Below are 72089 nucleotides of genomic sequence, written 5' to 3'. Positions count from 1 at the left end.
CGTCTCTTTTGCAAGAGCAGTTTTGGAACACTCTTTTTGTAGAATCTGCTAGTGTATATTTGGAGCGCTGTGAGGCCTATGCTGGGAAATGAAATGTCTCCACTTAAAAACTAGACAGAAGCATTCTCAGAAACTTCTGTGTGATGAGTGCATTCAACTCACAGACTTGAACGTTCCTTTTGATAGAACAGTTTTGAAACACTCTTTCTGCAGAATCTGCAAGTGTTTATTTCGAGCGCTTTGAGGCCTATGCTGGAAAAGGAAGTGTCTTCAAATAACAACTACACAGAAGCATTCTCATAAACTTCTTTGTGATGAGTGCATTCAACCCACAGACTTGAACCTTCCTTTTGATGGAACAGTTTTGAAACACACTTTTTGTAGAATCTGCAAGTAGGTATTTGGAGCGCTTTCAGGCCTATGCTGGGAAATGAAATATCTTCACCTAAAAAGTAGACAGAAGCATTCTCAGAAACTTCTCTGTGATGAGTGCATTCAACTCACATACTTGAACATTCCTTTTGATAGAGCAGTTTGGAAACACTCCTTTTGTAAAATCTGCAAGTGTTTATTTGGAGTGCTCTGAGGCCTAAGCTGGAAAAGGAAATATCTTCAAATAAAAACTAGACAGAAGCATTCTCAGAAACTTCTTTGTGATGAGTGCATTCTACTCGCAGAGTTGAACCTTCTTTTTGGTAGAAGAGTTATCAAACTCTCTTTTTGTAGAATCTGCAAGTGCATATTTGGAGCTGTTGTAGGCCAATGCTGGGAAAGGGAACATCCTCAGACAGAGACTAGACAGAAGCATTCCCAGAAACTTGTTTGTGACGAGTGCATTCAACTCACAGACTTGAACGTTTCTTTTGAAAGAGCAGTTTTGGAACACTCTTTTTGTAGAATCTGCTAGCGTATATTTGGAGCGCTGTGAAGCCTATGCTGGGAAATGAAATGTCTCCACCTAAAAACTAGACAGAAGCATTCTCAGAAACTTCTGTGTGATGAGTGCATTCAACTCACAGACTTGAACGTTCCTTTTGATAGAACAGTTTTCAAACACTCTTTCTGCGGAATCTGCAAGTGTTCATTTCGAGCGATTTGAGGCCTATGCTGGAAAAGGAAATGCCTTCAAACAACAACTACACAGAAGCATTCTCAGAAACTTCTTTGTGATGAGTGCATTCAACTCACAGACTTGAACCTTCCTTTTAAAAGAGCAGTTTTGAAACATACTTTTTGTAGAATCTGCAAGTAGGTATTTGGAGCGCTTTCAGGCCTATGCTGGGAAATGAAATATCTTCACCTAAAAACTAGACAGAAGCATTCTCAGAAACTTCTCTGTGATGAGTGCATTCAACTCACATACTTGAACATTCCTTTTGATAGAGCAGTTTGGAAACACTCCTTTTGTAAAATCTGCAAGTGTTTATTTGGAGCGCTCTGAGGCCTAAGCTGGAAAAGGAAATATCTTCAAATAAAAACTAGACAGAAGCATTCTCAGAAACTTCTTTGTGATGAGTGCATTCTACTCGCAGAGTTGAACCTTCTTTTTGGTAGAAGAGTTATCAAACTCTCTTTTTGTAGAATCTGCAAGTGCATATTTGGAGCTGTTGAAGGCCAATGCTGGGAAAGGGAACATCCTCAGACAGAGACTAGACAGAAGCATTCCCAGAAACTTGTTTGTGACGAGTGCATTCAACTCACAGACTTGAACGTTTCTTTTGAAAGAGCAGTTTTGGAACACTCTTTTTGTAGAATCTGCTAGCGTATATTTGGAGCGCTGTGAAGCCTATGCTGGGAAATGTAATGTCTCCACCTAAAAACTAGACAGAAGCATTCTCAGAAACTTCTGTGTGATGAGTGCATTCAACTCACAGACTTGAACGTTCCTTTTGATAGAACAGTTTTCAAACACTCTTTCTGCGGAATCTGCAAGTGTTCATTTCGAGCGATTTGAGGCCTATGCTGGAAAAGGAAATGCCTTCAAACAACAACTACACAGAAGCATTCTCAGAAACTTCTTTGTGATGAGTGCATTCAACTCACAGACTTGAACCTTCCTTTTGAAAGAGCAGTTTTGAAACATACTTTTTGTAGAATCTGCAAGTGGATATTTGGAGCGCTTTGAGGCCTATGCTGGGAAATGAAATATCTTCACCTAAAAACTAGACAGAAGCATTCTCAGAAACTTCTGTGTGATGAGTGCATTCAACTCCAGACTTGAACGTTCCTTTTGATAGAACAGTTTTGAAACACTCTTTCTGCAGAATCTGCAAGTGTTTATTTCGAGCGCTCTGAGGCCTATGCTGGAACAGGAAATGTCTTCAAATAACAACTACACAGAAGCATTCTCAGAAACTTCTTTGTGATGAGTGCATTCAACTCACAGACTTGAACCTTCCTTTTCAAAGAGCGGTTTTAAAACTCTCTTTTTGTAGAATCTGCAAGTGGATATTTGGAGCGCTTTGAGGCCTATGCTGGGAAATGAAATATCTTCACCTAAAAACTAGACAGAAGCATTCTCAGAAACTTCTTTGTGACGAGTGCATTCAACTCACAGACTTGAACGTTTCTTTTGCAAGAGCAGTTTTGGAACACTCTTTTTGTAGAATCTGCTAGTGTATATTTGGAGCGCTGTGAGGCCTATGCTGGGAAATGAAATGTCTCCACTTAAAAACTAGACAGAAGCATTCTCAGAAACTTCTGTGTGATGAGTGCATTCAACTCACAGACTTGAACGTTCCTTTTGATAGAACAGTTTTGAAACACTCTTTCAGCAGAATCTGCAAGTGTTCATTTCGAGCGATTTGAGGCCTATGTTGGAAAAGGAAATGTCTTCAAATAACAACTACACAGAAGTATTCTCAGAAACTTCTTTGTGATGAGTGCATTCAACTCACAGACTTGAACCTTCCTTTTGAAAGAGCAGTTTTGAAACACACTTTTTGTAGGATCTGCAAGTGGATATTTGGAGCGCTTTGAGGTCTATGCTGGGAAATGAAATATCTTCACCTAAAAACTAGACAGAAGCATTCTCAGAAACTTCTGTGTGATGAGTGCATTCAACTCACAGACTTGAACGTTCCTTTTGATAGAAGAGTTTTGAAACACTCTTTCTGCAGAATCTGCAAGTGTTTATTTCGAGCGCTTTGAGGCCTATGCTGGAAAAGGAAGTGTCTTCAATTAACAACTACACAGAAGCATTCTCAGAAACTTCTTTGTGATGAGTGCATTCAACTCACAGACTTGAACCTTCCTTTTGATGGAACAGTTTTGAAACACACTTTTTGTAGAATCTGCAAGTAGGTATTTGGAGCGTTTTCAGGCCTATGCTGGGAAATGAAATATCTTCACCTAAAAACTAGACAGAAGCATTCTCAGAAACTTCTCTGTGATGAGTGCATTCAACTCACATACTTGAACATTCCTTTTGATAGAGCAGTTTGGAAACACTCCTTTTGTAAAATCTGCAAGTGTTTGTTTGGAGTGCTCTGAGGCCTAAGCTGGAAAAGGAAATATCTTCAAATAAAAACTAGACAGAAGCATTCTCAGAAACTTCTTTGTGATGAGTGCATTCTACTCGCAGAGTTGAACCTTCTTTTTGGTAGAAGAGTTATGAAACTCTCTTTTTGTAGAATCTGCAAGTGCATATTTGGAGCTGTTGAAGGCCAATGCTGGGAAAGGGAGCATCCTCAGACAGAGACTAGACAGAAGCATTCCCAGAAACTTGTTTGTGACGAGTGCATTCAACTCACAGACTTGAACGTTTCTTTTGAAAGAGCAGTTTTGGAACACTCTTTTTGTAGAATCTGCTAGCGTATATTTGGAGCACTGTGAAGCCTATGCTGGGAAATGTAATGTCTCCACCTAAAAACTAGACAGAAGCATTCTCAGAAACTTCTGTGTGATGAGTGCATTCAACTCACAGACTTGAACGTTCCTTTTGATAGAACAGTTTTCAAACACTCTTTCTGCGGAATCTGCAAGTGTTCATTTCGAGCGATTTGAGGCCTATGCTGGAAAAGGAAATGCCTTCAAACAACAACTACACAGAAGCATTCTCAGAAACTTCTTTGTGATGAGTGCATTCAACTCACAGACTTGAACCTTCCTTTTGAAAGAGCAGTTTTGAAACATACTTTTTGTAGAATCTGCAAGTAGGTATTTGGAGCGCTTTCAGGCCTATGCTGGGAAATGAAATATCTTCACCTAAAAACTAGACAGAAGCATTCTCAGAAACTTCTCTGTGATGAGTGCATTCAACTCACATACTTGAACATTCCTTTTGATAGAGCAGTTTGGAAACACTCCTTTTGTAAAATCTGCAAGTGTTTATTTGGAGCGCTCTGAGGCCTAAGCTGGAAAAGGAAATATCTTCAAATAAAAACTAGACAGAAGCATTCTCAGAAACTTCTTTGTGATGAGTGCATTCTACTCGCAGAGTTGAACCTTCTTTTTGGTAGAAGAGTTATCAAACTCTCTTTTTGTAGAATCTGCAAGTGCATATTTGGAGCTGTTGAAGGCCAATGCTGGGAAAGGGAACATCCTCAGACAGAGACTAGACAGAAGCATTCCCAGAAACTTGTTTGTGACGAGTGCATTCAACTCACAGACTTGAACGTTTCTTTTGAAAGAGCAGTTTTGGAACACTCTTTTTGTAGAATCTGCTAGCGTATATTTGGAGCGCTGTGAAGCCTATGCTGGGAAATGTAATGTCTCCACCTAAAAACTAGACAGAAGCATTCTCAGAAACTTCTGTGTGATGAGTGCATTCAACTCACAGACTTGAACGTTCCTTTTGATAGAACAGTTTTCAAACACTCTTTCTGCGGAATCTGCAAGTGTTCATTTCGAGCGCTCTGAGGCCTATGCTGGAAAAGGAAATGTCTTCAAATAACAAGTACACAGAAGCTTTCTCAGAAACTTCTTTGTGATGAGTGCATTCAACTCACAGACTTGAACCTTCCTTTTCAAAGAGCGGTTTTGAAACTCTCTTTTTGTAGAATCTGCAAGTGGATATTTGCAGCGCTTTGAGGCCTATGCTGGGAAATGAAATATCTTCACCTAAAAACTAGACAGAAGCATTCTCAGAAACTTCTGTGTGACGAGTGCATTCAACTCACAGACTTGAACGTTTCTTTTGCAAGAGCAGTTTTGGAACACTCTTTTTGTAGAATCTGCTAGTGTATATTTGGAGCGCTGTGAGGCCTATGCTGGGAAATGAAATGTCTCCACTTAAAAACTAGACAGAAGCATTCTCAGAAACTTCTGTGTGATGAGTGCATTCAACTCACAGACTTGAACGTTCCTTTTGATAGAACAGTTTTGAAACACTCTTTCAGCAGAATCTGCAAGTGTTCATTTCGAGCGATTTGAGGCCTATGTTGGAAAAGGAAATGTCTTCAAATAACAAGTACACAGAAGTATTCTCAGAAACTTCTTTGTGATGAGTGCATTCAACTCACAGACTTGAACCTTCCTTTTGAAAGAGCAGTTTTGAAACACACTTTTTGTAGAATCTGCAAGTGGATATTTGGAGCGCTTTGAGGTATATGCTGGGAAATGAAATATCTTCACCTAAAAACTAGACAGAAGCATTCTCAGAAACTTCTGTGTGATGAGTGCATTCAACTCACAGACTTGAACGTTCCTTTTGATAGAACAGTTTTGAAACACTCTTTCTGCAGAATCTGCAAGTGTTTATTTCGAGCGCTTTGAGGCCTATGCTGGAAAAGGAAGTGTCTTCAAATAACAACTACACAGAAGCATTCTCAGAAACTTCTTTGTGATGAGTGCATTCAACTCACAGACTTGAACCTTCCTTTTGATGGAACAGTTTTGAAACACACTTTTTGTAGAATCTGCAAGTAGGTATTTGGAGCGCTTTCAGGCCTATGCTGGGAAATGAAATATCTTCACCTAAAAACTAGACAGAAGCATTCTCAGAAACTTCTCTGTGATGAGTGCATTCAACTCACATACTTGAACATTCCTTTTGATAGAGCAGTTTGGAAACACTCCTTTTCTAAAATCTGCAAGTGTTTATTTGGAGCGCTCTGAGGCCTAAGCTGGAAAAGCAAATATCTTCAAATAAAAACTAGACAGAAGCATTCTCAGAAACTTCTTTGTGATGAGTGCATTCTACTCGCAGAGATGAACCTTCTTTTTGGTAGAAGAGTTATCAAACTCTCTTTTTGTAGAATCTGCAAGTGCATATTTGGAGCTGTTGAAGGCCAATGCTGGGAAAGGGAACATCCTCAGACAGAGACTAGACAGAAGCATTCCCAGAAACTTGTTTGTGACGAGTGCATTCAACTCACAGACTTGAAAGTTTCTTTTGAAAGAGCAGTTTTGGAACACTCTTTTTGTAGAATCTGCTAGTGTATATTTGGAGCGCTGTGAAGCCTATGCTGGGAAATGTAATGTCTCCACCTAAAAACTAGACAGAAGCATTCTCAGAAACTTCTGTGTGATGAGTGCATTCAACTCACAGACTTGAACGTTCCTTTTGATAGAACAGTTTTCAAACACTCTTTCTGCGGAATCTGCAAGTGTTCACTTCGAGCGATTTGAGGCCTATGCTGGAAAAGGAAATGCCTTCAAACAACAACTACACAGAAGCATTCTCAGAAACTTCTTTGTGATGAGTGCATTCAACTCACAGACTTGAACCTTCCTTTTGAAAGAGCAGTTTTGAAACATACTTTTTGTGGAATCTGCAAGTGGATATTTGGAGCGCTTTGAGGAATATGCTGGGAAATGAAATATCTTCACCTAAAAACTAGACAGAAGCATTCTCAGAAACTTCTGTGGGATGAGTGCATTCAACTCCAGACTTGAACGTTCCTTTTGATAGAACAGTTTTGAAACACTCTTTCTGCAGAATCTGCAAGTGTTTATTTCGAGCGCTCTGAGGCCTATGCTGGAAAAGGAAATGTCTTCAAATAACAACTACACAGAAGCATTCTCAGAAACTTCTTTGTGATGAGTGCATTCAACTCACAGACTTGAACCTTCCTTTTCGAAGAGCGGTTTTGAAACTCTCTTTTTGTAGAATCTGCAAGTGGATATTTGGAGCGCTTTGAGGCCTATGCTGGGAAATGAAATATCTTCACCTAAAAACTAGACAGAAGCATTCTCAGAAACTTCTTTGTGACGAGTGCATTCAACTCACAGACTTGAACGTTTCTTTTGCAAGAGCAGTTTTGGAACACTCTTTTTGTAGAATCTGCTACTGTATATTTGGAGCGCTGTGAGGCCTATGCTGGGAAATGAAATGTCTCCACTTAAAAACTAGACAGAAGCATTCTCAGAAACTTCTGTGTGATGAGTGCATTCAACTCACAGACTTGAACGTTCCTTTTGATAGAACAGTTTTGAAACACTCTTTCAGCAGAATCTGCAAGTGTTCATTTTGAGCGATTTGAGGCCTATGTTGGAAAAGGAAATGTCTTCAAATAACAAGTACACAGAAGTATTCTCAGAAACTTCTTTGTGATGAGTGCATTCAACTCACAGACTTGAACCTTCCTTTTGAAAGAGCAGTTTTGAAACACACTTTTTGTAGAATCTGCAAGTGGATATTTGGAGCGCTTTGAGGTCTATGCTGGGAAATGAAATATCTTCACCTAAAAACTAGACAGAAGCATTCTCAGAAACTTCTGTGTGATGAGTGCATTCAACTCACTGACTTGAACGTTCCTTTTGATAGAACAGTTTTGAAACACTCTTTCTGCAGGATCTGCAAGTGTTTATTTCGAGCGCTTTGAGGCCTATGCTGGAAAAGGAAGTGTCTTCAAATAACAACTACACAGAAGCATTCTCAGAAACTTCTTTGTGATGAGTGCATTCAACTCACAGACTTGAACCTTCCTTTTGATGGAACAGTTTTGAAACACACTTTTTGTAGAATCTGCAAGTAGGTATTTGGAGCGCTTTCAGGCCTATGCTGGGAAATGAAATATCTTCACCTAAAAACTAGACAGAAGCATTCTCAGAAACTTCTCTGTGATGAGTGCATTCAACTCACATACTTGAACATTCCTTTTGATAGAGCAGTTTGGAAACACTCCTTTTGTAAAATCTGCAAGTGTTTATTTGGAGCGCTCTGAGGCCTAAGCTGGAAAAGCAAATATCTTCAAATAAAAACTAGACAGAAGCATTCTCAGAAACTTCTTTGTGATGAGTGCATTCTACTCGCAGAGTTGAACCTTCTTTTTGGTAGAAGAGTTATCAAACTCTCTTTTTGTAGAATCTGCAAGTGCATATTTGGAGCTGTTGAAGGCCAATGCTGGGAAAGGGAACATCCTCAGACAGAGACTAGACAGAAGCATTCCCAGAAACTTGTTTGTGACGAGTGCATTCAACTCACAGACTTGAAAGTTTCTTTTGAAAGAGCACTTTTGGAACACTCTTTTTGTAGAATCTGCTAGTGTATATTTGGAGCGCTGTGAAGCCTATGCTGGGAAATGTAATGTCTCCACCTAAAAACTAGACAGAAGCATTCTCAGAAACTTCTGTGTGATGAGTGCATTCAACTCACAGACTTGAACGTTCCTTTTGATAGAACAGTTTTCAAACACTCTTTCAGCAGAATCTGCAAGTGTTCATTTCGAGCGATTTGAGGCCTATGTTGGAAAAGGAAATGTCTTCAAATAACAACTACACAGAAGTATTCTCAGAAACTTCTTTGTGATGAGTGCATTCAACTCACAGACTTGAACCTTCCTTTTGAAAGAGCAGTTTTGAAACACACTTTTTGTAGAATCTGCAAGTGGATATTTGGAGCGCTTTGAGGTCTATGCTGGAAATGAAATATCTTCACCTAAAAACTAGACAGAAGCATTCTCAGAAACTTCTGTGTGATGAGTGCATTCAACTCACAGACTTGAACGTTCCTTTTGATAGAAGAGTTTTGAAACACTCTTTCTGCAGAATCTGCAAGTGTTTATTTGGAGCGCTTTGAGGCCTATGCTGGAAAAGGAAGTGTCTTCAATAACAACTACACAGAAGCATTCTCAGAAACTTCTTTGTGATGAGTGCATTCAACTCACAGACTTGAACCTTCCTTTTGATGGAACAGTTTTGAAACACACTTTTTGTAGAATCTGCAAGTAGGTATTTGGAGCGTTTTCAGGCCTATGCTGGGAAATGAAATATCTTCACCTAAAAACTAGACAGAAGCATTCTCAGAAACTTCTCTGTGATGAGTGCATTCAACTCACATACTTGAACATTCCTTTTGATAGAGCAGTTTGGAAACACTCCTTTTGTAAAATCTGCAAGTGTTTATTTGGAGTGCTCTGAGGCCTAAGCTGGAAAAGGAAATATCTTCAAATAAAAACTAGACAGAAGCATTCTCAGAAACTTCTTTGTGATGAGTGCATTCTACTCGCAGAGTTGAACCTTCTTTTTGGTAGAAGAGTTATCAAACTCTCTTTTTGTAGAATCTGCAAGTGCATATTTGGAGCTGTTGAAGGCCAATGCTGGGAAAGGGAGCATCCTCAGACAGAGACTAGACAGAAGCATTCCCAGAAACTTGTTTGTGACGAGTGCATTCAACTCACAGACTTGAACCTTCCTTTTCAAAGAGCGGTTTTGAAACTCTCTTTTTGTAGAATCTGCTAGCGTATATTTGGAGCGCTGTGAAGCCTATGCTGGGAAATGTAATGTCTCCACCTAAAAACTAGACAGAAGCATTCTCAGAAACTTCTGTGTGATGAGTGCATTCAACTCACAGACTTGAACGTTCCTTTTCATAGAACAGTTTTCAAACACTCTTTCTGCGGAATCTGCAAGTGTTCATTTCGAGCGATTTGAGGCCTATGCTGGAAAAGGAAATGCCTTCAAACAACAACTACACAGAAGCATTCTCAGAAACTTCTTTGTGATGAGTGCATTCAACTCACAGACTTGAACCTTCCTTTTGAAAGAGCAGTTTTGAAACATACTTTTTGTAGAATCTGCAAGTAGGTATTTGGAGCGCTTTCAGGCCTATGCTGGGAAATGAAATATCTTCACCTAAAAACTAGACAGAAGCATTCTCAGAAACTTCTCTGTGATGAGTGCATTCAACTCACATACTTGAACATTCCTTTTGATAGAGCAGTTTGGAAACACTCCTTTTGTAAAATCTGCAAGTGTTTATTTGGAGCGCTCTGAGGCCTAAGCTGGAAAAGGAAATATCTTCAAATAAAAACTAGACAGAAGCATTCTCAGAAACTTCTTTGTGATGAGTGCATTCTACTCGCAGAGTTGAACCTTCTTTTTGGTAGAAGAGTTATCAAACTCTCTTTTTGTAGAATCTGCAAGTGCATATTTGGAGCTGTTGAAGGCCAATGCTGGGAAAGGGAACATCCTCAGACAGAGACTAGACAGAAGCATTCCCAGAAACTTGTTTGTGACGAGTGCATTCAACTCACAGACTTGAACGTTTCTTTTGAAGGAGCAGTTTTGGAACATTCTTTTTGTAGAATCTGCTAGCGTATATTTGGAGCGCTGTGAAGCCTATGCTGGGAAATGTAATGTCTCCACCTAAAAACTAGACAGAAGCATTCTCAGAAACTTCTGTGTGATGAGTGCATTCAACTCACAGACTTGAACGTTCCTTTTGATAGAACAGTTTTCAAACACTCTTTCTGCGGAATCTGCAAGTGTTCATTTCGAGTGCTCTGAGGCCTATGCTGGAAAAGGAAATGTCTTCAAATAACAAATACACAGAAGCATTCTCAGAAACTTCTTTGTGATGAGTGCATTCAACTCACAGACTTGAACCTTCCTTTTCAAAGAGCGGTTTTGAAACTCTCTTTTTGTAGAATCTGCAAGTGGATATTTGCAGCGCTTTGAGGCCTATGCTGGGAAATGAAATATCTTCACCTAAAAACTAGACAGAAGCATTCTCAGAAACTTCTGTGTGACGAGTGCATTCAACTCACAGACTTGAACGTCTCTTTTGCAAGAGCAGTTTTGGAACACTCTTTTTGTAGAATCTGCTAGTGTATATTTGGAGCGCTGTGAGGCCTATGCTGGGAAATGAAATGTCTCCACTTAAAAACTAGACAGAAGCATTCTCAGAAACTTCTGTGTGATGAGTGCATTCAACTCACAGACTTGAACGTTCCTTTTGATAGAACAGTTTTGAAACACTCTTTCTGCAGAATCTGCAAGTGTTTATTTCGAGCGCTTTGAGGCCTATGCTGGAAAAGGAAGTGTCTTCAAATAACAACTACACAGAAGCATTCTCAGAAACTTCTTTGTGATGAGTGCATTCAACCCACAGACTTGAACCTTCCTTTTGATGGAACAGTTTTGAAACACACTTTTTGTAGAATCTGCAAGTAGGTATTTGGAGCGCTTTCAGGCCTATGCTGGGAAATGAAATATCTTCACCTAAAAAGTAGACAGAAGCATTCTCAGAAACTTCTCTGTGATGAGTGCATTCAACTCACATACTTGAACATTCCTTTTGATAGAGCAGTTTGGAAACACTCCTTTTGTAAAATCTGCAAGTGTTTATTTGGAGTGCTCTGAGGCCTAAGCTGGAAAAGGAAATATCTTCAAATAAAAACTAGACAGAAGCATTCTCAGAAACTTCTTTGTGATGAGTGCATTCTACTCGCAGAGTTGAACCTTCTTTTTGGTAGAAGAGTTATCAAACTCTCTTTTTGTAGAATCTGCAAGTGCATATTTGGAGCTGTTGTAGGCCAATGCTGGGAAAGGGAACATCCTCAGACAGAGACTAGACAGAAGCATTCCCAGAAACTTGTTTGTGACGAGTGCATTCAACTCACAGACTTGAACGTTTCTTTTGAAAGAGCAGTTTTGGAACACTCTTTTTGTAGAATCTGCTAGCGTATATTTGGAGCGCTGTGAAGCCTATGCTGGGAAATGAAATGTCTCCACCTAAAAACTAGACAGAAGCATTCTCAGAAACTTCTGTGTGATGAGTGCATTCAACTCACAGACTTGAACGTTCCTTTTGATAGAACAGTTTTCAAACACTCTTTCTGCGGAATCTGCAAGTGTTCATTTCGAGCGATTTGAGGCCTATGCTGGAAAAGGAAATGCCTTCAAACAACAACTACACAGAAGCATTCTCAGAAACTTCTTTGTGATGAGTGCATTCAACTCACAGACTTGAACCTTCCTTTTAAAAGAGCAGTTTTGAAACATACTTTTTGTAGAATCTGCAAGTAGGTATTTGGAGCGCTTTCAGGCCTATGCTGGGAAATGAAATATCTTCACCTAAAAACTAGACAGAAGCATTCTCAGAAACTTCTCTGTGATGAGTGCATTCAACTCACATACTTGAACATTCCTTTTGATAGAGCAGTTTGGAAACACTCCTTTTGTAAAATCTGCAAGTGTTTATTTGGAGCGCTCTGAGGCCTAAGCTGGAAAAGGAAATATCTTCAAATAAAAACTAGACAGAAGCATTCTCAGAAACTTCTTTGTGATGAGTGCATTCTACTCGCAGAGTTGAACCTTCTTTTTGGTAGAAGAGTTATCAAACTCTCTTTTTGTAGAATCTGCAAGTGCATATTTGGAGCTGTTGAAGGCCAATGCTGGGAAAGGGAACATCCTCAGACAGAGACTAGACAGAAGCATTCCCAGAAACTTGTTTGTGACGAGTGCATTCAACTCACAGACTTGAACGTTTCTTTTGAAAGAGCAGTTTTGGAACACTCTTTTTGTAGAATCTGCTAGCGTATATTTGGAGCGCTGTGAAGCCTATGCTGGGAAATGTAATGTCTCCACCTAAAAACTAGACAGAAGCATTCTCAGAAACTTCTGTGTGATGAGTGCATTCAACTCACAGACTTGAACGTTCCTTTTGATAGAACAGTTTTCAAACACTCTTTCTGCGGAATCTGCAAGTGTTCATTTCGAGCGATTTGAGGCCTATGCTGGAAAAGGAAATGCCTTCAAACAACAACTACACAGAAGCATTCTCAGAAACTTCTTTGTGATGAGTGCATTCAACTCACAGACTTGAACCTTCCTTTTGAAAGAGCAGTTTTGAAACATACTTTTTGTAGAATCTGCAAGTGGATATTTGGAGCGCTTTGAGGCCTATGCTGGGAAATGAAATATCTTCACCTAAAAACTAGACAGAAGCATTCTCAGAAACTTCTGTGTGATGAGTGCATTCAACTCCAGACTTGAACGTTCCTTTTGATAGAACAGTTTTGAAACACTCTTTCTGCAGAATCTGCAAGTGTTTATTTCGAGCGCTCTGAGGCCTATGCTGGAACAGGAAATGTCTTCAAATAACAACTACACAGAAGCATTCTCAGAAACTTCTTTGTGATGAGTGCATTCAACTCACAGACTTGAACCTTCCTTTTCAAAGAGCGGTTTTAAAACTCTCTTTTTGTAGAATCTGCAAGTGGATATTTGGAGCGCTTTGAGGCCTATGCTGGGAAATGAAATATCTTCACCTAAAAACTAGACAGAAGCATTCTCAGAAACTTCTTTGTGACGAGTGCATTCAACTCACAGACTTGAACGTTTCTTTTGCAAGAGCAGTTTTGGAACACTCTTTTTGTAGAATCTGCTAGTGTATATTTGGAGCGCTGTGAGGCCTATGCTGGGAAATGAAATGTCTCCACTTAAAAACTAGACAGAAGCATTCTCAGAAACTTCTGTGTGATGAGTGCATTCAACTCACAGACTTGAACGTTCCTTTTGATAGAACAGTTTTGAAACACTCTTTCAGCAGAATCTGCAAGTGTTCATTTCGAGCGATTTGAGGCCTATGTTGGAAAAGGAAATGTCTTCAAATAACAACTACACAGAAGTATTCTCAGAAACTTCTTTGTGATGAGTGCATTCAACTCACAGACTTGAACCTTCCTTTTGAAAGAGCAGTTTTGAAACACACTTTTTGTAGGATCTGCAAGTGGATATTTGGAGCGCTTTGAGGTCTATGCTGGGAAATGAAATATCTTCACCTAAAAACTAGACAGAAGCATTCTCAGAAACTTCTGTGTGATGAGTGCATTCAACTCACAGACTTGAACGTTCCTTTTGATAGAAGAGTTTTGAAACACTCTTTCTGCAGAATCTGCAAGTGTTTATTTCGAGCGCTTTGAGGCCTATGCTGGAAAAGGAAGTGTCTTCAATTAACAACTACACAGAAGCATTCTCAGAAACTTCTTTGTGATGAGTGCATTCAACTCACAGACTTGAACCTTCCTTTTGATGGAACAGTTTTGAAACACACTTTTTGTAGAATCTGCAAGTAGGTATTTGGAGCGTTTTCAGGCCTATGCTGGGAAATGAAATATCTTCACCTAAAAACTAGACAGAAGCATTCTCAGAAACTTCTCTGTGATGAGTGCATTCAACTCACATACTTGAACATTCCTTTTGATAGAGCAGTTTGGAAACACTCCTTTTGTAAAATCTGCAAGTGTTTGTTTGGAGTGCTCTGAGGCCTAAGCTGGAAAAGGAAATATCTTCAAATAAAAACTAGACAGAAGCATTCTCAGAAACTTCTTTGTGATGAGTGCATTCTACTCGCAGAGTTGAACCTTCTTTTTGGTAGAAGAGTTATGAAACTCTCTTTTTGTAGAATCTGCAAGTGCATATTTGGAGCTGTTGAAGGCCAATGCTGGGAAAGGGAGCATCCTCAGACAGAGACTAGACAGAAGCATTCCCAGAAACTTGTTTGTGACGAGTGCATTCAACTCACAGACTTGAACGTTTCTTTTGAAAGAGCAGTTTTGGAACACTCTTTTTGTAGAATCTGCTAGCGTATATTTGGAGCACTGTGAAGCCTATGCTGGGAAATGTAATGTCTCCACCTAAAAACTAGACAGAAGCATTCTCAGAAACTTCTGTGTGATGAGTGCATTCAACTCACAGACTTGAACGTTCCTTTTGATAGAACAGTTTTCAAACACTCTTTCTGCGGAATCTGCAAGTGTTCATTTCGAGCGATTTGAGGCCTATGCTGGAAAAGGAAATGCCTTCAAACAACAACTACACAGAAGCATTCTCAGAAACTTCTTTGTGATGAGTGCATTCAACTCACAGACTTGAACCTTCCTTTTGAAAGAGCAGTTTTGAAACATACTTTTTGTAGAATCTGCAAGTAGGTATTTGGAGCGCTTTCAGGCCTATGCTGGGAAATGAAATATCTTCACCTAAAAACTAGACAGAAGCATTCTCAGAAACTTCTCTGTGATGAGTGCATTCAACTCACATACTTGAACATTCCTTTTGATAGAGCAGTTTGGAAACACTCCTTTTGTAAAATCTGCAAGTGTTTATTTGGAGCGCTCTGAGGCCTAAGCTGGAAAAGGAAATATCTTCAAATAAAAACTAGACAGAAGCATTCTCAGAAACTTCTTTGTGATGAGTGCATTCTACTCGCAGAGTTGAACCTTCTTTTTGGTAGAAGAGTTATCAAACTCTCTTTTTGTAGAATCTGCAAGTGCATATTTGGAGCTGTTGAAGGCCAATGCTGGGAAAGGGAACATCCTCAGACAGAGACTAGACAGAAGCATTCCCAGAAACTTGTTTGTGACGAGTGCATTCAACTCACAGACTTGAACGTTTCTTTTGAAAGAGCAGTTTTGGAACACTCTTTTTGTAGAATCTGCTAGCGTATATTTGGAGCGCTGTGAAGCCTATGCTGGGAAATGTAATGTCTCCACCTAAAAACTAGACAGAAGCATTCTCAGAAACTTCTGTGTGATGAGTGCATTCAACTCACAGACTTGAACGTTCCTTTTGATAGAACAGTTTTCAAACACTCTTTCTGCGGAATCTGCAAGTGTTCATTTCGAGCGCTCTGAGGCCTATGCTGGAAAAGGAAATGTCTTCAAATAACAAGTACACAGAAGCTTTCTCAGAAACTTCTTTGTGATGAGTGCATTCAACTCACAGACTTGAACCTTCCTTTTCAAAGAGCGGTTTTGAAACTCTCTTTTTGTAGAATCTGCAAGTGGATATTTGCAGCGCTTTGAGGCCTATGCTGGGAAATGAAATATCTTCACCTAAAAACTAGACAGAAGCATTCTCAGAAACTTCTGTGTGACGAGTGCATTCAACTCACAGACTTGAACGTTTCTTTTGCAAGAGCAGTTTTGGAACACTCTTTTTGTAGAATCTGCTAGTGTATATTTGGAGCGCTGTGAGGCCTATGCTGGGAAATGAAATGTCTCCACTTAAAAACTAGACAGAAGCATTCTCAGAAACTTCTGTGTGATGAGTGCATTCAACTCACGGACTTGAACGTTCCTTTTGATAGAACAGTTTTGAAACACTCTTTCAGCAGAATCTGCAAGTGTTCATTTCGAGCGATTTGAGGCCTATGTTGGAAAAGGAAATGTCTTCAAATAACAAGTACACAGAAGTATTCTCAGAAACTTCTTTGTGATGAGTGCATTCAACTCACAGACTTGAACCTTCCTTTTGAAAGAGCAGTTTTGAAACACACTTTTTGTAGAATCTGCAAGTGGATATTTGGAGCGCTTTGAGGTATATGCTGGGAAATGAAATATCTTCACCTAAAAACTAGACAGAAGCATTCTCAGAAACTTCTGTGTGATGAGTGCATTCAACTCACAGACTTGAACGTTCCTTTTGATAGAACAGTTTTGAAACACTCTTTCTGCAGAATCTGCAAGTGTTTATTTCGAGCGCTTTGAGGCCTATGCTGGAAAAGGAAGTGTCTTCAAATAACAACTACACAGAAGCATTCTCAGAAACTTCTTTGTGATGAGTGCATTCAACTCACAGACTTGAACCTTCCTTTTGATGGAACAGTTTTGAAACACACTTTTTGTAGAATCTGCAAGTAGGTATTTGGAGCGCTTTCAGGCCTATGCTGGGAAATGAAATATCTTCACCTAAAAACTAGACAGAAGCATTCTCAGAAACTTCTCTGTGATGAGTGCATTCAACTCACATACTTGAACATTCCTTTTGATAGAGCAGTTTGGAAACACTCCTTTTCTAAAATCTGCAAGTGTTTATTTGGAGCGCTCTGAGGCCTAAGCTGGAAAAGCAAATATCTTCAAATAAAAACTAGACAGAAGCATTCTCAGAAACTTCTTTGTGATGAGTGCATTCTACTCGCAGAGATGAACCTTCTTTTTGGTAGAAGAGTTATCAAACTCTCTTTTTGTAGAATCTGCAAGTGCATATTTGGAGCTGTTGAAGGCCAATGCTGGGAAAGGGAACATCCTCAGACAGAGACTAGACAGAAGCATTCCCAGAAACTTGTTTGTGACGAGTGCATTCAACTCACAGACTTGAAAGTTTCTTTTGAAAGAGCAGTTTTGGAACACTCTTTTTGTAGAATCTGCTAGTGTATATTTGGAGCGCTGTGAAGCCTATGCTGGGAAATGTAATGTCTCCACCTAAAAACTAGACAGAAGCATTCTCAGAAACTTCTGTGTGATGAGTGCATTCAACTCACAGACTTGAACGTTCCTTTTGATAGAACAGTTTTCAAACACTCTTTCTGCGGAATCTGCAAGTGTTCACTTCGAGCGATTTGAGGCCTATGCTGGAAAAGGAAATGCCTTCAAACAACAACTACACAGAAGCATTCTCAGAAACTTCTTTGTGATGAGTGCATTCAACTCACAGACTTGAACCTTCCTTTTGAAAGAGCAGTTTTGAAACATACTTTTTGTGGAATCTGCAAGTGGATATTTGGAGCGCTTTGAGGAATATGCTGGGAAATGAAATATCTTCACCTAAAAACTAGACAGAAGCATTCTCAGAAACTTCTGTGGGATGAGTGCATTCAACTCCAGACTTGAACGTTCCTTTTGATAGAACAGTTTTGAAACACTCTTTCTGCAGAATCTGCAAGTGTTTATTTCGAGCGCTCTGAGGCCTATGCTGGAAAAGGAAATGTCTTCAAATAACAACTACACAGAAGCATTCTCAGAAACTTCTTTGTGATGAGTGCATTCAACTCACAGACTTGAACCTTCCTTTTCGAAGAGCGGTTTTGAAACTCTCTTTTTGTAGAATCTGCAAGTGGATATTTGGAGCGCTTTGAGGCCTATGCTGGGAAATGAAATATCTTCACCTAAAAACTAGACAGAAGCATTCTCAGAAACTTCTTTGTGACGAGTGCATTCAACTCACAGACTTGAACGTTTCTTTTGCAAGAGCAGTTTTGGAACACTCTTTTTGTAGAATCTGCTACTGTATATTTGGAGCGCTGTGAGGCCTATGCTGGGAAATGAAATGTCTCCACTTAAAAACTAGACAGAAGCATTCTCAGAAACTTCTGTGTGATGAGTGCATTCAACTCACAGACTTGAACGTTCCTTTTGATAGAACAGTTTTGAAACACTCTTTCAGCAGAATCTGCAAGTGTTCATTTTGAGCGATTTGAGGCCTATGTTGGAAAAGGAAATGTCTTCAAATAACAAGTACACAGAAGTATTCTCAGAAACTTCTTTGTGATGAGTGCATTCAACTCACAGACTTGAACCTTCCTTTTGAAAGAGCAGTTTTGAAACACACTTTTTGTAGAATCTGCAAGTGGATATTTGGAGCGCTTTGAGGTCTATGCTGGGAAATGAAATATCTTCACCTAAAAACTAGACAGAAGCATTCTCAGAAACTTCTGTGTGATGAGTGCATTCAACTCACTGACTTGAACGTTCCTTTTGATAGAACAGTTTTGAAACACTCTTTCTGCAGGATCTGCAAGTGTTTATTTCGAGCGCTTTGAGGCCTATGCTGGAAAAGGAAGTGTCTTCAAATAACAACTACACAGAAGCATTCTCAGAAACTTCTTTGTGATGAGTGCATTCAACTCACAGACTTGAACCTTCCTTTTGATGGAACAGTTTTGAAACACACTTTTTGTAGAATCTGCAAGTAGGTATTTGGAGCGCTTTCAGGCCTATGCTGGGAAATGAAATATCTTCACCTAAAAACTAGACAGAAGCATTCTCAGAAACTTCTCTGTGATGAGTGCATTCAACTCACATACTTGAACATTCCTTTTGATAGAGCAGTTTGGAAACACTCCTTTTGTAAAATCTGCAAGTGTTTATTTGGAGCGCTCTGAGGCCTAAGCTGGAAAAGCAAATATCTTCAAATAAAAACTAGACAGAAGCATTCTCAGAAACTTCTTTGTGATGAGTGCATTCTACTCGCAGAGTTGAACCTTCTTTTTGGTAGAAGAGTTATCAAACTCTCTTTTTGTAGAATCTGCAAGTGCATATTTGGAGCTGTTGAAGGCCAATGCTGGGAAAGGGAACATCCTCAGACAGAGACTAGACAGAAGCATTCCCAGAAACTTGTTTGTGACGAGTGCATTCAACTCACAGACTTGAAAGTTTCTTTTGAAAGAGCACTTTTGGAACACTCTTTTTGTAGAATCTGCTAGTGTATATTTGGAGCGCTGTGAAGCCTATGCTGGGAAATGTAATGTCTCCACCTAAAAACTAGACAGAAGCATTCTCAGAAACTTCTGTGTGATGAGTGCATTCAACTCACAGACTTGAACGTTCCTTTTGATAGAACAGTTTTCAAACACTCTTTCTGCGGAATCTGCAAGTGTTCATTTCGAGCGATTTGAGGCCTATGCTGGAAAAGGAAATGCCTTCAAACAACAACTACACAGAAGCATTCTCAGAAACTTCTTTGTGATGAGTGCATTCAACTCACAGACTTGAACCTTCCTTTTGAAAGAGCAGTTTTGAAACATACTTTTTGTAGAATCTGCAAGTAGGTATTTGGAGCGCTTTCAGGCCTATGCTGGGAAATGAAATATCTTCACCTAAAAACTAGACAGAAGCATTCTCAGAAACTTCTCTGTGATGAGTGCATTCAACTCACATACTTGAACATTCCTTTTGATAGAGCAGTTTGGAAACACTCCTTTTGTAAAATCTGCAAGTGTTTATTTGGAGCGCTCGGAGGCCTAAGCTGGAAAAGGAAATATCTTCAAATAAAAACTAGACAGAAGCATTCTCAGAAACTTCTTTGTGATGAGTGCATTCTACTCGCAGAGTTGAACCTTCTTTTTGGTAGAAGAGTTATCAAACTCTCTTTTTGTAGAATCTGCAAGTGCATATTTGGAGCTGTTGAAGGCCAATGCTGGGAAAGGGAACATCCTCAGACAGAGACTAGACAGAAGCATTCCCAGAAACTTGTTTGTGACGAGTGCATTCAACTCACAGACTTGAACGTTTCTTTTGAAAGAGCAGTTTTGGAACACTCTTTTTGTAGAATCTGCTAGCGTATATTTGGAGCGCTGTGAAGCCTATGCTGGGAAATGTAATGTCTCCACCTAAAAACTAGACAGAAGCATTCTCAGAAACTTCTCTGTAATGAGTGCATTCAACTCACAGACTTGAACGTTCCTTTTGATAGAACAGTTTTCAAACACTCTTTCTGCGGAATCTGCAAGTGTTCACTTCGAGCGATTTGAGGCCTATGCTGGAAAAGGAAATGCCTTCAAACAACAACTACACAGAAGCATTCTCAGAAACTTCTTTGTGATGAGTGCATTCAACTCACAGACTTGAACCTTCCTTTTGAAAGAGCAGTTTTGAAACATACTTTTTGTAGAATCTGCAAGGGGATATTTGGAGCGCTTTGAGGCCTATGCTGGGAAATGAAATATCTTCACCTAAAAACTAGACAGAAGCATTCTCAGAAACTTCTGTGGGATGAGTGCATTCAACTCCAGACTTGAACGTTCCTTTTGATAGAACAGTTTTGAAACACTCTTTCTGCAGAATCTGCAAGTGTTTATTTCGAGCGCTCTGAGGCCTATGCTGGAAAAGGAAATGTCTTCAAATAACAACTACACAGAAGCATTCTCAGAAACTTCTTTGTGATGAGTGCATTCAACTCACAGACTTGAACCTTCCTTTTCGAAGAGCGGTTTTGAAACTCTCTTTTTGTAGAATCTGCAAGTGGATATTTGGAGCGCTTTGAGGCCTATGCTGGGAAATGAAATATCTTCACCTAAAAACTAGACAGAAGCATTCTCAGAAACTTCTTTGTGACGAGTGCATTCAACTCACAGACTTGAACGTTTCTTTTGCAAGAGCAGTTTTGGAACACTCTTTTTGTAGAATCTGCTACTGTATATTTGGAGCGCTGTGAGGCCTATGCTGGGAAATGAAATGTCTCCACTTAAGAACTAGACAGAAGCATTCTCAGAAACTTCTGTGTGATGAGTGCATTCAACTCACAGACTTGAACGTTCCTTTTGATAGAACAGTTTTGAAACACTCTTTCAGCAGAATCTGCAAGTGTTCATTTCGAGCGATTTGAGGCCTATGTTGGAAAAGGAAATGTCTTCAAATAACAACTACACAGAAGTATTCTCGGAAACTTCTTTGTGATGAGTGCATTCAACTCACAGACTTGAACCTTCCTTTTGAAAGAGCAGTTTTGAAACCCACTTTTTGTAGAATCTGCAAGTGGATATTTGGAGCGCTTTGAGGTCTATGCTGGGAAATGATATATCTTCACCTAAAAACTAGACAGAAGCATTCTCAGAAACTTCTCTGTGATGAGTGCATTCAACTCACATACTTGAACATTCCTTTTGATAGAGCAGTTTGGAAACACTCCTTTTGTAAAATCTGCAAGTGTTTATTTGGAGCGTTCTGAGGCCTAAGCTGGAAAAGGAAATATCTTCAAATAAAAACTAGACAGAAGCATTCTCAGAAACTTCTTTGTGATGAGTGCATTCTACTCGCACAGTTGAACCTTCTTTTTGGTAGAAGAGTTATCAAACTCTCTTTTTGTAGAATCTGCAAGTGCATATTTGGAGCTGTTGAAGGCCAATGCTGGGAAAGGGAACATCCTCAGACAGAGACTAGACAGAAGCATTCCCAGAAACTTGTTTGTGACGAGTGCATTCAACTCACAGACTTGAACGTTTCTTTTGAAAGAGCAGTTTTGGAACACTCTTTTTGTAGAATCTGCTAGCGTATATTTGGAGCGCTGTGAAGCCTATGCTGGGAAATGTAATGTCTCCACCTAAAAACTAGACAGAAGCATTCTCAGAAACTTCTCTGTAATGAGTGCATTCAACTCACAGACTTGAACGTTCCTTTTGAAAGAACAGTTTTCAAACACTCTTTCTGCGGAATCTGCAAGTGTTCATTTCGAGCGCTCTGAGGCCTATGCTGGAAAAGGAAATGTCTTCAAATAACAAATACACAGAAGCATTCTCAGAAACTTCTTTGTGATGAGTGCATTCAACTCACAGGCTTGAACCTTCCTTTTCAAAGAGCGGTTTTGAAACTCTCTTTTTGTAGAATCTGCAAGTGGATATTTGCAGCGCTTTGAGGCCTATGCTGGGAAATGAAATATCTTCACCTAAAAACTAGACAGAAGCATTCTCAGAAACTTCTGTGTGACGAGTGCATTCAACTCACAGACTTGAACGTCTCTTTTGCAAGAGCAGTTTTGGAACACTCTTTTTGTAGAATCTGCTAGTGTATATTTGGAGCGCTGTGAGGCCTATGCTGGGAAATGAAATGTCTCCACTTAAAAACTAGACAGAAGCATTCTCAGAAACTTCTGTGTGATGAGTGCATTCAACTCACAGACTTGAACGTTCCTTTTGATAGAACAGTTTTGAAACACTCTTTCAGCAGAATCTGCAAGTGTTCATTTCGAGCGATTTGAGGCCTATGTTGGAGAAGGAAATGTCTTCAAATAACAAGTACACAGAAGTATTCTCAGAAACTTCTTTGTGATGAGTGCATTCAACTCACAGACTTGAACCTTCCTTTTGAAAGAGCAGTTTTGAAACACACTTTTTGTAGAATCTGCAAGTGGATATTTTGAGCGCTTTGAGGTCTATGCTGGGAAATGAAATATCTTCACCTAAAAACTAGACAGAAGCATTCTCAGAAACTTCTGTGTGATGAGTGCATTCAACTCACAGACTTCAACGTTCCTTTTGATAGAATAGTTTTGAAACACTCTTTCTGCAGAATCTGCAAGTGTTTATTTCGAGCGCTTTGAGGCCTATGCTGGAAAAGGAAGTGTCTTCAAATAACAACTACACAGAAGCATTCTCAGAAACTTCTTTGTGATGAGTGCATTCAACTCACAGACTTGAACCTTCCTTTTGATGGAACAGTTTTGAAACACACTTTTTGTAGAATCTGCAAGTAGGTATTTGGAGCGCTTTCAGGCCTATGCTGGGAAATGATATATCTTCACCTAAAAACTAGACAGAAGCATTCTCAGAAACTTCTCTGTGATGAGTGCATTCAACTCACATACTTGAACATTCCTTTTGATAGAGCAGTTTGGAAACACTCCTTTTGTAAAATCTGCAAGTGTTTATTTGGAGCGCTCTGAGGCCTAAGCTGGAAAAGCAAATATCTTCAAATAAAAACTAGACAGAAGCATTCTCAGAAACTTCTTTGTGATGAGTGCATTCTACTCGCAGAGTTGAACCTTCTTTTTGGTAGAAGAGTTATCAAACTCTCTTTTTGTAGAATCTGCAAGTGCATATTTGGAGCTGTTGTAGGCCAATGCTGGGAAAGGGAACATCCTCAGAGAGAGACTAGACAGAAGCATTCCCAGAAACTTGTTTGTGACGAGTGCATTCAACTCACAGACTTGAAAGTTTCTTTTGAAAGAGCAGTTTTGGAACACTCTTTTTGTAGAATCTGCTAGCGTATATTTGGAGCGCTGTGAAGCCTATGCTGGGAAATGTAATGTCTCCACCTAAAAACTAGACAGAAGCATTCTCAGAAACTTCTGTGTGATGAGTGCATTCAACTCACAGACTTGAACTTTCCTTTTGATAGAACAGTTTTCAAACACTCTTTCTGCGGAATCTGCAAGTGTTCACTTCGAGCGATTTGAGGCCTATGCTGGAAAAGGAAATGCCTTCAAACAACAACTACACAGAAGCATTCTCAGAAACTTCTTTGTGATGAGTGCATTCAACTCACAGACTTGAACCTTCCTTTTGAAAGAGCAGTTTTGAAACATACTTTTTGTAGAATCTGCAAGTGGATATTTGGAGCGCTTTGAGGCCTATGCTGGGAAATGAAATATCTTCACCTAAAAACTAGACAGAAACATTCTCAGAAACTTCTGTGGGATGAGTGCATTCAACTCCAGACTTGAACGTTCCTTTTGATAGAACAGTTTTGAAACACTCTTTCTGCAGAATCTGCAAGTGTTTATTTCGAGCGCTCTGAGGCCTATGCTGGAAAAGGAAATGTCTTCAAATAACAACTACACAGAAGCATTCTCAGAAACTTCTTTGTGATGAGTGCATTCAACTCACAGACTTGAACCTTCCTTTTCGAAGAGCGGTTTTGAAACTCTCTTTTTGTAGAATCTGCAAGTGGATATTTGGAGCGCTTTGAGGCCTATGCTGGGAAATGAAATATCTTCACCTAAAAACTAGACAGAAGCATTCTCAGAAACTTCTTTGTGACGAGTGCATTCAACTCACAGACTTGAACGTTTCTTTTGCAAGAGCAGTTTTGGAACACTCTTTTTGTAGAATCTGCTACTGTATATTTGGAGCGCTGTGAGGCCTATGCTGGGAAATGAAATGTCTCCACTTAAGAACTAGACAGAAGCATTCTCAGAAACTTCTGTGTGATGAGTGCATTCAACTCACAGACTTGAACGTTCCTTTTGATAGAACAGTTTTGAAACACTCTTTCAGCAGAATCTGCAAGTGTTCATTTCGAGCGATTTGAGGCCTATGTTGGAAAAGGAAATGTCTTCAAATAACAACTACACAGAAGTATTCTCAGAAACTTCTTTGTGATGAGTGCATTCAACTCACAGACTTGAACCTTCCTTTTGAAAGAGCAGTTTTGAAACACACTTTTTGTAGAATCTGCAAGTGGATATTTGGAGCGCTTTGAGGTCTATGCTGGGAAATGATATATCTTCACCTAAAAACTAGACAGAAGCATTCTCAGAAACTTCTCTGTGATGAGTGCATTCAACTCACATACTTGAACATTCCTTTTGATAGAGCAGTTTGGAAACACTCCTTTTGTAAAATCTGCAAGTGTTTATTTGGAGCGCTCTGAGGCCTAAGCTGGAAAAGGAAATATCTTCAAATAAAAACTAGACAGAAGCATTCTCAGAAACTTCTTTGTGATGAGTGCATTCTACTCGCAGAGTTGAACCTTCTTTTTGGTAGAAGAGTTATCAAACTCTCTTTTTGTAGAATCTGCAAGTGCATATTTGGAGCTGTTGAAGGCCAATGCTGGGAAAGGGAACATCCTCAGACAGAGACTAGACAGAAGCATTCCCAGAAACTTGTTTGTGACGAGTGCATTCAACTCACAGACTTGAACGTTTCTTTTGAAAGAGCAGTTTTGGAACACTCTTTTTGTAGAATCTGCTAGCGTATATTTGGAGCGCTGTGAAGCCTATGCTGGGAAATGTAATGTCTCCACCTAAAAACTAGACAGAAGCATTCTCAGAAACTTCTGTGTGATGAGTGCATTCAACTCACAGACTTGAACGTTCCTTTTGATAGAACAGTTTTCAAACACTCTTTCTGCGGAATCTGCAAGTGTTCATTTCGAGCGCTCTGAGGCCTATGCTGGAAAAGGAAATGTCTTCAAATAACAAATACACAGAAGCATTCTCAGAAACTTCTTTGTGATGAGTGCATTCAACTCACAGACTTGAACCTTCCTTTTCAAAGAGCGGTTTTGAAACTCTCTTTTTGTAGAATCTGCAAGTGGATATTTGCAGCGCTTTGAGGCCTATGCTGGGAAATGAAATATCTTCACCTAAAAACTAGACAGAAGCATTCTCAGAAACTTCTGTGTGACGAGTGCATTCAACTCACAGACTTGAACGTCTCTTTTGCAAGAGCAGTTTTGGAACACTCTTTTTGTAGAATCTGCTAGTGTATATTTGGAGCGCTGTGAGGCCTATGCTGGGAAATGAAATGTCTCCACTTAAAAACTAGACAGAAGCATTCTCAGAAACTTCTGTGTGATGAGTGCATTCAACTCACAGACTTGAACGTTCCTTTTGATAGAACAGTTTTGAAACACTCTTTCAGCAGAATCTGCAAGTGTTCATTTCGAGCGATTTGAGGCCTATGTTGGAGAAGGAAATGTCTTCAAATAACAAGTACACAGAAGTATTCTCAGAAACTTCTTTGTGATGAGTGCATTCAACTCACAGACTTGAACCTTCCTTTTGAAAGAGCAGTTTTGAAACACACTTTTTGTAGAATCTGCAAGTGGATATTTTGAGCGCTTTGAGGTCTATGCTGGGAAATGAAATATCTTCACCTAAAAACTAGACAGAAGCATTCTCAGAAACTTCTGTGTGATGAGTGCATTCAACTCACAGACTTCAACGTTCCTTTTGATAGAATAGTTTTGAAACACTCTTTCTGCAGAATCTGCAAGTGTTTATTTCGAGCGCTTTGAGGCCTATGCTGGAAAAGGAAGTGTCTTCAAATAACAACTACACAGAAGCATTCTCAGAAACTTCTTTGTGATGAGTGCATTCAACTCACAGACTTGAACCTTCCTTTTGATGGAACAGTTTTGAAACACACTTTTTGTAGAATCTGCAAGTAGGTATTTGGAGCGCTTTCAGGCCTATGCTGGGAAATGATATATCTTCACCTAAAAACTAGACAGAAGCATTCTCAGAAACTTCTCTGTGATGAGTGCATTCAACTCACATACTTGAACATTCCTTTTGATAGAGCAGTTTGGAAACACTCCTTTTGTAAAATCTGCAAGTGTTTATTTGGAGCGCTCTGAGGCCTAAGCTGGAAAAGCAAATATCTTCAAATAAAAACTAGACAGAAGCATTCTCAGAAACTTCTTTGTGATGAGTGCATTCTACTCGCAGAGTTGAACCTTCTTTTTGGTAGAAGAGTTATCAAACTCTCTTTTTGTAGAATCTGCAAGTGCATATTTGGAGCTGTTGAAGGCCAATGCTGGGAAAGGGAACATCCTCAGAGAGAGACTAGACAGAAGCATTCCCAGAAACTTGTTTGTGACGAGTGCATTCAACTCACAGACTTGAAAGTTTCTTTTGAAAGAGCAGTTTTGGAACACTCTTTTTGTAGAATCTGCTAGCGTATATTTGGAGCGCTGTGAAGCCTATGCTGGGAAATGTAATGTCTCCACCTAAAAACTAGACAGAAGCATTCTCAGAAACTTCTGTGTGATGAGTGCATTCAACTCACAGACTTGAACGTTCCTTTTGATAGAACAGTTTTCAAACACTCTTTCTGCGGAATCTGCAAGTGTTCACTTCGAGCGATTTGAGGCCTATGCTGGAAAAGGAAATGCCTTCAAACAACAACTACACAGAAGCATTCTCAGAAACTTCTTTGTGATGAGTGCATTCAACTCACAGACTTGAACCTTCCTTTTGAAAGAGCAGTTTTGAAACATACTTTTTGTAGAAACTGCAAGTGGATATTTGGAGCGCTTTGAGGCCTATGCTGGGAAATGAAATATCTTCACCTAAAAACTAGACAGAAACATTCTCAGAAACTTCTGTGGGATGAGTGCATTCAACTCCAGACTTGAACGTTCCTTTTGATAGAACAGTTTTGAAACACTCTTTCTGCAGAATCTGCAAGTGTTTATTTCGAGCGCTCTGAGGCCTATGCTGGAAAAGGAAATGTCTTCAAATAACAACTACACAGAAGCATTCTCAGAAACTTCTTTGTGATGAGTGCATTCAACTCACAGACTTGAACCTTCCTTTTCGAAGAGCGGTTTTGAAACTCTCTTTTTGTAGAATCTGCAAGTGGATATTTGGAGCGCTTTGAGGCCTATGCTGGGAAATGAAATATCTTCACCTAAAAACTAGACAGAAGCATTCTCAGAAACTTCTTTGTGACGAGTGCATTCAACTCACAGACTTGAACGTTTCTTTTGCAAGAGCAGTTTTGGAACACTCTTTTTGTAGAATCTGCTACTGTATATTTGGAGCGCTGTGAGGCCTATGCTGGGAAATGAAATGTCTCCACTTAAGAACTAGACAGAAGCATTCTCAGAAACTTCTGTGTGATGAGTGCATTCAACTCACAGACTTGAACGTTCCTTTTGATAGAACAGTTTTGAAACACTCTTTCAGCAGAATCTGCAAGTGTTCATTTCGAGCGATTTGAGGCCTATGTTGGAAAAGGAAATGTCTTCAAATAACAACTACACAGAAGTATTCTCAGAAACTTCTTTGTGATGAGTGCATTCAACTCACAGACTTGAACCTTCCTTTTGAAAGAGCAGTTTTGAAACACACTTTTTGTAGAATCTGCAAGTGGATATTTGGAGCGCTTTGAGGTCTATGCTGGGAAATGATATATCTTCACCTAAAAACTAGACAGAAGCATTCTCAGAAACTTCTCTGTGATGAGTGCATTCAACTCACATACTTGAACATTCCTTTTGATAGAGCAGTTTGGAAACACTCCTTTTGTAAAATCTGCAAGTGTTTATTTGGAGTGCTCTGAGGCCTAAGCTGGAAAAGGAAATATCTTCAAATAAAAACTAGACAGAAGCATTCTCAGAAACTTCTTTGTGATGAGTGCATTCTACTCGCAGAGTTGAACCTTCTTTTTGGTAGAAGAGTTATCAAACTCTCTTTTTGTAGAATCTGCAAGTGCATATTTGGAGCTGTTGAAGGCCAATGCTGTGAAAGGGAACATCCTCAGACAGAGACTAGACAGAAGCATTCCCAGAAACTTGTTTGTGACGAGTGCATTCAACTCACAGACTTGAACGTTTCTTTTGAAAGAGCAGTTTTGGAACACTCTTTTTGTAGAATCTGCTAGCGTATATTTGGAGCGCTGTGAAGCCTATGCTGGGAAATGTAATGTCTCCACCTAAAAACTAGACAGAAGCATTCTCAGAAACTTCTGTGTGATGAGTGCATTCAACTCACAGACTTGAACGTTCCTTTTGATAGAACAGTTTTCAAACACTCTTTCTGCGGAATCTGCAAGTGTTCATTTCGAGCGCTCTGAGGCCTATGCTGGAAAAGGAAATGTCTTCAAATAACAAATACACAGAAGCATTCTCAGAAACTTCTTTGTGATGAGTGCATTCAACTCACAGACTTGAACCTTCCTTTTCAAAGAGCGGTTTTGAAACTCTCTTTTTGTAGAATCTGCAAGTGGATATTTGCAGCGCTTTGAGGCCTATGCTGGGAAATGAAATATCTTCACCTAAAAACTAGACAGAAGCATTCTCAGAAACTTCTGTGTGACGAGTGCATTCAACTCACAGACTTGAACGTCTCTTTTGCAAGAGCAGTTTTGGAACACTCTTTTTGTAGAATCTGCTAGTGTATATTTGGAGCGCTGTGAGGCCTATGCTGGGAAATGAAATGTCTCCACTTAAAAACTAGACAGAAGCATTCTCAGAAACTTCTGTGTGATGAGTGCATTCAACTCACAGACTTGAACGTTCCTTCTGATAGAACAGTTTTGAAACACTCTTTCAGCAGAATCTGCAAGTGTTCATTTCGAGCGATTTGAGGCCTATGTTGGAGAAGGAAATGTCTTCAAATAACAAGTACACAGAAGTATTCTCAGAAACTTCTTTGTGATGAGTGCATTCAACTCACAGACTTGAACCTTCCTTTTGAAAGAGCAGTTTTGAAACACACTTTTTGTAGAATCTGCAAGTGGATATTTTGAGCGCTTTGAGGTCTATGCTGGGAAATGAAATATCTTCACCTAAAAACTAGACAGAAGCATTCTCAGAAACTTCTGTGTGATGAGTGCATTCAACTCACAGACTTCAACGTTCCTTTTGATAGAATAGTTTTGAAACACTCTTTCTGCAGAATCTGCAAGTGTTTATTTCGAGCGCTTTGAGGCCTATGCTGGAAAAGGAAGTGTCTTCAAATAACAACTACACAGAAGCATTCTCAGAAACTTCTTTGTGATGAGTGCATTCAACTCACAGACTTGAACCTTCCTTTTGATGGAACAGTTTTGAAACACACTTTTTGTAGAATCTGCAAGTAGGTATTTGGAGCGCTTTCAGGCCTATGCTGGGAAATGATATATCTTCACCTAAAAACTAGACAGAAGCATTCTCAGAAACTTCTCTGTGATGAGTGCATTCAACTCACATACTTGAACATTCCTTTTGATAGAGCAGTTTGGAAACACTCCTTTTGTAAAATCTGCAAGTGTTTATTTGGAGCGCTCTGAGGCCTAAGCTGGAAAAGCAAATATCTTCAAATAAAAACTAGACAGAAGCATTCTCAGAAACTTCTTTGTGATGAGTGCATTCTACTCGCAGAGTTGAACCTTCTTTTTGGTAGAAGAGTTATCAAACTCTCTTTTTGTAGAATCTGCAAGTGCATATTTGGAGCTGTTGTAGGCCAATGCTGGGAAAGGGAACATCCTCAGAGAGAGACTAGACAGAAGCATTCCCAGAAACTTGTTTGTGACGAGTGCATTCAACTCACAGACTTGAAAGTTTCTTTTGAAAGAGCAGTTTTGGAACACTCTTTTTGTAGAATCTGCTAGCGTATATTTGGAGCGCTGTGAAGCCTATGCTGGGAAATGTAATGTCTCCACCTAAAAACTAGACAGAAGCATTCTCAGAAACTTCTGTGTGATGAGTGCATTCAACTCACAGACTTGAACTTTCCTTTTGATAGAACAGTTTTCAAACACTCTTTCTGCGGAATCTGCAAGTGTTCACTTCGAGCGATTTGAGGCCTATGCTGGAAAAGGAAATGCCTTCAAACAACAACTACACAGAAGCATTCTCAGAAACTTCTTTGTGATGAGTGCATTCAACTCACAGACTTGAACCTTCCTTTTGAAAGAGCAGTTTTGAAACATACTTTTTGTAGAATCTGCAAGTGGATATTTGGAGCGCTTTGAGGCCTATGCTGGGAAATGAAATATCTTCACCTAAAAACTAGACAGAAACATTCTCAGAAACTTCTGTGGGATGAGTGCATTCAACTCCAGACTTGAACGTTCCTTTTGATAGAACAGTTTTGAAACACTCTTTCTGCAGAATCTGCAAGTGTTTATTTCGAGCGCTCTGAGGCCTATGCTGGAAAAGGAAATGTCTTCAAATAACAACTACACAGAAGCATTCTCAGAAACTTCTTTGTGATGAGTGCATTCAACTCACAGACTTGAACCTTCCTTTTCGAAGAGCGGTTTTGAAACTCTCTTTTTGTAGAATCTGCAAGTGGATATTTGGAGCGCTTTGAGGCCTATGCTGGGAAATGAAATATCTTCACCTAAAAACTAGACAGAAGCATTCTCAGAAACTTCTTTGTGACGAGTGCATTCAACTCACAGACTTGAACGTTTCTTTTGCAAGAGCAGTTTTGGAACACTCTTTTTGTAGAATCTGCTACTGTATATTTGGAGCGCTGTGAGGCCTATGCTGGGAAATGAAATGTCTCCACTTAAGAACTAGACAGAAGCATTCTCAGAAACTTCTGTGTGATGAGTGCATTCAACTCACAGACTTGAACGTTCCTTTTGATAGAACAGTTTTGAAACACTCTTTCAGCAGAATCTGCAAGTGTTCATTTCGAGCGATTTGAGGCCTATGTTGGAAAAGGAAATGTCTTCAAATAACAACTACACAGAAGTATTCTCAGAAACTTCTTTGTGATGAGTGCATTCAACTCACAGACTTGAACCTTCCTTTTGAAAGAGCAGTTTTGAAACACACTTTTTGTAGAATCTGCAAGTGGATATTTGGAGCGCTTTGAGGTCTATGCTGGGAAATGATATATCTTCACCTAAAAACTAGACAGAAGCATTCTCAGAAACTTCTCTGTGATGAGTGCATTCAACTCACATACTTGAACATTCCTTTTGATAGAGCAGTTTGGAAACACTCCTTTTGTAAAATCTGCAAGTGTTTATTTGGAGCGCTCTGAGGCCTAAGCTGGAAAAGGAAATATCTTCAAATAAAAACTAGACAGAAGCATTCTCAGAAACTTCTTTGTGATGAGTGCATTCTACTCGCAGAGTTGAACCTTCTTTTTGGTAGAAGAGTTATCAAACTCTCTTTTTGTAGAATCTGCAAGTGCATATTTGGAGCTGTTGAAGGCCAATGCTGGGAAAGGGAACATCCTCAGACAGAGACTAGACAGAAGCATTCCCAGAAACTTGTTTGTGACGAGTGCATTCAACTCACAGACTTGAACGTTTCTTTTGAAAGAGCAGTTTTGGAACACTCTTTTTGTAGAATCTGCTAGCGTATATTTGGAGCGCTGTGAAGCCTATGCTGGGAAATGTAATGTCTCCACCTAAAAACTAGACAGAAGCATTCTCAGAAACTTCTGTGTGATGAGTGCATTCAACTCACAGACTTGAACGTTCCTTTTGATAGAACAGTTTTCAAACACTCTTTCTGCGGAATCTGCAAGTGTTCATTTCGAGCGCTCTGAGGCCTATGCTGGAAAAGGAAATGTCTTCAAATAACAAATACACAGAAGCATTCTCAGAAACTTCTTTGTGATGAGTGCATTCAACTCACAGACTTGAACCTTCCTTTTCAAAGAGCGGTTTTGAAACTCTCTTTTTGTAGAATCTGCAAGTGGATATTTGCAGCGCTTTGAGGCCTATGCTGGGAAATGAAATATCTTCACCTAAAAACTAGACAGAAGCATTCTCAGAAACTTCTGTGTGACGAGTGCATTCAACTCACAGACTTGAACGTCTCTTTTGCAAGAGCAGTTTTGGAACACTCTTTTTGTAGAATCTGCTAGTGTATATTTGGAGCGCTGTGAGGCCTATGCTGGGAAATGAAATGTCTCCACTTAAAAACTAGACAGAAGCATTCTCAGAAACTTCTGTGTGATGAGTGCATTCAACTCACAGACTTGAACGTTCCTTTTGATAGAACAGTTTTGAAACACTCTTTCAGCAGAATCTGCAAGTGTTCATTTCGAGCGATTTGAGGCCTATGTTGGAGAAGGAAATGTCTTCAAATAACAAGTACACAGAAGTATTCTCAGAAACTTCTTTGTGATGAGTGCATTCAACTCACAGACTTGAACCTTCCTTTTGAAAGAGCAGTTTTGAAACACACTTTTTGTAGAATCTGCAAGTGGATATTTTGAGCGCTTTGAGGTCTATGCTGGGAAATGAAATATCTTCACCTAAAAACTAGACAGAAGCATTCTCAGAAACTTCTGTGTGATGAGTGCATTCAACTCACAGACTTCAACGTTCCTTTTGATAGAATAGTTTTGAAACACTCTTTCTGCAGAATCTGCAAGTGTTTATTTCGAGCGCTTTGAGGCCTATGCTGGAAAAGGAAGTGTCTTCAAATAACAACCACACAGAAGCATTCTCAGAAACTTCTTTGTGATGAGTGCATTCAACTCACAGACTTGAACCTTCCTTTTGATGGAACAGTTTTGAAACACACTTTTTGTAGAATCTGCAAGTAGGTATTTGGAGCGCTTTCAGGCCTATGCTGGGAAATGATATATCTTCACCTAAAAACTAGACAGAAGCATTCTCAGAAACTTCTCTGTGATGAGTGCATTCAACTCACATACTTGAACATTCCTTTTGATAGAGCAGTTTGGAAACACTCCTTTTGTAAAATCTGCAAGTGTTTATTTGGAGCGCTCTGAGGCCTAAGCTGGAAAAGCAAATATCTTCAAATAAAAACTAGACAGAAGCATTCTCAGAAACTTCTTTGTGATGAGTGCATTCTACTCGCAGAGTTGAACCTTCTTTTTGGTAGAAGAGTTATCAAACTCTCTTTTTGTAGAATCTGCAAGTGCATATTTGGAGCTGTTGAAGGCCAATGCTGGGAAAGGGAACATCCTCAGAGAGAGACTAGACAGAAGCATTCCCAGAAACTTGTTTGTGACGAGTGCATTCAACTCACAGACTTGAAAGTTTCTTTTGAAAGAGCAGTTTTGGAACACTCTTTTTGTAGAATCTGCTAGCGTATATTTGGAGCGCTGTGAAGCCTATGCTGGGAAATGTAATGTCTCCACCTAAAAACTAGACAGAAGCATTCTCAGAAACTTCTGTGTGATGAGTGCATTCAACTCACAGACTTGAACGTTCCTTTTGATAGAACAGTTTTCAAACACTCTTTCTGCGGAATCTGCAAGTGTTCACTTCGAGCGATTTGAGGCCTATGCTGGAAAAGGAAATGCCTTCAAACAACAACTACACAGAAGCATTCTCAGAAACTTCTTTGTGATGAGTGCATTCAACTCACAGACTTGAACCTTCCTTTTGAAAGAGCAGTTTTGAAACATACTTTTTGTAGAATCTGCAAGTGGATATTTGGAGCGCTTTGAGGCCTATGCTGGGAAATGAAATATCTTCACCTAAAAACTAGACAGAAACATTCTCAGAAACTTCTGTGGGATGAGTGCATTCAACTCCAGACTTGAACGTTCCTTTTGATAGAACAGTTTTGAAACACTCTTTCTGCAGAATCTGCAAGTGTTTATTTCGAGCGCTCTGAGGCCTATGCTGGAAAAGGAAATGTCTTCAAATAACAACTACACAGAAGCATTCTCAGAAACTTCTTTGTGATGAGTGCATTCAACTCACAGACTTGAACCTTCCTTTTCGAAGAGCGGTTTTGAAACTCTCTTTTTGTAGAATCTGCAAGTGGATATTTGGAGCGCTTTGAGGCCTATGCTGGGAAATGAAATATCTTCACCTAAAAACTAGACAGAAGCATTCTCAGAAACTTCTTTGTGACGAGTGCATTCAACTCACAGACTTGAAAGTTTCTTTTGCAAGAGCAGTTTTGGAACACTCTTTTTGTAGAATCTGCTAGTGTATATTTGGAGCGCTGTGAGGCCTATGCTGGGAAATGAAATGTCTCCACTTAAAAACTAGACAGAAGCATTCTCAGAAACTTCTGTGTGATGAGTGCATTCAACTCACAGACTTGAACGTTCCTTTTGATAGAACAGTTTTGAAACACTCTTTCAGCAGAATCTGCAAGTGTTCATTTCGAGCGATTTGAGGCCTATGTTGGAAAAGGAAATGTCTTCAAATAACAACTACACAGAAGTATTCTCAGAAACTTCTTTGTGATGAGTGCATTCAACTCACAGACTTGAACCTTCCTTTTGAAAGAGCAGTTTTGAAACACACTTTTTGTAGAATCTGCAAGTGGATATTTGGAGCGCTTTGAGGTCTATGCTGGGAAATGAAATATCTTCACCTAAAAACTAGACAGAAGCATTCTCAGAAACTTCTGTGTGATGAGTGCATTCAACTCACTGACTTGAACGTTCCTTTTGATAGAACAGTTTTGAAACACTCTTTCTGCAGGATCTGCAAGTGTTTATTTCGAGCGCTTTGAGGCCTATGCTGGAAAAGGAAGTGTCTTCAAATAACAACTACACAGAAGCATTCTCAGAAACTTCTTTGTGATGAGTGCATTCAACTCACAGACTTGAACCTTCCTTTTGATGGAACAGTTTTGAAACACACTTTTTGTAGAATCTGCAAGTAGGTATTTGGAGCGCTTTCAGGCCTATGCTGGGAAATGAAATATCTTCACCTAAAAACTAGACAGAAGCATTCTCAGAAACTTCTCTGTGATGAGTGCATTCAACTCACATACTTGAACATTCCTTTTGATAGAGCAGTTTGGAAACACTCCTTTTGTAAAATCTGCAAGTGTTTATTTGGAGCGCTCTGAGGCCTAAGCTGGAAAAGGAAATATCTTCAAATAAAAACTAGACAGAAGCATTCTCAGAAACTTCTTTGTGATGAGTGCATTCTACTCGCAGAGTTGAACCTTCTTTTTGGTAGAAGAGTTTTCAAACTCTCTTTTTGTAGAATCTGCAAGTGCATATTTGGAGCTGTTGGAGGCCAATGCTGGGAAAGGGAACATCCTCAGACAGAGACTAGACAGAAGCATTCTCAGAAACTTCTTTGTGACGAGTGCATTCAACTCACAGACTTGAACGTTTCTTTTGCAAGAGCAGTTTCGGAACACTCTTTTTGTAGAATCTGCTAGCGTATATTTGGAGCGCTGTGAAGCCTATGCTGGGAAATGTCATGTCTCCACTTAAAAACTAGACAGAAGCATTCTCAGAAACTTCTGTGTGATGAGTGCATTCAACTCACAGACTTGAACGTTCATTTTGATAGAACAGTTTTGAAACACTCTGCAGAATCTGCAAGTGTTCATTTCGAGCTATTTGAGGCCTATGCTGGAAAAGGAAATGCCTTCAAATAACAACTACACAGAAGCATTCTCAGAAACTTCTTTGTGATGAGTGCATTCAACTCACAGACTTGAACCTTCCTTTTGAAAGAGCAGTTTTGAAACATACTTTTTGTAGAATCTGCAAGTGGATATTTGGAGCGCTTTGAGGCCTATGCTGGGAAATGAAATATCTTCACCTAAAAACTAGACAGAAGCATTCTCAGAAACTTCTGTGTGATGAGTACATTCAACTCCAGACTTGAACGTTCCTTTTGATAGAACAGTTTTGAAACACTCTTTCTGCAGAATCTGCAAGTGTTTATTTCGAGCGCTCTGAGGCCTATGCTGGAAAAGGAAATGTCTTCAAATAACAACTACACAGAAGCATTCTCAGAAACTTCTTTGTGATGAGTGCATTCAACTCACAGACTTGAACCTTCCTTTTCAAAGAGCGGTTTTGAAACTCTCTTTTTGTAGAATCTGCAAGTGGATATTTGGAGCGCTTTGAGGCCTATGCTGGGAAATGAAATATCTTCACCTAAAAACTCGACAGAAGCATTCTCAGAAACTTCTTTGTGACGAGTGCATTCAACTCACAGACTTGAACGTTTCTTTTGCAAGAGCAGTTTTGGAACACTCTTTTTGTAGAATCTGCTAGTTTATATTTGGAGCGCTGTGAGGCCTATGCTGGGAAATGAAATGTCTCCACTTAAAAACTAGACAGAAGCATTCTCAGAAACTTCTGTGTGATGAGTGCATTCAACTCACAGACTTGAACGTTCCTTTTGATAGAACAGTTTTGAAACACTCTTTCAGCAGAATCTGCAAGTGTTCATTTCGAGCGATTTGAGGCCTATGTTGGAAAAAGAAATGTCTTCAAATAACAACTACACAGAAGTATTCTCAGAAACTTCTTTGTGATGAGTGCATTCAACTCACAGACTTGAACCTTCCTTTTGAAAGAGCAATTTTGAAACACACCTTTTGTAGAATCTGCAAGTGGATATTTGGAGCACTTTGAGGTCTATGCTGGGAAATGAAATATCTTCACCTAAAAACTAGACAGAAGCATTCTCAGAAACTTCTGTGTGATGAGTGCATTCAGCTCACAGACTTGAACCTTCCTTTTGATGGAACAGTTTTGAAACACACTTTTTGTAGAATCTGCAAATAGGTATTTGGAGCGCTTTGAGGCCTATGCTGGAAAAGGAAGTGTCTTCAAATAACAACTACACAGAAGCATTCTCAGAAACTTCTTTGTGATGAGTGCATTCAACTCACAGACTTGAACCTTCCTTTTGATGGAACAGTTTTGAAACACACTTTTTGTAGAATCTGCAAGTAGGTATTTGGAGCGCTTTCAGGCCTATGCTGGGAAATGAAATATCTTCACCTAAAAAGTAGACAGAAGCATTCTCAGAAACTTCTCTGTGATGAGTGCATTCAACTCACATACTTGAACATTCCTTTTGATAGAGCAGTTTGGAAACACTCCTTTTGTAAAATCTGCAAGTGTTTATTTGGAGCGCTCTGAGGCCTAAGCTGGAAAAGGAAATATCTTCAAATAAAAACTAGACAGAAGCATTCTCAGAAACTTCTTTGTGATGAGTGCATTCTACTCGCAGAGTTGAACTTTCTTTTTGGTAGAAGAGTTATCAAACTCTCTTTTTGTAGAATCTGCAAGTGCATATTTGGAGCTGTTGAAGGCCAATGCTGGGAAAGGGAACATCCTCAGACAGAGACTAGACAGAAGCATTCCCAGAAACTTGTTTGTGACGAGTGCATTCAACTCACAGACTTGAACGTTTCTTTTGCAAGAGCAGTTTTGGAACACTCTTTTTGTAGAATCTGCTAGTGTATATTTGGAGCGCTGTGAGGCCTATGCTGGGAAATGAAATGTCTCCACTTAAAAACTAGACAGAAGCATTCTCAGAAACTTCTGTGTGATGAGTGCATTCAACTCACAGACTTGAACGTTCCTTTTGATAGAACAGTTTTGAAACACTCTTTCAGCAGAATCTGCAAGTGTTCATTTCGAGCGATTTGAGGCCTATGTTGGAAAAGGAAATGTCTTCAAATAACAACTACACAGAAGTATTCTCAGAAACTTCTTTGTGATGAGTGCATTCAACTCACAGACTTGAACCTTCCTTTTGAAAGAGCAGTTTTGAAACACACTTTTTGTAGAATCTGCAAGTGGATATTTGGAGCGCTTTGAGGTCTATGCTGGGAAATGAAATATCTTCACCTAAAAACTAGACAGAAGCATTCTCAGAAACTTCTCTGTGATGAGTGCATTCAACTCACATACTTGAACATTCCTTTTGATAGAGCAGTTTGGAAACACTCCTTTTGTAAAATCTGCAAGTGTTTATTTGGAGCGCTCTGAGGCCTAAGCTGGAAAAGGAAATATCTTCAAATAAAAACTAGACAGAAGCATTCTCAGAAACTTCTTTGTGATGAGTGCATTCTACTCGCAGAGTTGAACCTTCTTTTTGGTAGAAGAGTTATCAAACTCTCTTTTTGTAGAATCTGCAAGTGCATATTTGGAGCTGTTGAAGGCCAATGCTGGGAAAGGGAACATCCTCAGACAGAGACTAGACAGAAGCATTCCCAGAAACTTGTTTGTGACGAGTGCATTCAACTCACAGACTTGAACGTTTCTTTTGAAAGAGCAGTTTTGGAACACTCTTTTTGTAGAATCTGCTAGCGTATATTTGGAGCGCTGTGAAGCCTATGCTGGGAAATGTAATGTCTCCACCTAAAAACTAGACAGAAGCATTCTCAGAAACTTCTGTGTGATGAGTGCATTCAACTCACAGACTTGAACGTTCCTTTTGATAGAACAGTTTTCAAACACTCTTTCTGCGGAATCTGCAAGTGTTCACTTCGAGCGATTTGAGGCCTATGCTGGAAAAGGAAATGCCTTCAAACAACAACTACACAGAAGCATTCTCAGAAACTTCTTTGTGATGAGTGCATTCAACTCACAGACTTGAACCTTCCTTTTGAAAGAGCAGTTTTGAAACATACTTTTTGTAGAATCTGCAAGTGGATATTTGGAGCGCTTTGAGGCCTATGCTGGGAAATGAAATATCTTCACCTAAAAACTAGACAGAAACATTCTCAGAAACTTCTGTGGGATGAGTGCATTCAACTCCAGACTTGAACGTTCCTTTTGATAGAACAGTTTTGAAACACTCTTTCTGCAGAATCTGCAAGTGTTTATTTCGAGCGCTCTGAGGCCTATGCTGGAAAAGGAAATGTCTTCAAATAACAACTACACAGAAGCATTCTCAGAAACTTCTTTGTGATGAGTGCATTCAACTCACAGACTTGAACCTTCCTTTTCGAAGAGCGGTTTTGAAACTCTCTTTTTGTAGAATCTGCAAGTGGATATTTGGAGCGCTTTGAGGCCTATGCTGGGAAATGAAATATCTTCACCTAAAAACTAGACAGAAGCATTCTCAGAAACTTCTTTGTGACGAGTGCATTCAACTCACAGACTTGAACGTTTCTTTTGCAAGAGCAGTTTTGGAACACTCTTTTTGTAGAATCTGCTAGTGTATATTTGTAGCGCTGTGAGGCCTATGCTGGGAAATGAAATGTCTCCACTTAAAAACTAGACAGAAGCATTCTCAGAAACTTCTGTGTGATGAGTGCATTCAACTCACAGACTTGAACGTTCCTTTTGATAGAACAGTTTTGAAACACTCTTTCAGCAGAATCTGCAAGTGTTCATTTCGAGCGATTTGAGGCCTATGTTGGAAAAGGAAATGTCTTCAAATAACAACTACACAGAAGTATTCTCAGAAACTTCTTTGTGATGAGTGCATTCAACTCACAGACTTGAACCTTCCTTTTGAAAGAGCAGTTTTGAAACACACTTTTTGTAGAATCTGCAAGTGGATATTTGGAGCGCTTTGAGGTCTATGCTGGGAAATGAAATATCTTCACCTAAAAACTAGACAGAAGCATTCTCAGAAACTTCTCTGTGATGAGTGCATTCAACTCACATACTTGAACATTCCTTTTGATAGAGCAGTTTGGAAACACTCCTTTTGTAAAATCTGCAAGTGTTTATTTGGAGCGCTCTGAGGCCTAAGCTGGAAAAGGAAATATCTTCAAATAAAAACTAGACAGAAGCATTCTCAGAAACTTCTTTGTGATGAGTGCATTCTACTCGCAGAGTTGAACCTTCTTTTTGGTAGAAGAGTTATCAAACTCTCTTTTTGTAGAATCTGCAAGTGTTCATTTCGAGCGATTTGAGGCCTATGCTGGAAAAGGAAATGCCTTCAAACAACAACTACACAGAAGCATTCTCAGAAACCTCTTTGTGATAAGTGCAGTCAACTCACAGACTTGAACCTTCCTTTTGAAAGAGCAGTTTTGAAACATACTTTTTGTAGAATCTGCAAGTGGATATTTGGAGCGCTTTGAGGCCTATGCTGGGAAATGAAATATCTTCACCTAAAAACTAGACAGAAGCATTCTCAGAAACTTCTATGGGATGAGTGCATTCAACTCCAGACTTGAACGTTCCTTTTGATAGAACAGTTTTGAAACACTCTTTCTGCAGAATCTGCAAGTGTTTATTTCGAGCGCTCTGAGGCCTATGCTGGAAAAGGAAATGTCTTCAAATAACAAGTACACAGAAGCATTCTCAGAAACTTCTTTGTGATGAGTGCATTCAACTCACAGACTTGAACCTTCCTTTTCAAAGAGCAGTTTTGAAACTCTCTTTTTGTAGATTCTGCAAGTGGATATTTGGATGCTTTGAGGCCTAAGCTGGGAAATGAAATATCTTCACCTAAAAACTAGACAGAAGCATTCTCAGAAACTTGTTTGTGACGAGTGCATTCAACTCACAGACTTGAACGTTTCTTTTGCAAGAGCAGTTTTGGAACACTCTTTTTGTAGAATCTGCTAGTGTATATTTGGAGCGCTGTGAGGCCTATGCTGGGAAATGAAATGTCTCCACTTAAAAACTAGACAGAAGCATTCTCAGAAACTTCTGTGTGATGAGTGCATTCAACTCACAGACTTGAACGTTCCTTTTGATAGAACAGTTTTGAAACACTCTTTCAGCAGGATCTGCAAGTGTTCATTTCGAGCGATTTGAGGCCTATGTTGGAAAAGGAAATGTCTTCAAATAACAACTACACAGAAGTATTCTCAGAAACTTCTTTGTGATGAGTGCATTCAACTCACAGACTTGAACCTTCCTTTTGAAAGAGCAGTTTTGAAGCACACTTTTTGTAGAATCTGCAAGTGGATATTTGGAGCGCTTTGAGGTCTATGCTGGGAAATGAAATATCTTCACCTAAAAACTAGACAGAAGCATTCTCAGAAACTTCTGTGTGATGAGTGCATTCAACTCACAGACTTCAACGTTCCTTTTGATAGAACAGTTTTGAAACACTCTTTCTGCAGAATCTGCAAGTGTTTATTTCGAGCGCTTTGAGGCCTATGCTGGAAAAGGAATTGTCTTCAAATAACAACTACACAGAAGCATTCTCAGAAACTTCTTTGTGATGAGTGCATTCAACTCACAGACTTGAACCTTCCTTTTGATGGAACAGTTTAGAAACACACTTTTTGTAGAATCTGCAAGTAGGTATTTGGAGCGCTTTCAGGCCTATGCTGGGAAATGAAATATCTTCACCTAAAAACTAGACAGAAGCATTCTCAGAAACTTCTCTGTGATGAGTGCATTCAACTCACATACTTGAACATTCCTTTTGATAGAGCAGTTTGGAAACACTCCTTTTGTAAAATCTGCAAGTGTTTATTTGGAGCGCTCTGAGGCCTAAGCTGGAAAAGGAAATATCTTCAAATAAAAACTAGACAGAAGCATTCTCAGAAACTTCTTTGTGATGAGTGCATTCTACTCGCAGAGTTGAACCTTCTTTTTGGTAGAAGAGTTTTCAAACTCTCTTTTTGTAGAATCTGCAAGTGCATATTTGGAGCTGTTGGAGGCCAATGCTGGGAAAGGGAACATCCTCAGACAGAGACTAGACAGAAGCATTCTCAGAAACTTCTTTGTGACGAGTGCATTCAACTCACAGACTTGAACGTTTCTTTTGCAAGAGCAGTTTTGGAACACTCTTTTTGTAGAATCTGCTAGCGTATATTTGGAGCGCTGTGAAGCCTATGCTGGGAAATGTCATGTCTCCACTTAAAAACTAGACAGAAGCATTCTCAGAAACTTCTGTGTGATGAGTGCATTCAACTCACAGACTTGAACGTTCATTTTGATAGAACAGTTTTGAAACACTCTGCAGAATCTGCAAGTGTTCATTTCGAGCGATTTGAGGCCTATGCTGGAAAAGGAAATGCCTTCAAATAACAACTACACAGAAGCATTCTCAGAAACTTCTTTGTGATGAGTGCATTCAACTCACAGACTTGAACCTTCCTTTTGAAAGAGCAGTTTTGAAACATACTTTTTGTAGAATCTGCAAGTGGATATTTGGAGCGCTTTGAGGCCTATGCTGGGAAATGAAATATCTTCACCTAAAAACTAGACAGAAGCATTCTCAGAAACTTCTCTGTGATGAGTGCATTCAACTCACATACTTGAACATTCCTTTTGATAGAGCAGTTTGGAAACACTCCTTTTGTAAAATCTGCAAGTGTTTATTTGGAGCGCTCTGAGGCCTAAGCTGGAAAAGGAAATATCTTCAAATAAAAACTACACAGAAGCATTCTCAGAAACTTCTTTGTGATGAGTGCATTCTACTCGCAGAGTTGAACCTTCTTTTTGGTAGAAGAGTTATCAAACTCTCTTTTTGTAGAATCTGCAAGTGCATATTTGGAGCTGTGGAAGGCCAATGCTGGGAAAGGGAACATCCTCAGACAGAGACTAGACAGAAGCATTCCCAGAAACTTGTTTGTGACGAGTGCATTCAACTCACAGACTTGAACGTTTCTTTTGAAAGAGCAGTTTTGGAACACTCTTTTTGTAGAATCTGCTAGCGTATATTTGGAGCGCTGTGAAGCCTATGCTGGGAAATGTAATGTCTCCACCTAAAAACTAGACAGAAGCATTCTCAGAAACTTCTGTGTGATGAGTGCATTCAACTCACAGACTTGAACGTTCCTTTTGATAGAACAGTTTTCAAACACTCTTTCTGCGGAATCTGCAAGTGTTCATTTCGAGCGCTCTGAGGCCTATGCTGGAAAAGATAATGTCTTCAAATAACAAATACACAGAAGCATTCTCAGAAACTTCTTTGTGATGAGTGCATTCAACTCACAGACTTGAACCTTCCTTTTCAAAGAGCGGTTTTGAAACTCTCTTTTTGTAGAATCTGCAAGTGGATATTTGCAGCGCTTTGAGGCCTATGCTGGGAAATGAAATATCTTCACCTAAAAACTAGACAGAAGCATTCTCAGAAACTTCTGTGTGACGAGTGCATTCAACTCACAGACTTGAACGTCTCTTTTGCAAGAGCAGTTTTGGAACACTCTTTTTGTAGAATCTGCTAGTGTATATTTGGAGCGCTGTGAGGCCTATGCTGGGAAATGAAATGTCTCCTCTTAAAAACTAGACAGAAGCATTCTCAGAAACTTCTGTGTGATGAGTGCATTCAACTCACAGACTTGAACGTTCCTTTTGATAGAACAGTTTTGAAACACTCTTTCAGCAGAATCTGCAAGTGTTCATTTCGAGCGATTTGAGGCCTATGTTGGAGAAGGAAATGTCTTCAAATAACAAGTACACAGAAGTATTCTCAGAAACTTCTTTGTGATGAGTGCATTCAACTCACAGACTTGAACCTTCCTTTTGAAAGAGCAGTTTTGAAACACACTTTTTGTAGAATCTGCAAGTGGATATTTTGAGCGCTTTGAGGTCTATGCTGGGAAATGAAATATCTTCACCTAAAAACTAGACAGAAGCATTCTCAGAAACTTCTGTGTGATGAGTGCATTCAACTCACAGACTTCAACGTTCCTTTTGATAGAATAGTTTTGAAACACTCTTTCTGCAGAATCTGCAAGTGTTTATTTCGAGCGCTTTGAGGCCTATGCTGGAAAAGGAAGTGTCTTCAAATAACAACTACACAGAAGCATTCTCAGAAACTTCTTTGTGATGAGTGCATTCAACTCACAGACTTGAACCTTCCTTTTGATGGAACAGTTTTGAAACACACTTTTTGTAGAATCTGCAAGTAGGTATTTGGAGCGCTTTCAGGCCTATGCTGGGAAATGATATATCTTCACCTAAAAACTAGACAGAAGCATTCTCAGAAACTTCTCTGTGATGAGTGCATTCAACTCACATACTTGAACATTCCTTTTGATAGAGCAGTTTGGAAACACTCCTTTTGTAAAATCTGCAAGTGTTTATTTGGAGCGCTCTGAGGCCTAAGCTGGAAAAGCAAATATCTTCAAATAAAAACTAGACAGAAGCATTCTCAGAAACTTCTTTGTGATGAGTGCATTCTACTCGCAGAGTTGAACCTTCTTTTTGGTAGAAGAGTTATCAAACTCTCTTTTTGTAGAATCTGCAAGTGCATATTTGGAGCTGTTGAAGGCCAATGCTGGGAAAGGGAACATCCTCAGAGAGAGACTAGACAGAAGCATTCCCAGAAACTTGTTTGTGACGAGTGCATTCAACTCACAGACTTGAAAGTTTCTTTTGAAAGAGCAGTTTTGGAACACTCTTTTTGTAGAATCTGCTAGCGTATATTTGGAGCGCTGTGAAGCCTATGCTGGGAAATGTAATGTCTCCACCTAAAAACTAGACAGAAGCATTCTCAGAAACTTCTGTGTGATGAGTGCATTCAACTCACAGACTTGAACTTTCCTTTTGATAGAACAGTTTTCAAACACTCTTTCTGCGGAATCTGCAAGTGTTCACTTCGAGGGATTTGAGGCCTATGCTGGAAAAGGAAATGCCTTCAAACAACAACTACACAGAAGCATTCTCAGAAACTTCTTTGTGATGAGTGCATTCAACTCACAGACTTGAACCTTCCTTTTGAAAGAGCAGTTTTGAAACATACTTTTTGTAGAATCTGCAAGTGGATATTTGGAGCGCTTTGAGGCCTATGCTGGGAAATGAAATATCTTCACCTAAAAACTAGACAGAAACATTCTCAGAAACTTCTGTGGGATGAGTGCATTCAACTCCAGACTTGAACGTTCCTTTTGATAGAACAGTTTTGAAACACTCTTTCTGCAGAATCTGCAAGTGTTTATTTCGAGCGCTCTGAGGCCTATGCTGGAAAAGGAAATGTCTTCAAATAACAACTACACAGAAGCATTCTCAGAAACTTCTTTGTGATGAGTGCATTCAACTCACAGACTTGAACCTTCCTTTTCGAAGAGCGGTTTTGAAACTCTCTTTTTGTAGAATCTGCAAGTGGATATTTGGAGCGCTTTGAGGCCTATGCTGGGAAATGAAATATCTTCACATAAAAACTAGACAGAAGCATTCTCAGAAACTTCTCTGTGATGAGTGCATTCAACTCACATACTTGAACATTCCTTTTGATAGAGCAGTTTGGAAACACTCCTTTTGTAAAATCTGCAAGTGTTTATTTGGAGCGCTCTGAGGCCTAAGCTGGAAAAGGAAATATCTTCAAATAAAAACTAGACAGAAGCATTCTCAGAAACTTCTTTGTGATGAGTGCATTCTACTCGCAGAGTTGAACCTTCTTTTTGGTAGAAGAGTTATCAAACTCTCTTTTTGTAGAATCTGCAAGTGCATATTTGGAGCTGTTGAAGGCCAATGCTGGGAAAGGGAACATCCTCAGACAGAGACTAGACAGAAGCATTCCCAGAAACTTGTTTGTGACGAGTGCATTCAACTCACAGACTTGAACGTTTCTTTTGAAAGAGCAGTTTTGGAACACTCTTTTTGTAGAATCTGCTAGCGTATATTTGGAGCGCTGTGAAGCCTATGCTGGGAAATGTAATGTCTCCACTTAAAAACTAGACAGAAGCATTCTCAGAAACTTCTGTGTGATGAGTGCATTCAACTCACAGACTTGAACGTTCCTTTTGATAGAACAGTTTTCAAACACTCTTTCTGCGGAATCTGCAAGTGTTCATTTCGAGCGATTTGAGGCCTATGCTGGAAAAGGAAATGCCTTCAAACAACAACTACACAGAAGCATTCTCAGAAACCTCTTTGTGATGAGTGCATTCAACTCACAGACTTGAACCTTCCTTTTGAAAGAGCAGTTTTGAAACATACTTTTTGTAGAATCTGCAAGTGGATATTTGGAGCGCTTTGAGGCCTATGCTGGGAAATGAAATATCTTCACCTAAAAACTAGACAGAAGCATTCTCAGAAACTTCTATGGGATGAGTGCATTCAACTCCAGACTTGAACGTTCCTTTTGATAGAACAGTTTTGAAACACTCTTTCTGCAGAATCTGCAAGTGTTTATTTCGAGCGCTCTGAGGCCTATGCTGGAAAAGGAAATGTCTTCAAATAACAACTACACAGAAGCATTCTCAGAAACTTCTTTTTGATGAGTGCATTCAACTCACAGACTTGAACCTTCCTTTTCAAAGAGCGGTTTTGAAACTCTCTTTTTGTAGATTCTGCAAGTGGATATTTGGATGCTTTGAGGCCTAAGCTGGGAAATGAAATATCTTCACCTAAAAACTAGACAGAAGCATTCTCAGAAACTTCTGTGTGATGAGTGCATTCAACTCACAGACTTGAACGTTCCTTTTGATAGAACAGTTTTGAAACACTCTTTCTGCAGAATCTGCAAGTGTTTATTTCGAGCGCTTTGAGGCCTATGCTGGAAAAGGAATTGTCTTCAAATAACAACTACACAGAAGCATTCTCAGAAACTTCTTTGTGATGAGTGCATTCAACTCACAGACTTGAACCTTCCTTTTGATGGAACAGTTTTGAAACACACTTTTTGTAGAATCTGCAAGTAGGTATTTGGAGCGCTTTCAGGCCTATGCTGGGAAATGAAATATCTTCACCTAAAAACTAGACAGAAGCATTCTCAGAAACTTCTCTGTGATGAGTGCATTCAACTCACATACTTGAACATTCCTTTTGATAGAGCAGTTTGGAAACACTCCTTTTGTAAAATCTGCAAGTGTTTATTTGGAGCGCTCTGAGGCCTAAGCTGGAAAAGGAAATATCTTCAAATAAAAACTAGACAGAAGCATTCTCAGAAACTTCTTTGTGATGAGTGCATTCTACTCGCAGAGTTGAACCTTCTTTTTGGTAGAAGAGTTTTCAAACTCTCTTTTTGTAGAATCTGCAAGTGCATATTTGGAGCTGTTGGAGGCCAATGCTGGGAAAGGGAACATCCTCAGACAGAGACTAGACAGAAGCATTCTCAGAAACTTCTTTGTGACGAGTGCATTCAACTCACAGACTTGAACGTTTCTTTTGCAAGAGCAGTTTTGGAACACTCTTTTTGTAGAATCTGCTAGCGTATATTTGGAGCGCTGTGAAGCCTATGCTGGGAAATGTCATGTCTCCACTTAAAAACTAGACAGAAGCATTCTCAGAAACTTCTGTGTGATGAGTGCATTCAACTCACAGACTTGAACGTTCATTTTGATAGAACAGTTTTGAAACACTCTGCAGAATCTGCAAGTGTTCATTTCGAGCGATTTGAGGCCTATGCTGGAAAAGGAAATGCCTTCAAATAACAACTACACAGAAGCATTCTCAGAAACTTCTTTGTGATGAGTGCATTCAACTCACAGACTTGAACCTTCCTTTTGAAAGAGCAGTTTTGAAACATACTTTTTGTAGAATCTGCAAGTGGATATTTGGAGCGCTTTGAGGCCTATGCTGGGAAATGAAATATCTTCACCTAAAAACTAGACAGAAGCATTCTCAGAAACTTCTGTGTGATGAGTACATTCAACTCCAGACTTGAACGTTCCTTTTGATAGAACAGTTTTGAAACACTCTTTCTGCAGAATCTGCAAGTGTTTATTTCGAGCGCTCTGAGGCCTATGCTGGAAAAAGAAATGTCTTCAAATAACAACTACACAGAAGCATTCTCAGAAACTTCTTTGTGATGAGTGCATTCAACTCACAGACTTGAACCTTCCTTTTCAAAGAGCGGTTTTGAAACTCTCTTTTTGTAGAATCTGCAAGTGGATATTTGGAGCGCTTTGAGGCCTATGCTGGGAAATGAAATATCTTCACCTAAAAACTCGACAGAAGCATTCTCAGAAACTTCTTTGTGACGAGTGCATTCAACTCACAGACTTGAACGTTTCTTTTGCAAGAGCAGTTTTGGAACACTCTTTTTGTAGAATCTGCTAGTGTATATTTGGAGCGCTGTGAGGCCTATGCTGGGAAATGAAATGTCTCCACTTAAAAACTAGACAGAAGCATTCTCAGAAACTTCTGTGTGATGGGTGCATTCAACTCACAGACTTGAACGTTCCTTTTGATAGAACAGTTTTGAAACACTCTTTCAGCAGAATCTGCAAGTGTTCATTTCGAGCGATTTGAGGCCTATGTTGGAAAAAGAAATGTCTTCAAATAACAACTACACAGAAGTATTCTCAGAAACTTCTTTGTGATGAGTGCATTCAACTCACAGACTTGAACCTTCCTTTTGAAAGAGCAGTTTTGAAACACACCTTTTGTAGAATCTGCAAGTGGATATTTGGAGCACTTTGAGGTCTATGCTGGGAAATGAAATATCTTCACCTAAAAACTAGACAGAAGCATTCTCAGAAACTTCTGTGTGATGAGTGCATTCAGCTCACAGACTTGAACCTTCCTTTTGATGGAACAGTTTTCAAACACACTTTTTGTAGAATCTGCAAATAGGTATTTGGAGCGCTTTCAGGCCTATGCTGGAAAAGGAAGTGTCTTCAAATAACAACTACACAGAAGCATTCTCAGAAACTTCTTTGTGATGAGTGCATTCAACTCACAGACTTGAACCTTCCTTTTGATGGAACAGTTTTGAAACACACTTTTTGTAGAATCTGCAAGTAGGTATTTGGAGCGCTTTCAGGCCTATGCTGGGAAATGAAATATCTTCACCTAAAAACTAGACAGAAGCATTCTCAGAAACTTCTCTGTGATGAGTGCATTCAACTCACATACTTGAACATTCCTTTTGATAGAGCAGTTTGGAAACACTCCTTTTGTAAAATCTGCAAGTGTTTATTTGGAGCGCTCTGAGGCCTAAGCTGGAAAAGGAAATATCTTCAAATAAAAACTAGACAGAAGCATTCTCAGAAACTTCTTTGTGATGAGTGCATTCTACTCGCAGAGTTGAACTTTCTTTTTGGTAGAAGAGCTATCAAACTCTCTTTTTGTAGAATCTGCAAGTGCATATTTGGAGCTGTTGAAGGCCAATGCTGGGAAAGGGAACATCCTCAGACAGAGACTAGACAGAAGCATTCCCAGAAACTTGTTTGTGACGAGTGCATTCAACTCACAGACTTGAACGTTTCTTTTGAAAGAGCAGTTTTGGAACACTCTTTTTGTAGAATCTGCTAGCGTATATTTGGAGCGCTGTGAAGCCTATGCTGGGAAATGTAATGTCTCCACCTAAAAACTAGACAGAAGCATTCTCAGAAACTTCTGTGTGATGAGTGCATTCAACTCACAGACTTGAACGTTCCTTTTGCTAGAACAGTTTTCAAACACTCTTTCTGCGGAATCTGCAAGTGTTCATTTCGAGCGCTCTGAGGCCTAAGCTGGAAAAGGAAATGTCTTCAAATAACAAGTACACAGAAGCATTCTCAGAAACCTCTTTGTGATGAGTGCATTCAACTCACAGACTTGAACCTTCCTTTTCAAAGAGCGGTTTTGAAACTCTCTTTTTGTAGAATCTGCAAGTGGATATTTGCAGCGCTTTGAGGCCTATGCTGGGAAATGAAATATCTTCACCTAAAAACTAGACAGAAGCATTCTCAGAAACTTCTGTGTGACGAGTGCATTCAATTCACAGACTTGAACGTTTCTTTTGCAAGAGCAGTTTTGGAACACTCTTTTTGTAGAATCTGCTAGTGTATATTTGGAGCGCTGTGAGGCCTATGCTGGGAAATGAAATGTCTCCACTTAAAAACTAGACAGAAGCATTCTCAGAAACTTCTGTGTGATGAGTGCATTCAACTCACAGACTTGAACGTTCCTTTTGATAGAACAGTTTTGAAACACTCTTTCAGCAGAATCTGCAAGTATTCATTTCGAGCGATTTGAGGCCTATGTTGGAAAAGGAAATGTCTTCAAATAAAAACTACACAGAAGTATTCTCAGAAACTTCTTTGTGATGAGTGCATTCAACTCACAGACTTGAACCTTCCTTTTGAAAGAGCAGTTTTGAAACACACTTTTTGTAGAATCTGCAAGTGGATATTTGGAGCGCTTTGAGGTCTATGCTGGGAAATGAAATATCTTCACCTAAAAACTAGAAAGAAGCATTCTCAGAAACTTCTGTGTGATGAGTGCATTCAACTCACAGACTTGAACGTTCCTTTTGATAGAACAGTTTTGAAACACTCTTTCTGCAGAATCTGCAAGTGTTTATTTCGAGCGCTCTGAGGCCTATGCTGGAAAAGGAAATGTCTTCAAATAACAACTACACAGAAGCATTCTCAGAAACTTCTTTGTGATGAGTGCATTCAACTCACAGACTTGAACCTTCCTTTTCGAAGAGCGGTTTTGAAACTCTCTTTTTGTAGAATCTGCAAGTGGATATTTGGAGCGCTTTGAGGCCTATGCTGGGAAATGAAATATCTTCACCTAAAAACTAGACAGAAGCGTTCTCAGAAACTTCTTTGTGACGAGTGCATTCAACTCACAGACTTGAACGTTTCTTTTGCAAGAGCAGTTTTGGAACACTCTTTTTGTAGAATCTGCTACTGTATATTTGGAGCGCTGTGAGGCCTATGCTGGGAAATGAAATGTCTCCACTTAAAAACTAGACAGAAGCATTCTCAGAAACTTCTGTGTGATGAGTGCATTCAACTCACAGACTTGAACGTTCCTTTTGATAGAACAGTTTTGAAACACTCTTTCAGCAGAATCTGCAAGTGTTCATTTCGAGCGATTTGAGGCCTATGTTGGAAAAGGAAATGTCTTCAAATAACAACTACACAGAAGTATTCTCAGAAACTTCTTTGTGATGAGTGCATTCAACTCACAGACTTGAACCTTCCTTTTGAAAGAGCAGTTTTGAAACACTCCTTTTGTAAAATCTGCAAGTGTTTATTTGGAGCGCTCTGAGGCCTAAGCTGGAAAAGGAAATATCTTCAAATAAAAACTAGACAGAAGCATTCTCAGAAACTTCTTTGTGATGAGTGCATTCTACTCGCAGAGTTGAACCTTCTTTTTGGTAGAAGAGTTATCAAACTCTCTTTTTGTAGAATCTGCAAGTGCATATTTGGAGCTGTTGAAGGCCAATGCTGGGAAAGGGAACATCCTCAGACAGAGACTAGACAGAAGCATTCCCAGAAACTTGTTTGTGACGAGTGCATTCAACTCACAGACTTGAACGTTTCTTTTGAAAGAGCAGTTTTGGAACACTCTTTTTGTAGAATCTGCTAGCGTATATTTGGAGCGCTGTGAAGCCTATGCTGGGAAATGTAATGTCTCCACCTAAAAACTAGACAGAAGCATTCTCAGAAACTTCTGTGTGATGAGTGCATTCAACTCACAGACTTGAACGTTCCTTTTGATAGAACAGTTTTCAAACACTCTTTCTGCGGAATCTGCAAGTGTTCATTTCGAGCGCTCTGAGGCCTATGCTGGAAAAGGAAATGTCTTCAAATAACAAATACACAGAAGCATTCTCAGAAACTTCTTTGTGATGAGTGCATTCAACTCACAGACTTGAACCTTCCTTTTGAAAGAGCAGTTTTGAAACATACTTTTTGTAGAATCTGCAAGTGGATATTTGGAGCTCTTTGAGGCCTATGCTGGGAAATGAAATATCTTCACCTAAAAACTAGACAGAAACATTCTCAGAAACTTCTGTGGGATGAGTGCATTCAACTCCAGACTTGAACGTTCCTTTTGATAGAACAGTTTTGAAACACTCTTTCTGCAGAATCTGCAAGTGTTTATTTCGAGCGCTCTGAGGCCTATGCTGGAAAAGGAAATGTCTTCAAATAACAACTACACAGAAGCATTCTCAGAAACTTCTTTGTGATGAGTGCATTCAACTCACAGACTTGAACCTTCCTTTTCAAAGAGCGGTTTTGAAACTCTCTTTTTGTAGAATCTGCAAGTGGATATTTGGAGCGCTTTGAGGCCTATGCTGGGAAATGAAATATCTTCACCTAAAAACTAGACAGAAGCATTCTCAGAAACTTCTTTGTGACGAGTGCATTCAACTCACAGACTTGAACGTTTCTTTTGCAAGAGCAGTTTTGGAACACTCTTTTTGTAGAATCTGCTAGTGTATATTTGGAGCGCTGTGAGGCCTATGCTGGGAAATGAAATGTCTCCACTTAAAAACTAGACAGAAGCATTCTCAGAAACTTCTGTGTGATGAGTGCATTCAACTCACAGACTTGAGCGTTCCTTTTGATAGAACAGTTTTGAAACACTCTTTCAGCAGAATCTGCAAGTGTTCATTTCGAGCGATTTGAGGCCTATGTTGGAAAAGGAAATGTCTTCAAATAACAACTACACAGAAGTATTCTCAGAAACTTCTTTGTGATGAGTGCATTCAACTCACAGACTTGAACCTTCCTTTTGAAAGAGCAGTTTTGAAGCACACTTTTTGTAGAATCTGCAAGTGGATATTTGGAGCGCTTTGAGGTCTATGCTGGGAAATGAAATATCTTCACCTAAAAACTAGACAGAAGCATTCTCAGAAACTTCTGTGTGATGAGTGCATTCAACTCACAGACTTGAACGTTCCTTTTGATAGAACAGTTTTGAAACACTCTTTCTGCAGAATCTGCAAGTGTTTATTTCGAGCGCTTTGAGGCCTATGCTGGAAAAGGAATTGTCTTCAAATAACAACTACACAGAAGCATTCTCAGAAACTTCTTTGTGATGAGTGCATTCAGCTCACAGACTTGAACCTTCCTTTTGATGGAACAGTTTTGAAACACACTTTTTGTAGAATCTGCAAGTAGGTATTTGGAGCGCTTTCAGGCCTATGCTGGGAAATGAAATATCTTCACCTAAAAACTAGACAGAAGCATTCTCAGAAACTTCTCTGTGATGAGTGCATTCAACTCACATACTTGAACATTCCTTTTGATAGAGCAGTTTGGAAACACTCCTTTTGTAAAATCTGCAAGTGTTTATTTGGAGCGCTCTGAGGCCTAAGCTGGAAAAGGAAATATCTTCAAATAAAAACTAGACAGAAGCATTCTCAGAAACTTCTTTGTGATGAGTGCATTCTACTCGCAGAGTTGAACCTTCTTTTTGGTAGAAGAGTTTTCAAACTCTCTTTTTGTAGAATCTGCAAGTGCATATTTGGAGCTGTTGGAGGCCAATGCTGGGAAAGGGAACATCCTCAGACAGAGACTAGACAGAAGCATTCTCAGAAACTTCTTTGTGACGAGTGCATTCAACTCACAGACTTGAACGTTTCTTTTGCAAGAGCAGTTTTGGAACACTCTTTTTGTAGAATCTGCTAGCGTATATTTGGAGCGCTGTGAAGCCTATGCTGGGAAATGTCATGTCTCCACTTAAAAACTAGACAGAAGCATTCTCAGAAACTTCTGTGTGATGAGTGCATTCAACTCACAGACTTGAACGTTCATTTTGATAGAACAGTTTTGAAACACTCTGCAGAATCTGCAAGTGTTCATTTCGAGCGATTTGAGGCCTATGCTGGAAAAGGAAATGCCTTCAAATAACAACTACACAGAAGCATTCTCAGAAACTTCTTTGTGATGAGTGCATTCAACTCACAGACTTGAACCTTCCTTTTGAAAGAGCAGTTTTGAAACATACTTTTTGTAGAATCTGCAAGTGGATATTTGGAGCGCTTTGAGGCCTATGCTGGGAAATGAAATATCTTCACCTAAAAACTAGACAGAAGCATTCTCAGAAACTTCTGTGTGATGAGTACATTCAACTCCAGACTTGAACGTTCCTTTTGATAGAACAGTTTTGAAACACTCTTTCTGCGGAATCTGCAAGTGTTCATTTCGAGCGCTCTGAGGCCTATGCTGGAAAAGGAAATGTCTTCAAATAACAAGTACACAGAAGCATTCTCAGAAACCTCTTTGTGATGAGTGCATTCAACTCACAGACTTGAACCTTCCTTTTCAAAGAGCGGTTTTGAAACTCTCTTTTTGTAGAATCTGCAAGTGGATATTTGCAGCGCTTTGAGGCCTATGCTGGGAAATGAAATATCTTCACCTAAAAACTAGACAGAAGCATTCTCAGAAACTTCTGTGTGACGAGTGCATTCAATTCACAGACTTGAACGTTTCTTTTGCAAGAGCAGTTTTGGAACACTCTTTTTGTAGAACCTGCTAGTGTATATTTGGAGCGCTGTGAGGCCTATGCTGGGAAATGAAATGTCTCCACTTAAAAACTAGACAGAAGCATTCTCAGAAACTTCTGTGTGATGAGTGCATTCAACTCACAGACTTGAACGTTCCTTTTGATAGAACAGTTTTGAAACACTCTTTCAGCAGAATCTGCAAGTGTTCATTTCGAGCGATTTGAGGCCTATGTTGGAAAAGGAAATGTCTTCAAATAACAACTACACAGAAGTATTCTCAGAAACTTCTTTGTGATGAGTGCATTCAACTCACAGACTTGAACCTTCCTTTTGAAAGAGCAGTTTTGAAACACACTTTTTGTAGAATCTGCAAGTGGATATTTGGAGCGCTTTGAGGTCTATGCTGGGAAATGAAATATCTTCACCTAAAAACTAGAAAGAACCATTCTCAGAAACTTCTGTGTGATGAGTGCATTCAACTCACAGACTTGAACGTTCCTTTTGATAGAACAGTTTTGAAACACTCTTTCTGCAGAATCTGCAAGTGTTTATTTCGAGCGCTTTGAGGCCTATGCTGGAAAAGGAAGTGTCTTCAAATAACAACTACACAGAAGCATTCTCAGAAACTTCTTTGTGATGAGTGCATTCAACTCACAGACTTGAACCTTCCTTTTGATGGAACAGTTTTGAAACACACTTTTTGTAGAATCTGCAAGTAGGTATTTGGAGCGCTTTCAGGCCTATGCTGGGAAATGAAATATCTTCACCTAAAAACTAGACAGAAGCATTCTCAGAAACTTCTCTGTGATGAGTGCATTCAACTCACATACTTGAACATTCCTTTTGATAGAGCAGTTTGGAAACACTCCTTTTGTAAAATCTGCAAGTGTTTATTTGGAGCGCTCTGAGGCCTAAGCTGGAAGAGGAAATATCTTCAAATAAAAACTAGACAGAAGCCTTCTCAGAAACTTCTTTGTGATGAGTGCATTCTACTCGCAGAGTTGAACCTTCTTTTTGGTAGAAGAGTTATCAAACTCTCTTTTTGTAGAATCTGCAAGTGCATATTTGGAGCTGTTGAAGGCCAATGCTGGGAAAGGGAACATCCTCAGACAGAGACTAGACAGAAGCATTCCCAGAAACTTGTTTGTGACGAGTGCATTCAACTCACAGACTTGAACGTTTCTTTTGAAAGAGCAGTTTTGGAACACTCTTTTTGTAGAATCTGCTAGCGTATATTTCGAGCGCTGTGAAGCCTATGCTGGGAAATGTAATGTCTCCACCTAAAAACTAGACAGAAGCATTCTCAGAAACTTCTGTGTGATGAGTGCATTCAACTCCAGACTTGAACGTTCCTTTTGATAGAACAGTTTTGAAACACTCTTTCTGCAGAATCTGCAAGTGTTTATTTCGAGCGCTCTGAGGCCTATGCTGGAAAAGGAAATGTCTTCAAATAACAACTACACAGAAGCATTCTCAGAAACTTCTTTGTGATGAGTGCATTCAACTCACAGACTTGAACCTTCCTTTTCAAAGAGCGGTTTTGAAACTCTCTTTTTGTAGAATCTGCAAGTGGATATTTGCAGCGCTTTGAGGCCTATGCTGGGAAATGAAATATCTTCACCTAAAAACTAGACAGAAGCATTCTCAGAAACTTCTGTGAGACGAGTGCATTCAACTCACAGACTTGAACGTTTCTTTTGCAAGAGCAGTTTTGGAACACTCTTTTTGTAGAATCTGCTAGTGTATATTTGGAGCGCTGTGAGGCCTATGCTGGGAAATGAAATGTCTCCACTTAAAAACTAGACAGAAGCATTCTCAGAAACTTCTGTGTGATGAGTGCATTCAACTCACAGACTTGAACGTTCCTTTTGATAGAACAGTTTTGAAACAATCTTTCAGCAGAATCTGCAAGTGTTCATTTCGAGCGATTTGAGGCCTATGTTGGAAAAGGAAATGTCTTCAAATAACAACTACACAGAAGTATTCTCAGAAACTTCTTTGTGATGAGTGCATTCAACTCACAGACTTGAACCTTCCTTTTGAAAGAGCAGTTTTGAAACACACTTTTTGTAGAATCTGCAAGTGGATATTTGGAGCGCTTTGAGGTCTATGCTGGGAAATGAAATATCTTCACCTAAAAACTAGACAGAAGCATTCTCAGAAACTTCTGTGTGATGAGTGCATTCAACTCACAGACTTGAACGTTCCTTTTGATAGAACAGTTTTGAAACACTCTTTCTGCAGAATCTGCAAGTGTTTATTTCGAGCGCTTTGAGGCCTATGCTGAAAAGGAAGTGTCTTCAAATAACAACTACACAGAAGCATTCTCAGAAACTTCTTTGTGATGAGTGCATTCAACTCACAGACTTGAACCTTCCTTTTGATGGAACAGTTTTGAAACACACTTTTTGTAGAATCTGCAAGTAGGTATTTGGAGCGCTTTCAGGCCTATGCTGGGAAATGAAATATCTTCACCTAAAAACTAGACAGAAGCATTCTCAGAAACTTCTCTGTGATGAGTGCATTCAACTCACATACTTGAACATTCCTTTTGATAGAGCAGTTTGGAAACACTCCTTTTGTAAAATCTGCAAGTGTTTATTTGGGGCGCTCTGAGGCCTAAGATGGAAAAGGAAATATCTTCAAATAAAAACTAGACAGAAGCCTTCTCAGAAACTTCTTTGTGATGAGTGCATTCTACTCGCAGAGTTGAACCTTCTTTTTGGTAGAAGAGTTATCAAACTCTCTTTTTGTAGAATCTGCAAGTGCATATTTGGAGCTGTTGAAGGCCAATGCTGGGAAAGGGAACATCCTCAGACAGAGACTAGACAGAAGCATTCCCAGAAACTTGTTTGTGACGAGTGCATTCAACTCACAGACTTGAACGTTTCTTTTGAAAGAGCAGTTTTGGAACACTCTTTTTGTAGAATCTGCTAGCGTATATTTGGAGCGCTGTGAAGCCTATGCTGGGAAATGTAATGTCTCCACCTAAAAACTAGACAGAAGCATTCTCAGAAACTTCTGCATGATGAGTGCATTCAACTCACAGACTTGAACGTTCCTTTTGATAGAACAGTTTTCAAACACTCTTTCTGCGGAATCTGCAAGTGTTCATTTCGAGCGCTCTGAGGCCTATGCTGGAAAAGGAAATGTCTTCAAATAACAAGTACACAGAAGCATTCTCAGAAACTTCTTTGTGATGAGTGCATTCAACTCACAGACTTGAACCTTCCTTTTCAAAGAGCGGTTTTGAAACTCTCTTTTTGTAGAATCTGCAAGTGGATATTTGCAGCGCTTTGAGGCCTATGCTGGGAAATGAAATATCTTCACCTAAAAACTAGACAGAAGCATTCTCAGAAACTTCTGTGTGACGAGTGCATTCAACTCACAGACTTGAACGTTTCTTTTGCAAGAGCAGTTTTGGAACACTCTTTTTGTAGAATCTGCTAGTGTATATTTGGAGCGCTGTGAGGCCTATGCTGGGAAATGAAATGTCTCCACTTAAAAACTAGAGAGAAGCATTCTCTGAAACTTCTGTGTGATGAGTGCATTCAACTCACAGACTTGAACGTTCCTTTTGATAGAACAGTTTTGAAACACTCTTTCAGCAGAATCTGCAAGTGTTCATTTCGAGCGATTTGAGGCCTATGTTGGAAAAGGAAATGTCTTCAAATAACAACTACACAGAAATATTCTCAGAAACTTCTTTGTGATGAGTGCTTTCAACTCACAGACTTGAACCTTCCTTTTGAATGAGCAGTTTTGAAACACACTTTTTGTAGAATCTGCAAGTGGATATTTGGAGCGCTTTGAGGTCTATGCTGGGAAATGAAATATCTTCACCTAAAAACTAGACAGAAGCATTCTCAGAAACTTCTGTGTGATGAGTGCATTCAACTCACAGACTTGAACGTTCCTTTTGATAGAACAGTTTTGAAACACTCTTTCTGCAGAATCTGCAAGTGTTTATTTCGAGCGCTTTGAGGCCTATGCTGGAAAAGGAAGTGTCTTCAAATAACAACTACACAGAAGCATTCTCAGAAACTTCTTTGTGATGAGTGCATTCAACTCACAGACTTGAACCTTCCTTTTGATGGAACAGTTTTGAAACACACTTTTTGTAGAATCTGCAAGTAGGTATTTGGAGCGCTTTCAGGCCTATGCTGGGAAATGAAATATCTTCACCTAAAAACTAGACAGAAGCATTCTCAGAAACTTCTCTGTGATGAGTGCATTCAACTCACATACTTGAACATTCCTTTTGATAGAGCAGTTTGGAAACACTCCTTTTGTAAAATCTGCAAGTGTTTATTTGGAGCGCTCTGAGGCCTAAGCTGGAAAAGGAAATATCTTCAAATAAAAACTAGACAGAAGCCTTCTCAGAAGCTTCTTTGTGATGAGTGCATTCTACTCGCAGAGTTGAACCTTCTTTTTGGTAGAAGAGTTATCAAACTCTCTTTTTGTAGAATTTGCAAGTGCATATTTGGAGCTGTTGAAGGCCAATGCTGGGAAAGGGAACATCCTCAGACAGAGACTAGACAGAAGCATTCCCAGAAACTTGTTTGTGACGAGTGCATTCAACTCACAGACTTGAACGTTTCTTTTGAAAGAGCAGTTTTTGAACACTCTTTTTGTAGAATCTGCTAGCGTATGTTTGGAGCGCTGTGAAGCCTATGCTGGGAAATGTAATGTCTCCACCTAAAAACTAGACAGAAGCATTCTCAGAAACTTCTGTGTGATGAGTGCATTCAACTCACAGACTTGAACGTTCCTGTTGATAGAACAGTTTTCAAACACTCTTTCTGCAGAATCTGCAAGTGTTCATTTCGAGCGATTTGAGGCCTATGCTGGAAAAGGAAATGCCTTCAAATAACAACTACACAGAAGCATTCTCAGAAACTTCTTTGTGATGAGTGCATTCAACTCACAGACTTGAACCTTCCTTTTGAAAGAGCAGTTTTGAAACATACATTTTGTAGAATCTGCAAGTGGATATTTGGAGCGCTTTGAGGCCTATGCTGGGAAATGAAATATCTTCACCTAAAAACTAGACAGAAGCATTCTCAGAAACTTCTGTGTGATGAGTGCATTCAACTCCAGACTTGAACGTTCCTTTTGATAGAACAGTTTTGAAACACTCTTTCTGCAGAATCTGCAAGTGTTTATTTCGAGCGCTCTGAGGCCTATGCTGGAAAAGGAAATGTCTTCAAATAACAACTACACAGAAGCATTCTCAGAAACTTCTTTGTGATGAGTGCATTCAACTCACAGACTTGAACCTTCCTTTTCAAAGAGCGGTTTGGAAACTCTCTTTTTGTAGAATCTGCAAGTGGATATTTGGAGCGCTTTGAGGCCTATGCTGGGAAATGAAATATCTTCACCTAAAAACTAGACAGAAGCATTCTCAGAAACTTGTTTGTGACGAGTGCATTCAACTCACAGACTTGAACGTTTCTTTTGCAAGAGCAGCTTTGGAACACTCTTTTTGTAGAATCTGCTAGTGTATATTTGGAGCGCTGTGAGGCCTATGCTGGGAAATGAAATGTCTCCACTTAAAAACTAGACAGAAGCATTCTCAGAAACTTCTGTGTGATGAGTGCATTCAACTCACAGACTTGAACGTTCCTTTTGATAGAACAGTTTTGAAACACTCTTTCAGCAGAATCTGCAAGTGTTCATTTCGAGCGATTTGAGGCCTATGTTGGAAAAGGAAATGTCTTCAAATAACAACTACACAGAAGTATTCTCAGAAACTTCTTTGTGATGAGTGCATTCACCTCACAGACTTGAACCTTCCTTTTGAAAGAGCAGTTTTGAAACACACTTTTTGTAGAATCTGCAAGAGGATATTTGGAGCGCTTTGAGGTCTATGCTGGGAAATGAAATATCTTCACCTAAAAACTAGACAGAAGCATTCTCAGAAACTTCTGTGTGATGAGTGCATTCAACTCACAGACTTGAACATTCCTTTTGATAGAACAGTTTTGAAACACTCTTTCTGCAGAATCTGCAAGTGTTTATTTCGAGCGCTTTGAGGCCTATGCTGGAAAAGGAAGTGTCTTCAAATAACAACTACACAGAAGCATTCTCAGAAACTTCTTTGTGATGAGTGCATTCAACTCACAGACTTGAACCTTCCTTTTGATGGAACAGTTTTGAAACACACTTTTTGTAGAATCTGCAAGTAGGTATTTGGAGCGTTTTCAGGCCTATGCTGGGAAATGAAATATCTTCACCTAAAAACTAGACAGAAGCATTCTCAGAAACTTCTCTGTGATGAGTGCATTCAACTCACATACTTGAACATTCCTTTTGATAGAGCAGTTTGGAAACACTCCTTTTGTAAAATCTGCAAGTGTTTATTTGGAGCGCTCTCAGGCCTAAGCTGGAAAAGGAAATATCTTCAAATAAAAACTAGACAGAAGCCTTCTCAGAAACTTCTTTGTGATGAGTGCATTCTACTCGCAGAGTTGAACCTTCTTTTTGGTAGAAGAGTTATCAAACTCTCTTTTTGTAGAATCTGCAAGTGCATATTTGGAGCTGTTGAAGGCCAATGCTGGGAAAGAGAACATCCTCAGACAGAGACTAGACAGAAGCATTCCCAGAAACTTGTTTGTGACGAGTGCATTCAACTCACAGACTTGAACGTTTCTTTTGAAAGAGCAGTTTTGGAACACTCTTTTTGTAGAATCTGCTAGCGTATATTTGGAGCGCTGTGAAGCCTATGCTGGGAAATGTAATGTCTCCACCTAAAAACTAGACAGAAGCATTCTCAGAAACTTCTGTGTGATGAGTGCATTCAACTCACAGACTTGAACGTTCCTGTTGATAGAACAGTTTTCAAACACTCTTTCAGCAGAATCTGCAAGTGTTCATTTCGAGCGATTTGAGGCCTATGTTGGAAAAGGAAATGTCTTCAAATAACAACTACACAGAAGTATTCTCAGAAACTTCTTTGTGATGAGTGCATTCAACTCACAGACTTGAACCTTCCTTTTGAAAGAGCAGTTTTGAAACACACTTTTTGTAGAATCTGCAAGTGGATATTTGGAGCGCTTTGAGGTCTATGCTGGGAAATGAAATATCTTCACCTAAAAACTAGACAGAAGCATTCTCAGAAACTTCTGTGTGATGAGTGCATTCAACTCACAGACTTGAACATTCCTTTTGATAGAACAGTTTTGAAACACTCTTTCTGCAGAATCTGCAAGTGTTTATTTCGAGCGCTTTGAGGCCTATGCTGGAAAAGGAAGTGTCTTCAAATAACAACTACACAGAAGCATTCTCAGAAACTTCTTTGTGATGAGTGCATTCAACTCACAGACTTGAACCTTCCTTTTGATGGAACAGTTTTGAAACACACTTTTTGTAGAATCTGCAAGTAGGTATTTGGAGCGCTTTCAGGCCTATGCTGGGAAATGAAATATCTTCACCTAAAAACTAGACAGAAGCATTCTCAGAAACTTCTCTGTGATGAGTGCATTCAACTCACATACTTGAACATTCCTTTTGATAGAGCAGTTTGGAAACACTCCTTTTGTAAAATCTGCAAGTGTTTATTTGGAGCGCTCTGAGGCCTTAGCTGGAAAAGGAAATATCTTCAAATAAAAACTAGACAGAAGCCTTCTCAGAAACTTCTTTGTGATGAGTGCATTCTACTCGCAGAGTTGAACCTTCTTTTTGGTAGAAGAGTTATCAAACTCTCTTTTTGTAGAATCTGCAAGTGCATATTTGGAGCTGTTGAAGGCCAATGCTGGGAAAGGGAACATCCTCAGACAGAGACTAGACAGAAGCATTCCCAGAAACTTGTTTGTGACGAGTGCATTCAACTCACAGACTTGAACGTTTCTTTTGAAAGAGCAGTTTTTGAACACTCTTTTTGTAGAATCTGCTAGCGTATATTTGGAGCGCTGTGAAGCCTATGCTGGGAAATGTAATTTCTCCACCTAAAAACTAGACAGAAGCATTCTCAGAAACTTCTGTGTGATGAGTGCATTCAACTCACAGACTTGAACGTTCCTGTTGATAGAACAGTTTTCAAACACTCTTTCTGCAGAATCTGCAAGTGTTCATTTCGAGCGATTTGAGGCCTATGCTGGAAAAGGAAATGCCTTCAAATAACAACTACACAGAAGCATTCTCAGAAACTTCTTTGTGATGAGTGCATTCAACTCACAGACTTGAACCTTCCTTTTGAAAGAGCAGTTTTGAAACATACTTTTTGTAGAATCTGCAAGTGGATATTTGGAGCGCTTTGATGCCTATGCTGGGAAATGAAATATCTTCACCTAAAAACTAGACAGAAGCATTCTCAGAAACTTCTGTGGATGAGTGCATTCAACTCCAGACTTGAACGTTCCTTTTGATAGAACAGTTTTGAAACACTCTTTCTGCAGAATCTGCAAGTGTTTATTTCGAGCGCTCTGAGGCCTATGCTGGAAAAGGAAATGTCTTCAAATAACAACTACACAGAAGCATTCTCAGAAACTTCTTTGTGATGAGTGCATTCAACTCATAGACTTGAACCTTCCTTTTCAAAGAGCGGTTTGGAAACTCTCTTTTTGTAGAATCTGCAAGTGGATATTTGGAGCGCTTTGAGGCCTATGCTGGGAAATGAAATATCTTCACCTAAAAACTAGACAGAAGCATTCTCAGAAACTTGTTTGTGACGAGTGCATTCAACTCACAGACTTGAACGTTTCTTTTGCAAGAGCAGCTTTGGAACACTCTTTTTGTAGAATCTGCTAGTGTATATTTGGAGCGCTGTGAGGCCTATGCTGGGAAATGAAATGTCTCCACTTAAAAACTAGACAGAAGCATTCTCAGAAACTTCTGTGTGATGAGTGCATTCAACTCACAGACTTGAACGTTCCTTTTGATAGAACAGTTTTGAAACACTCTTTCAGCAGAATCTGCAAGTGTTCATTTCGAGCGATTTGAGGCCTATGTTGGAAAAGGAAATGTCTTCAAATAACAACTACACAGAAGTATTCTCAGAAACTTCTTTGTGATGAGTGCATTCACCTCACAGACTTGAACCTTCCTTTTGAAAGAGCAGTTTTGAAACACACTTTTTGTAGAATCTGCAAGTGGATATTTGGAGCGCTTTGAGGTCTATGCTGGGAAATGAAATATCTTCACCTAAAAACTAGACAGAAGCATTCTCAGAAACTTCTGTGTGATGAGTGCATTCAACTCACAGACTTGAACATTCCTTTTGATAGAACAGTTTTGAAACACTCTTTCTGCAGAATCTGCAAGTGTTTATTTCGAGCGCTTTGAGGCCTATGCTGGAAAAGGAAGTGTCTTCAAATAACAACTACACAGAAGCATTCTCAGAAACTTCTTTGTGATGAGTGCATTCAACTCACAGACTTGAACCTTCCTTTTGATGGAACAGTTTTGAAACACACTTTTTGTAGAATCTGCAAGTAGGTATTTGGAGCGTTTTCAGGCCTATGCTGGGAAATGAAATATCTTCACCTAAAAACTAGACAGAAGCATTCTCAGAAACTTCTCTGTGATGAGTGCATTCAACTCACATACTTGAACATTCCTTTTGATAGAGCAGTTTGGAAACACTCCTTTTGTAAAATCTGCAAGTGTTTATTTGGAGCGCTCTCAGGCCTAAGCTGGAAAAGGAAATATCTTCAAATAAAAACTAGACAGAAGCCTTCTCAGAAACTTCTTTGTGATGAGTGCATTCTACTCGCAGAGTTGAACCTTCTTTTTGGTAGAAGAGTTATCAAACTCTCTTTTTGTAGAATCTGCAAGTGCATATTTGGAGCTGTTGAAGGCCAATGCTGGGAAAGGGAACATCCTCAGACAGAGACTAGACAGAAGCATTCCCAGAAACTTGTTTGTGACGAGTGCATTCAACTCACAGACTTGAACGTTTCTTTTGAAAGAGCAGTTTTGGAACACTCTTTTTGTAGAATCTGCTAGCGTATATTTGGAGCGCTGTGAAGCCTATGCTGGGAAATGTAATGTCTCCACCTAAAAACTAGACAGAAGCATTCTCAGAAACTTCTGTGTGATGAGTGCATTCAACTCACAGACTTGAACGTTCCTTTTGATAGAACAGTTTTCAAACACTCTTTCTGCGGAATCTGCAAGTGTTCATTTCGAGCGCTCTGAGGCCTATGCTGGAAAAGGAAATGTCTTCAAATAACAAGTACACAGAAGCATTCTCAGAAACTTCTTTGTGATGAGTGCATTCAACTCACAGACTTGAACCTTCCTTTTCAAAGAGCGGTTTTGAAACTCTCTTTTTGTAGAATCTGCAAGTGGATATTTGCAGCGCTTTGAGGCCTATGCTGGGAAATGAAATATCTTCACCTAAAAACTAGACAGAAGCATTCTCAGAAACTTCTGTGTGACGAGTGCATTCAACTCACAGACTTGAACGTTTCTTTTGCAAGAGCAGTTTTGGAACACTCTTTTTGTAGAATCTGCTAGTGTATATTTGGAGCGCTGTGAGGCCTATGCTGGGAAATGAAATGTCTCCACTTAAAAACTAGACAGAAGCATTCTCAGAAACTTCTGTGTGATGAGTGCATTCAACTCACAGACTTGAACGTTCCTTTTGATAGAACAGTTTTGAAACACTCTTTCAGCAGAATCTGCAAGTGTTCATTTCGAGCGATTTGAGGCCTATGTTGGAAAAGGAAATGTCTTCAAATAACAACTACACAGAAGTATTCTCAGAAACTTCTTTGTGATGAGTGCATTCAACTCACAGACTTGAACCTTCCTTTTGAAAGAGCAGTTTTGAAACACACTTTTTGTAGAATCTGCAAGTGGATATTTGGAGCGCTTTGAGGTCTATGCTGGGAAATGAAATATCTTCACCTAAAAACTAGACAGAAGCATTCTCAGAAACTTCTGTGTGATGAGTGCATTCAACTCACAGACTTGAACGTTCCTTTTGATAGAACAGTTTTGAAACACTCTTTTTGTAGAATCTGCAAGTGTTTATTTCGAGCGCTTTGAGGCCTATGCTGGAAAAGGAAGTGTCTTCAAATAACAACTACACAGAAGCATTCTCAGAAACTTCTTTGTGATGAGTGCATTCAACTCACAGACTTGAACCTTCCTTTTGATGGAACAGTTTTGAAACACACTTTTTGTAGAATCTGCAAGTAGGTATTTGGAGCGCTTTCAGGCCTATGCTGGGAAATGAAATATCTTCACCTAAAAACTAGGCAGAAGCATTCTCAGAAACTTCTCTGTGATGAGTGCATTCAACTCACATACTTGAACATTCCTTTTGATAGAGCAGTTTGGAAACACTCCTTTTGTAAAATCTGCAAGTGTTTATTTGGAGCGCTCTGAGGCCTAAGCTGGAAAAGGAAATATCTTCAAATAAAAACTAGACAGAAGCCTTCTCAGAAACTTCTTTGTGATGAGTGCATTCTACTCGCAGAGTTGAACCTTCTTTTTGGTAGAAGAGTTATCAAACTCTCTTTTTGTAGAATCTGCAAGTGCATATTTGGAGCTGTTGAAGGCCAATGCTGGGAAAGGGAACATCCTCAGACAGAGACTAGACAGAAGCATTCCCAGAAACTTGTTTGTGACGAGTGCATTCAACTCACAGACTTGAACGTTTCTTTTGAAAGAGCAGTTTTTGAACACTCTTTTTGTAGAATCTGCTAGCGTATATTTGGAGCGCTGTGAAGCCTATGCTGGGAAATGTAATGTCTCCACCTAAAAACTAGACAGAAGCATTCTCAGAAACTTCTGTGTGATGAGTGCATTCAACTCACAGACTTGAACGTTCCTGTTGATAGAACAGTTTTCAAACACTCTTTCTGCAGAATCTGCAAGTGTTCATTTCGAGCGATTTGAGGCCTATGCTGGAAAAGGAAATGCCTTCAAATAACAACTACACAGAAGCATTCTCAGAAACTTCTTTGTGATGAGTGCGTTCAACTCACAGACTTGAACCTTCCTTTTGAAAGAGCAGTTTTGAAACATACTTTTTGTAGAATCTGCAAGTGGATATTTGGAGCGCTTTGATGCCTATGCTGGGAAATGAAATATCTTCACCTAAAAACTAGACAGAAGCATTCTCAGAAACTTCTGTGTGATGAGTGCATTCAACTCCAGACTTGAACGTTCCTTTTGATAGAACAGTTTTGAAACACTCTTTCTGCAGAATCTGCAAGTGTTTATTTCGAGCGCTCTGAGGCCTATGCTGGAAAAGGAAATGTCTTCAAATAACAACTACACAGAAGCATTCTCAGAAACTTCTTTGTGATGAGTGCATTCAACTCATAGACTTGAACCTTCCTTTTCAAAGAGCGGTTTGGAAACTCTCTTTTTGTAGAATCTGCAAGTGGATATTTGGAGCGCTTTGAGGCCTATGCTGGGAAATGAAATATCTTCACCTAAAAACTAGACAGAAGCATTCTCAGAAACTTGTTTGTGACGAGTGCATTCAACTCACAGACTTGAACGTTTCTTTTGCAAGAGCAGCTTTGGAACACTCTTTTTGTAGAATCTGCTAGTGTATATTTGGAGCGCTGTGAGGCCTATGCTGGGAAATGAAATGTCTCCACTTAAAAACTAGACAGAAGCATTCTCAGAAACTTCTGTGTGATGAGTGCATTCAACTCACAGACTTGAACGTTCCTTTTGATAGAACAGTTTTGAAACACTCTTTCAGCAGAATCTGCAAGTGTTCATTTCGAGCGATTTGAGGCCTATGTTGGAAAAGGAAATGTCTTCAAATAACAACTACACAGAAGTATTCTCAGAAACTTCTTTGTGATGAGTGCATTCACCTCACAGACTTGAACCTTCCTTTTGAAAGAGCAGTTTTGAAACACACTTTTTGTAGAATCTGCAAGTGGATATTTGGAGCGCTTTGAGGTCTATGCTGGGAAATGAAATATCTTCACCTAAAAACTAGACAGAAGCATTCTCAGAAACTTCTGTGTGATGAGTGCATTCAACTCACAGACTTGAACATTCCTTTTGATAGAACAGTTTTGAAACACTCTTTCTGCAGAATCTGCAAGTGTTTATTTCGAGCGCTTTGAGGCCTATGCTGGAAAAGGAAGTGTCTTCAAATAACAACTACACAGAAGCATTCTCAGAAACTTCTTTGTGATGAGTGCATTCAACTCACAGACTTGAACCTTCCTTTTGATGGAACAGTTTTGAAACACACTTTTTGTAGAATCTGCAAGTAGGTATTTGGAGCGTTTTCAGGCCTATGCTGGGAAATGAAATATCTTCACCTTAAAACTAGACAGAAGCATTCTCAGAAACTTCTCTGTGATGAGTGCATTCAACTCACATACTTGAACATTCCTTTTGATAGAGCAGTTTGGAAACACTCCTTTTGTAAAATCTGCAAGTGTTTATTTGGAGCGCTCTGAGGCCTAAGCTGGAAAAGGAAATATCTTCAAATAAAAACTAGACAGAAGCCTTCTCAGAAACTTCTTTGTGATGAGTGCATTCTACTCGCAGAGTTGAACCTTCTTTTTGGTAGAAGAGTTATCAAACTCTCTTTTTGTAGAATCTGCAAGTGCATATTTGGAGCTGTTGAAGGCCAATGCTGGGAAAGGGAACATGCTGAGACAGAGACTAGACAGAAGCATTCCCAGAAACTTGTTTGTGACGAGTGCATTCAACTCACAGACTTGAACGTTTCTTTTGAAAGAGCAGTTTTGGAACACTCTTTTTGTAGAATCTGCTAGCGTATATTTGGAGCGCTGTGAAGCCTATGCTGGGAAATGTAATGTCTCCACCTAAAAACTAGACAGAAGCATTCTCAGAAACTTCTGTGTGATGAGTGCATTCAACTCACAGACTTGAACCTTCCTTTTGAAAGAGCAGTTTTGAAACACACTTTTTGTAGAATCTGCAAGTGGATATTTGGAGCGCTTTGAGGTCTATGCTGGGAAATGAAATATCTTCACCTAAAAACTAGACAGAAGCATTCTCAGAAACTTCTGTGTGATGAGTGCATTCAACTCACAGACTTGAACGTTCCTTTTGGTAGAACAGTTTTCAAACACTCTTTCTGCGGAATCTGCAAGTGTTCATTTCGAGCGCTCTGAGTCCTATGCTGGAAAAGGAAATGACTTCAAATAACAAGTACACAGAAGCATTCTCAGAAACTTCTTTGTGATGAGTGCATTCAACTCACAGACTTGAACCTTCCTTTTCAAAGAGCGGTTTTGAAACTCTCTTTTTGTAGAATCTGCAAGTGGATATTTGCAGCGCTTTGAGGCCTATGCTGGGAAATGAAATATCTTCACCTAAAAACTAGACAGAAGCATTCTCAGAAACTTCTGTGTGACGAGTGCATTCAACTCACAGACTTGAACGTTTCTTTTGCAAGAGCAGTTTGGAACACTCTTTTTGTAGAATCTGCTAGTGTATATTTGGAGCGCTGTGAGGTCTATGCTGGGAAATGAAACGTCTCCACTTAAAAACTAGACAGAAGCATTCTCAGAAACTTCTTTGTGATGAGTGCATTCAACTCACAGACTTGAACGTTCCTTTTGATAGAACAGTTTTGAAACACTCTTTCAGCAGAATCTGCAAGTGTTCATTTCGAGCGATTTGAGGCCTATGTTGGAAAAGGAAATGTCTTCAAATAACAACTACACAGAAGTATTCTCAGAAACTTCTTTGTGATGAGTGCATTCAACTCACAGACTTGAACCTTCCTTTTGAAAGAGCAGTTTTGAAACACACTTTTTGTAGAATCTGCAAGTGGATATTTGGAGCGCTTTGAGGTCTATGCTGGGAAATGAAATATCTTCACCTAAAAACTAGACAGAAGCATTCTCAGAAACTTCTGTGTGATGAGTGCATTCAACTCACAGACTTGAACATTCCTTTTGATAGAACAGTTTTGAAACACTCTTTCTGCAGAATCTGCAAGTGTTTATTTCGAGCGCTTTGAGGCCTATGCTGGAAAAGGAAGTGTCTTCAAATAACAACTACACAGAAGCATTCTCAGAAACTTCTTTGTGATGAGTGCATTCAACTCACAGACTTGAACCTTCCTTTTCATGGAACAGTTTTGAAACACACTTTTTGTAGAATCTGCAAGTAGGTATTTGGAGCGCTTTCAGGCCTATGCTGGGAAATGAAATATCTTCACCTAAAAACTAGACAGAAGCATTCTCAGAAACTTCTCTGTGATGAGTGCATTCAACTCACATACTTGAACATTCCTTTTGATAGAGCAGTTTGGAAACACTCCTTTTGTAAAATCTGCAAGTGTTTATTTGGAGCGCTCTGAGGCCTAAGCTGGAAAAGGAAATATCTTCAAATAAAAACTAGACAGAAGCCTTCTCAGAAACTTCTTTGTGATGAGTGCATTCTACTCGCAGAGTTGAACCTTCTTTTTGGTAGAAGAGTTATCAAACTCTCTTTTTGTAGAATCTGCAAGTGCATATTTGGAGCTGTTGAAGGCCAATGCTGGGAAAGGGAACATCCTCAGACAGAGACTAGACAGAAGCATTCCCAGAAACTTGTTTGTGACGAGTGCATTCAACTCACAGACTTGAACGTTTCTTTTGAAAGAGCAGTTTTGGAACACTCTTTTTGTAGAATCTGCTAGCGTATATTTGGAGCGCTGTGAAGCCTATGCTGGGAAATGTAATGTCTCCACCTAAAAACTAGACAGAAGCATTCTCAGAAACTTCTGTGTGATGAGTGCATTCAACTCACAGACTTGAACGTTCCTTTTGATAGAACAGTTTTGAAACACTCTTTCAGCAGAATCTGCAAGTGTTCATTTCGAGCGATTTGAGGCCTATGTTGGAAAAGGAAATGTCTTCAAATAACAACTACACAGAAGTATTCTCAGAAACTTCTTTGTGACGAGTGCATTCAACTCACAGACTTGAACCTTCCTTTTGAAAGAGCAGTTTTGAAACACACTTTTTGTAGAATCTGCAAGTGGATATTTGGAGCGCTTTGAGGTCTATGCTGGGAAATGAAATATCTTCACCTAAAAACTAGACAGAAGCATTCTCAGAAACTTCTGTGTGATGAGTGCATTCAACTCACAGACTTGAACATTCCTTTTGATAGAACAGTTTTGAAACACTCTTTCTGCAGAATCTGCAAGTGTTTACTTCGAGCGCTTTGAGGCCTATGCTGGAAAAGGAAGTGTCTTCAAATAACAACTACACAGAAGCATTCTCAGAAACTTCTTTGTGATGAGTGCATTCAACTCACAGACTTGAACCTTCCTTTTGATGGAACAGTTTTGAAACACACTTTTTGTAGAATCTGCAAGTAGGTATTTGGAGCGCTTTCAGGCCTATGCTGGGAAATGAAATATCTTCACCTAAAAACTAGACAGAAGCATTCTCAGAAACTTCTCTGTGATGAGTGCATTCAACTCACATACTTGAACATTCCTTTTGATAGAGCAGTTTGGAAACACTCCTTTTGTAAAATCTGCAAGTGTTTATTTGGAGCGCTCTGAGGCCTAAGCTGGAAAAGGAAATATCTTCAAATAAAAACTAGACAGAAGCCTTCTCAGAAACTTCTTTGTGATGAGTGCATTCTACTCGCAGAGTTGAACCTTCTTTTTGGTAGAAGAGTTATCAAACTCTCTTTTTGTAGAATCTGCAAGTGCATATTTGGAGCTGTTGAAGGCCAATGCTGGGAAAGGGAACATCCTCAGACAGAGACTAGACAGAAGCATTCCCAGAAACTTGTTTGTGACGAGTGCATTCAACTCACAGACTTGAACGTTTCTTTTGAAAGAGCAGTTTTGGAACACTCTTTTTGTAGAATCTGCTAGCGTATATTTGGAGCGCTGTGAAGCCTATGCTGGGAAATGTAATGTCTCCACCTAAAAACTAGACAGAAGCATTCTCAGAAACTTCTGTGTGATGAGTGCATTCAACTCACAGACTTGAACGTTCCTGTTGATAGAACAGTTTTCAAACACTCTTTCTGCAGAATCTGCAAGTGTTCATTTCGAGCGATTTGAGGCCTATGCTGGAAAAGGAAATGCCTTCAAATAACAACTACACAGAAGCATTCTCAGAAACTTCTTTGTGATGAGTGCATTCAACTCACAGACTTGAACCTTCCTTTTGAAAGAGCAGTTTTGAAACATACTTTTTGTAGAATCTGCAAGTGGATATTTGGAGCGCTTTGATGCCTATGCTGGGAAATGAAATATCTTCACCTAAAAACTAGACAGAAGCATTCTCAGAAACTTCTGTGTGATGAGTGCATTCAACTCCAGACTTGAACGTTCCTTTTGATAGAACAGTTTTGAAACACTCTTTCTGCTGAATCTGCAAGTGTTTATTTCGAGCGCTCTGAGGCCTATGCTGGAAAAGGAAATGTCTTCAAATAACAACTACACAGAAGCATTCTCAGAAACTTCTTTGTGATGAGTGCATTCAACTCATAGACTTGAACCTTCCTTTTCAAAGAGCGGTTTGGAAACTCTCTTTTTGTAGAATCTGCAAGTGGATATTTGGAGCGCTTTGAGGCCTATGCTGGGAAATGAAATATCTTCACCTAAAAACTAGACAGAAGCATTCTCAGAAACTTGTTTGTG

This window comes from Pongo abelii, chromosome 5, assembly GCF_028885655.2.
Source record: "Pongo abelii isolate AG06213 chromosome 5, NHGRI_mPonAbe1-v2.0_pri, whole genome shotgun sequence".
In the NCBI taxonomy this organism is placed as follows: Eukaryota; Metazoa; Chordata; class Mammalia; order Primates; family Hominidae; genus Pongo; species Pongo abelii.
This window is presented reverse-complemented; position numbering follows the sequence as displayed.